At 42.5% G+C, this 61,162-nt stretch overlaps 2 protein-coding genes and 1 pseudogene across 6 annotated transcripts; all 3 read right to left on the bottom strand.

Annotated features, from left to right (window-relative positions):
• Positions 1 to 11,515: 11,515 nt before the first annotated feature.
• Positions 11,516 to 20,285, bottom strand: YPEL3 (yippee like 3). 3 transcript variants are annotated; one of them, XM_087918332.1, is made up of 6 exons: positions 20,070 to 20,254; positions 17,206 to 17,882; positions 15,874 to 16,084; positions 14,453 to 14,496; positions 12,121 to 12,229; positions 11,516 to 12,006 (listed from the first exon to the last, which is right to left on the bottom strand). In XM_087918332.1, exons 3-6 carry the CDS (start codon positions 15,988 to 15,990, stop codon positions 11,917 to 11,919), a joined length of 360 nt encoding a protein of 119 aa, XP_087774458.1. In that variant the 5' UTR covers positions 15,991 to 16,084; positions 17,206 to 17,882; positions 20,070 to 20,254; the 3' UTR covers positions 11,516 to 11,916. The 3 variants fall into 3 exon arrangements, with proteins under 3 accessions (XP_087774458.1, XP_087774457.1, XP_026567579.1); XM_087918331.1 differs by having other exon boundaries at positions 17,206 to 17,273; positions 20,070 to 20,203; XM_026711794.2 differs by lacking the exon at positions 17,206 to 17,882 and having other exon boundaries at positions 20,070 to 20,285.
• Positions 20,286 to 28,773: 8,488 nt separating this feature from the next.
• Positions 28,774 to 41,713, bottom strand: GDPD3 (glycerophosphodiester phosphodiesterase domain containing 3). 3 transcript variants are annotated; one of them, XM_087918333.1, is made up of 11 exons: positions 41,591 to 41,713; positions 40,830 to 41,198; positions 40,471 to 40,513; positions 40,241 to 40,376; positions 39,587 to 39,632; positions 39,346 to 39,464; positions 37,092 to 37,181; positions 35,582 to 35,715; positions 31,085 to 31,144; positions 30,720 to 30,771; positions 28,774 to 29,361 (listed from the first exon to the last, which is right to left on the bottom strand). In XM_087918333.1, exons 2-11 carry the CDS (start codon positions 40,969 to 40,971, stop codon positions 29,221 to 29,223), a joined length of 963 nt encoding a protein of 320 aa, XP_087774459.1. In that variant the 5' UTR covers positions 40,972 to 41,198; positions 41,591 to 41,713; the 3' UTR covers positions 28,774 to 29,220. The 3 variants fall into 3 exon arrangements, with proteins under 3 accessions (XP_087774459.1, XP_026567578.1, XP_087774460.1); XM_026711793.2 differs by lacking the exon at positions 41,591 to 41,713 and having other exon boundaries at positions 40,830 to 41,292; XM_087918334.1 differs by lacking the exon at positions 41,591 to 41,713 and having other exon boundaries at positions 29,225 to 29,361; positions 35,582 to 35,686; positions 40,830 to 41,292.
• Positions 41,714 to 58,295: 16,582 nt separating this feature from the next.
• On the bottom strand, positions 58,296 to 59,749 carry LOC148124406 (uncharacterized; annotated as a pseudogene).
• Positions 59,750 to 61,162: the final 1,413 nt, after the last annotated feature.

Raw genomic sequence — 61,162 nt, forward strand, 5'->3', positions numbered from 1 at the left:
TGTAGTATTTATTTTTTCTCTGTATTTTTCTCTAGCTATTTCTTCAAATATCTTAGGGAAACTGGTATGAAAATTTTCCTGTTTCTTTTCCTCCTCACAAAGTCCCACAGCTTGAAATATAATAACAGGCTTAGGGGCGCATGGTGACTCTCCAATGCTCCTTATAACTTATTGGTGCTTGATCCCATTCCTGATTTCTGGAAGAAGAGTGAAAATTTGTCACACTATAATTTCTAGATTCTCAATGGGGAGGAAAGGTATAAAATTGAAATATTTCCATCAATTGCCCTTTTCTAAAGATTGATCATCCCTTTTGTTCTGTTGCCAACAAAGAGACTTGCAGACCAGAGTTGAATTCAGCTCTTTTAATAATAATCAGTAACTTCAACTGCAATCGAGCCGCGGCAGCCCCTTTTATAGCGGCTGCTCGCGGCTCGCAACCAATGGCATCTATTTAAACTTCCCGCCGCTTTAGGCGGCCAATTAGATGCTCACGTTTATTAACCAATAGATTTTTGTGTTTACTAACCAATAGGAACATCAACTTAGAAGTCTCTATTTGAATACACTACACCCCTCCCCTCTTGGTTCGTTCCAATGTTACATAGTTGCGCAGGTAGGCGGGGCTCTTGTGCGTCCTAGTTGACCTGTGCAGTTCAGTCCCTGTGCTGATCTCCACCGGTTCAGACAGGCCTGCTGTCCATCCCACTCATCTCCCTAGAACATCTTGGAAGGGTTCCTCAGCTGTGCCACTCTCGCCATGCCTTGTTAGGTGGACGGGTGTCTCCTTTCACTCTGGGTTGGTTTGACTGGCGGTGTGGTCTCCTCGCACCTTGTGCGGGCAGGTGGAGTCGGCCTGGCTGCTTCTCTCCTGTGGTTCCTTCAGTTCCTCACTTCTTTTGAAAACTTCTAATTGTAAATGATTCTTATTTCTTTCTGGGATGTCTGTTTCCGGTGGGTGTTTTGTGGCCGGATGATTTTCATTTTCTTTATTTATAACTTGTTCCCCCCCACCTCTGGATTTTTCATAATTGTCTGGAGGTGTTTGGGAAAATGTCTGTTCTGCACTTTGGGGAATGTCAGTGTCTCTTTCAATGTATCATGACCGTAGTTGATCAATGTGTCGTTTCCATTCTCTGCCATCAGCGGTTTTTAGCCGGTAGGAACGAGGGCCAGTGATTTGTATAATTGTTGCTGGTAACCACAATGGTTCTCCGGTGAGATTTTTTGCATAAACGAAGTCACCTGGTAAGAAAGAACAGTACTTACTGGAAGAGTCAGATGGCTTTTCTGGGTTGTAAGTAGGGTGCAGTCTATCCAAATAAGAACGCAACTTTCTCCCCATCAAAAGTTCAGTTGGGCTCTTGTTCATAGCCGTGCATGGTGTTATATGTTGGATGGTGAGCATGGTATTGAGTTTTTCTTGCATGTCATTTCCATCAAGCTTTTCTAATGCTTCTTTTGTAAAACGAACCATGCGTTCCACTCTTCCGTTCGCCGCCGGATAAGCTGGCGCTGTCAAAGGGTGTCATATTCCATGTTCTGCTAGAAATTGTTCAAAAGCCATTGCTGTAAATTGTGGCCCATTGTCCAATATTACTACATCTGGTAGACCGTGGGTGGCGAAAAGTTTTTTAAGTTGTTTGGTGACGGCTTCTGTTGTTGTTGAATTCATGATGATAACTTCCAACCAGTTGGAGTAGGCATCTACGATGATCAGGTAAGTATGACCTTTTGTGGGGCCAGCTAAATCCATATGGATTCTTGACCAAGGGCCTCTGGGTGTCTCCCATTCAAGGAAGGAAGGGGCTGTGGGTCTGGAAGATTGGCATTTATTACATGTTTTAACCCAGGTTTCAATGTCTTTATCTATTCCTGACCACCAGACGTAGCTTCTGGCCAGGGACTTCATCGTTACCATGCCAGGGTGTCCTTCGTATAGCATGTTTAACACATTTTCTTGTAATTTTTGAGGTACAACCACCCGGTCTCCCCACAAAATGCACCCTTTTTCCAGAGATAATTCAGTTTGCCAGTTTTTAAATGGTTTAAAAGTATTGGTTTTTATGTTTTCCAGCCAGCCCTGTCCCACCCAGTTCAATATTCGGCCCATCAGTGCATCTTTAGCCATCTCCCTTGTGATGTCTGATGTGGTGATTGGCCAATTTGAAATCGTTTCAATTTGTAATGTCTCTGTGGTGGGAGCTGGATCGTCATCGTGATCCGATAGTGGTGAGCGTCTTAGACCGTCTGCGTGGGGATATGGCTTTCCCCGGGCGATAAATGAGTTTGTAATTGTAAGCTGCCAGAAATTCTGACCATCTAGTCATTCTTGGGGATAGGATATTGGGGGTTGCCCTGTCTCCAGCTAAGATTCTGTTTCTTCTTTGTGGCCCCATTTCCAGTTGGCTTTTTTGTTGAGGAGTCTATGCAGTGGTTCTGCTACTGTTGCCTTCTGTGGCAGAAAGACATGATAAAAATTAATGAGTCCCAAAAATTCTTGCAAGTCCATTTTGTTTTTGGGTCTGGGAGCTTCCTTTATTGCTCGTATTTTTTTGTGGGGGGGGTGGATTCCTGTTTCATCGATAAAGTATCCCAGGAACTTGACCCGGTTCGTGGCAAGTTGGCATTTTTCTTTTTTGACTTTTAGTCCTGCTTCTCTAAATTTTGTCAGGACTGCTCTTAAACGATCTTTTAGCTGTTTTTGTTTTCAGCAGATATTAGTACATCATCAAAATAGGGCACCACCCCTTTTAGTCCTTGTAAGAGGCGTTCCATTAGGCTCTGAAAAACGCTTACGCTGAATTGTAATCTATTACATTTAAATGCTCCTCTATGCGTTATGATGGTTTGTGCCTCAGCTGTCTCAGCATCAATGGGTAACTGTTGATATACCTGTGCGAGGTCAAGTTTTGCAAAAATTCTTCCTCTTCCCAGTGAATGCAACAGGTGTTGGACTACTGGAACGGGATAAGTGCTCTGTTGCAATGCATGGTTCAGGGTGGCCTTATAGTCACCACAGATGCGCATGGATCCGTCAGGTTTTATGGGGGTCACAATTGGGGTTTCCCATCTGGCATGGTCGGTTGGCTCTAGTACCCCTGAGTGATTAGCTTGTTTAGTTGCTCATCAATTTTTGGTCTTAATGCAAACAGTACCTGTCTGGCTTTAAGCCTAACGGGGGCTACGTTCGGGTTTAAACTAAATGATATAGGGGTCCCACGGTAGTTGCCTAAAGTTCCGTCGAATAGATCATGGAATTCTTCCATCAGGTTTTTTTTCCCAGTCGGTCATGGTAACGTTGTTGATTCCTGTCACTTTGATTCTAAGCGGTTCGAACCATTCCAAACCGAGTCGACTGGGGTGATCTATGTCTACGATGGCTAATGAGAGAACTTTGGTGTGCCTTTTAAAGTTCACTGTGAAATGTCCCAGTCCCACTACTGGTATTTTGTTGCCTTGGTAGTCCTTGATGATCAGGCTTTGCTTTTCAAGTTCTCTTCGTTTAATGTCGGGTATCAAACTTTTTGTTGTGTTCCATGACACCATCGATAAATACGAAGCGGAGTCTACTTTCATTTCGCATGGCTTGCCTTCAATCAGGATGTTGATTCGAACCTTCTTGGTGTTTGTTGTTCTGGCCATCCCAATTGTGATGTTTGGTGTGTTTCTTCCTTTTCATTCAGCTGTTGACTTTTTCCGTCTCGGCTCCAATGTTTTCCGGTTGATCTTTCTGTATTCCTGGGGGGTGTATGTGTGTGTACTGCCTTGTCTTCTTGGATTTTAGCTCTTTTTGTTTCAGCATACCCTTGCAATGTGCCCCCGTTTTTCACAATGCCAGCAGGTGGCACCCAAGAATCTACACTTGGATCTCAGGTGGTTTCCACCGCAACCTGCACACTAGAACTTGGGTTTTCTACTTCGTCTCTCTCTCCGGTTCCTTTCCGAGTAAAGCCTGTTTACTTCCTCCTCTTCATCATCTGAATCTGTGGGTGATTCGATGTCCTCATGGTGAGAGGTCATGGCAGCGTGCTTCTGGGTTCCTTCTGTCTTTTTTTCTTTGTTTGTGCCTGGGCTGCCCGTTGTATTCATCTGCTTCATTTTTTATGCAGATTTCTTTGCCATTTCAGCGGCGGTTGCGTCTGTGATGGCTTCGTTCGCAGTGATGTTGGGTCTGTTTAGCAGTTTGCTCTGTAGGGTTGCATCTCTTAGTCCTAGGACTATGCAATCCCTCATGGCTTCGTCCATGTTGAGGAACTCGCATGCCCCCCCAATGTCTCAACACTGCTACAAAGTCCCCAATGCTCTCGCCTTCTAGTTGGTCATGCTTGTAAAATTTGTGCCTTCTAATGAGGTTGGACATGGCTGGTGCATAGTGATTCCTCAACATCCGATTTAGGTCTGGTCATGCCATCTGTTTAACATCATTTGGTCTTGCTAATGCCTTGGCCATTTTGAAAACAGTTGGACCACAATGCGTTACGAATACGGCTTTCTTCCTCTGGTCAGTGATTCCTTGCAGTTCATTGCTTTCTAAAAACATCAGGAACCTGTCGATGTATGATTCCCAGTCTTCTTCGGCTGGGTTGAATGGTGTGGGTGGTGACTTGTTGCCGGCCATCTTGTGGGTCCTTCAGCTATTGTTGCCACGTGCTTATGGTCTTTGTCTCTTTAATCCCACCCTCGTTGCCAGTGTTCTGTCACCAACAAAGAGACTCGCAGACTGGAGTTGAATTCAGCTCTTTTAATAATAACCAGTAACTTCAACTGCAGTCGAGCCGTGGCAGCCCCTTTTATAGCAGCTGCTCGCGGCTCGCAACCAAAGGCATCTATTTAAACTTCCCGCCTCTTTAGGCAGCCAATTAGATGCTCACATTTATTAACCAATAGATTGTTGCATTTACCAACCAATAGGAACATCGACTTAGAAGTCTCTATTTGAATACACTACACCTTTGTTGAATTTCTACTGCGTAGTTTCCTAGCACACATATTATTTACTCATCTTTCCAAGATCTGTATTTTGAAGAGTCATTCATGAGTCAAGTTGCTATGGAGAAAAACACGCATGATCACCACCCCAACTTACTTTAGCTAGATATAAAAACAAACCCAGTGATTTTATTTGTTTCTCTTAGAAGGAAGTACAGTCTAGATTCTAGAACCATTAACCGGAATTTCTAGATTCTGACGGAGTAGAGATTTAAAATGCTTCTCTGAAATCATTGCTTAATAGGAAGGTATAGGTGATTTATGTGCTAGAAGCAATATTTTAAGAAGAGGTTATTATAGGAATTAAGGGCACATGGCAGACAAAATTAATTTCATCCATTTACTATTTTGTTCCTTTCTCTGATTTTAAGAAGAGTTGGTTGCTATGCAACTGAATGAACATTGCATTTTTATTTTCTCACACACTCTCTCTAAAAAAAAGTGGGTTAAGTAAAAATAGTGTGCCCCACCTCTCCAGCAGATAAAAACAAGGCAATGCAGCACAATAGTAATATCTCCCTAGGCCAGGGTGTCTTGCTGTGGGATTTGAGTGCCCTCATATGGTGCATTAAAGAAGTGCAGGAAATGTGGAATGCAATTTGGAGCAGCTATGTATAACCAATTCTTTCCATAGAACATAAAACATAATATAACAGAGTTGGAAGGGGTTTTGGAAGTCTTCTAGTCCAATTCCCTGCTTGAGCAGAAAACCCTATACCGTTCTGCACAAATGGCTGTTCTCTTTTTTAAAACCTCTAGTGACGGAACACCCACAACTTCTGAAGGCAAGCTGTTCCACTGGTCCTCATTGTTAGGGAGTTTCTCTTTAGTTCTAGGTTGCTTCTCTCCTTGATAAGTTTCCATCCATTGTTTATTGTCTTGCCCTCTGGTGCTTTGAAAAATAAGTTGACCCCTTCTTTTTTGTGGCAACCCCTGAGATATTGGAACACTGCTACTGTGTCTCCCCTAGTCCTTATTTTCAGTGGACTAGACATACACAATTCCTGCAACTGTTCTTCACATGTTTTAGTCTCCAGTCCCCTATGTCTCAGATGTGAAAATAATTTGAGACTAGAAATTAAAGGTGTGCCAGAATAGGATACCGATCTCTTTCACCACTGAACTAAAACTTAGAGGTGTAAGGTGTGGAGGATTTGTATCTGAAGAAATGTCCCTGTTGTCTTTGGGAACTACAACTCACAAATGTCTCACCCAATATGTCCAGCATATTTGGATGAACATGCCTGATTTTACAAAGTATACATATATAGTTGAGGTAGACACAATAGAAGAAAGTTTTAAGGACCTGTCTATGTTCAGTTCTTATAATGGACTTGTCTCCAAGATTCCTTCTTTTGCCTGGAAATCATTTCAGAGATGACCACACAGAAAATACAGTTGTGTCCAGAATTGGCTCTGTAATTTGTTTTAAGTCAGAATTTAACAACTGCTGTTTGGCCAAATATTGAAAAAATAAAACGATAGTCTTTAATGATTGGTGTTGGTGTCTGTGGGTTATTTTGCAAGTTGAAAAATATGATCTTTGGAGGAGTATGAAAAAATCAGGAGGAGACACCAAAGATTTAATATGGTTACACAACACATAATTAAACTTCAATATTTGCTACCCTGAGGTCTGGAGCTGGGAACCAACCTGGCTGGCTTCCAAAAGGGTTAGATCAATTCATAGAAGCCATGGGCACCAACGGCTATTAGCCTTGCCTCTGAAGGCCATCTGCTGGGAGAGAGGTGGACTTCCTTGTGCAGTTAGCCTGCTTCTGCGAGAACAAACTGCTGGAAAAAATGGCACAGCTAGGCACTGCTAATGCTCTTACGAGATGGCCTTGTAGAAGGAATTTTTCAGGTAAACACCAGCTTAGCCCTGAAACGAAGGACGGATTGAGAAAGAAGCTCAAGATTGCTCTGCCTTGATTCTCTTTGGTATACTAGGGGGAAGGCAGCATTTTTGACAGGCTTTCAAATTTCTATTATTATACTCTTAATAGGAAAGGAGAACTCCAGAGATTCATATGGTGTTTGTTTCCTAACCTGGCTTACCTTGAAGAGCTGATACTAACTCATATTATTCAGGTACCACACAGTTAATCTTAAATACCATATTTTAAAAACAAGGTGGCCTGATTTTATTTTCTATATAAATCAAGGCAGTTGCAACAAGTTCCTTGTGATACTGATTTTCAGTATAAGATGGGTTTGTATACAATGTATACAAACATTGTAAATAAGCATTTACACACTTTGTAAAAAGATGAAGGAAATCTTTGAGGGATATTATAGATTATTTCTTTCTTACTGTTTAACAGCAAAGTTAAAGACCTACATAGGGATACTATTTAATGGTTTCTTTACACTCTTGGTGACATTTGTATCTGAATTTAATAGTATAGTTGGTATGTAAAGTGTTTAAAACTTAATTCAAAGGGTTTCTGCTGTCTCTTTAGTGAAAGAAACAGACTTACTTTTGGTAAAAGTAAGTGGTGTCATGTGTGATCATATACAGGCAGTCCTTGACTTATAATCAGACTGGAGCCTGCCCATTACAGTACAGGAAGTCCTCAATTTACAACAGCTCACTTAGTGACCATTCAAAGTTACAGAGGCACTGAAAAAGTGAGTTATGACCATTTTCACACTTATGACCATCGCAGCATCCCCATGGTCATGTGATTTACATTAGGATGCTTGGCAACTGACTCACATTTATGACAGTTGCAGTGTCCTGGGGTCATGTGATCCCCTTCAGGCAAGCAAAGTCAATGAGGAAAACCAGGTTTACTTAGCCACCGTGTTAACAACTGCAGTGATTCAAATGAGGCAAGAAAAGTCGTAAAATGGGGCAAAACTCACTTAACAAATTTCCACTTAGCAACATAAATTTGGGGCTCAGTTATGGTCGGAAGTTGAGAACTACCTTTAGCAAGGCTTGAGAATTGTAAAGCAGGTCACCTATGTGGCTGATCTGATTTTATGACTTTTCCTTGAAGCAAGTGCTAAGTGAATGCCATAGTCATGAAACAAATCCATTGTTTGCTATGGAACATTTTTGCCAAAACCAGAAGTAAATGCCGAGTTTTGGCAAAAATGGCATAAATCAGTCATTGTAGGGACTGTAGGGTGTAACAAATGGCCATAAATGTGTATTGTTGCCATGCAGAAAAATGTGGTTATGTGACCATGGGAAGAGGTGGCTGGCAGAACTTTGAAAATGGTTGTGAACCTTTTGAAGGTTCTGTCCTGGTTTCAAATGGCCACCAACTGACCAGTCGTAAGTCAAGGACTACCTGTGATATGCACGTAACCTCATTTGTGTCAACCTGAGATAGATCAGACTCAATCACCAAAGCCATGGATGTTTTTCACAGGGTTTCAGTAACAGAATCTTGCAATGTGCCTCAATCTTCCCTGCCTCTATCCTAAAGATACTTTTGAGAGGCTCAACTCTGAAATGCTTTCTCAAATTACATTTCTGCTTTGGGCTCGGATTTCTTTTATCTGACCATTGTCATGACCCTTCCTCAGAGCCCACTTTCTCCATCCACTCTCAACAGCCATGTCCTTATGTGCAGGTGAAACAGATGAGAAATGGGCAATGGCCATCAGAATGGTCCTCTTTGAGCGTCCAAGCCCTAAAAACAAGGAATTGATACTCCCTTTCCTCTTTAAGCAATTGCATCTTTCTTAATTCAGAGTTAGCGGAAATCTTATTTAATTGCATCGGATTCAGACAGTCTTGCTTCAAGCCCCTCAAATCCTGGAATACTGCTTTCACGTCATCCTTAGTTCTTCTTTTCTGGCCATACCCCAATTCCTACAACCGTTCTTCATATGTTTTTTGTCTCCAGGCCCTTAATCATCTTAGTTGTTCTTCTTTGCACTTTTTCCAAAGTCTCAACATTTTTCTGGTAATACGACCAAAACTGGATGCAATATTCCAGGTGTGGTCTTACTAAGAATTTATAAAGTGGTACTAATCTTCATGTAATTTTGACTCTATGCCTCGGTTTATACAACCAAGGATTACATTAGCTTTTCCGGCTGCCGTTGCACAATTTTCAAAACAGATAAATTATAAAATTACGCCCATGAAGGGGAGAACGTTGGGCTCTATAAAGTGGTATTTTAATCGTTCTTCGTGTTGTGTAATGTGATGGTGTAATTGTAAGAAGTAGTCCAACAGGATTTACAAATGACAAATGTAGGTTAATCTATAACTAGAGCAAGGTTATTCTTTGACCAGAAGAGGGAGACGTTGAGAAATACGGTTTTGAGGTATAAGAGCTGTAAGTGGCTAAAATAGGTCATCAGGCGTTTATGCAGCTTGTATTGCATGCCTCACAAACAAATCCTTTTGCTGACAATACAAAGTGTAAAAAAAACTACCTACTTATCCCCCCCTCTCAATTTCTCCTCTGTATTCCTCTACCTATATTGCACAGCAGCTTAATCTTCTGGGGTTGAAAACGTTACACCCTAGTTTGAAGGCATGCTGGATTGGGGTTAAAATTGGAATGAACCAATAAAATTCTAGAAAATGCATAGAGAAATCATAGTGAGCACTGAGTTCCAGGTTAATTTGGTAGTGTAGGAAGCCCTTCCACTCCCTCCTCCTGATTAAAATATTCTTTATTCTTAATATTAAAAAAGGCAGAAGAGAATATTTCCCCTAAAGGAGAAATGGAGAAAAATCTTAACAAAGGCGGAAAGGACCCCCAGTCTTCCTGACATAAGAAAACAGCCTCAAGCAGAAGCATGAAGAGGCCAGTCTTCAGGAAATTTTGTATCCATTCAGAAAGACTGGGCAGGGCCAATCTATTAAGCAAAGAAACTCCAAATTAGGAGTCAGCCAAAGGTGACAAGATTAGCTCAGACAAACACCTAGGATTTGCACTTCTTCTTTTGCCTGTAGAGCCAATCATGACCTTTACATGACCCCATAGGAATCTGGCAGCAGCCATTAAAATGTTAAAGATCACATTCTTAGAAAGGAACAGGCATCTCGAACACAAAACTCCAAGGGATGTATAAAAACCCACCTTCTCTCAACCCCATTTTGTCAGCCACCTCAGAAACATGCTGCTGTCACTAGTTCCTGGCTACCAAATAAACAGACTTCCTTTCTTGCAGCCTGCCTCCTTTTTATTTCCAGCATCTTTCTTCCAGCGTCTTGGAACTGGACCAGATTTTTCTTCCAACAGTAGGAATCTGAACTGAAAGCAGCATCCCTTTGGAAGAATTGCTGTCATAAGCCAGGGCAATGAATCTGCTCTCCCTCCAGCTATTTGTGGCCTTGACTTCTGTTATTTCTCACCATTAGCCATGCTATCCAAACAGAAAGGAAAAATGCTCCAACCACAGAGGGATGGTTTTGGAGAACACCCTTTAAAATATGTGAAAGCTTCCCACAGGGCATTCTTATAACTGCACTCAGCAACTATCAGTAAAGAATCAAGAATAAGGCTGATGACTAAATCGATTTAATACAGTTACCAAAGAAGCTCTAAAAACAATTAGTTATTGCAGAATCTAGGAATAAAGCCACATTTGGAACAGAGTTTAAATTATATTCCCTTTTTTCCTGCCCTTAGTTGGTTTCTCACCCCGGGTTATAAAAGGGATGTGTACCGTGTTTTAATAATGGTCCAATCTGGTCTTGGAGTCTTTGCTTTCAGCTGTGCTGGCTTTAGCCTGCTCCAGAGAAAGCCTGGGTAAAGTTAATCCGTAATTTTCTTCCTTTAGCACATTATTTTTAATTTCAGAAAATTACTTCATTTGTGTTTCTGAGCTGTATTAATAATCTCCTTACCCATCTCACAGCTGGGAAATGAAACTTAATAAATATGGAAATTGGTCTTCAAACTAATATTCTGGAGGAAAGGTAGTTAAATGCTAGATGGTGACTTACTTTCTCCCTAGGCTTAGAGGCAATAATTTCCTCTCAATCAGAATTATGGGCATATTGCAAAATAATATATTGCCAATGTGGTCTAGTGGTTAAGGTACTGTCTTAGGAATCAGGAGACCATGAATTCAAGTGCTGCCTTAGGCATGAAAGCCAGCTGGGTGATTTTGGGCCAATCACCAGGAGACCATGAGTCCTAGTTCTGCATTAAGCATGAAAGCTGGCTGAGTGACTTTAGGCCAATCATTCTTTCAAGTCACATCACAGGATTGTTGCTGTGGAGAAAATAGGAGGAAGAAGGAACATAAGGTATGTTTGCTGTCTTATTTATAAAAAATTATAAAAGTTGGATAAAGATCTAATAAATTAGAGGGGAAAAAATCAATGTACGGCTAGTGAAACAGTTTACAAATCCTGGTTTGCTGGTTTTCTGCTCAGAGAGCATATTGAATGTTTCAGAGTAACTGGACAGAAATAAAACATCCAAGCCTTAGCTTTAATTAGCTAAGCTGGGAGCAGCCCAAGGAACTTATATTGTCTCCCTTGCTTTAATCTACCAACTACTCTCCTGTAGAAGGAAGAAAAAAAAACCCCACACCTTCATCACTTCAATACTTTTATTTATATAATACATACACACACACACACAAGTACTGTACACGCCTAACATTTCCCTTCCCCCTCACAGTGTACATTTCCCCTCCGTATTTCTCTTAATACAGACTCTCTGGACAACAGAGCCAGCCGTAGTCCTGCTTGCACACAGTCCCTGACCTAAAGGTGTTCCGGAGCTTCCACCTTTTGCCACAGGAAGTTAACATGTCTGAGCTGTGCGTATGTGTCTCTGGCAGGAGCACCACCTCCTCCTTCACAACTCAGGTGCCCCTGGAGGTGCCTGGGATGGCAATCCAATGGTTGAGAAGGTAGAAGTAGGTTTGGTGGAAATTTGACATTTCTTAGGCTCCACCCCCTACATACAGTTGTCCAAAGATGCTGGTTGTCTTTCAATCCCAGCCATTGTCCTTAATCATGTGGTTCAATTCAATTATGAATTTGCCCTCCTTGTATTTCTGGCTAGTCTCAAAGGCCTGTTCCTGTAGAAGAAGAGGAGAAAGGAATGATATGGGTGGAAGCCAACTATTAAGTGGTGCAATTATTTTTACGGAGGGAGGGAGGGGGGGGAGGAGGGCACAAAGCAGGAGACTCACATATTTCCATCCAAGGGTGGTCTTGCAGTTTTCACAGTATATATCAGCTACAGCATGCAGGCCCGTCAGCAAAACACGTTCCTCTGCTGGGCCACATCCAACATTCACTCTGTACGGAGCCAAAACAAAACACAAGTTTTGTTAGCTTTAACAGGGCCCATCTGTCCTAATCGTTTTCCCAGTATGAGTTCTACTTTGCCTTGAAATCGCTAGCCATGGAAATCAATCAAGGGATGAAATGAAATCAATGGGATTGTTCTTAAGAGCTTGACCTACTGCTGCCAGAACAATGGTTCTATCCCCCTTTGTGGGTGCTTGACAAAGCCCAGGGTTTGGTCTTCAGGTGGGGGTGGGGGGGAAGTGGGATTTGATTTCCCCAGTTCTGTTAGTTTGGTTTGGAAGCACACCAGGATAAGAACAAGCCCAAAACTTTTCCCCAAAAAACTGGATATGAAGATAGATTTGGATTGTGTCCAGCTTCAGAGTCACTCGGTGGCTTCAGAAGCACAACTCACAAGGAGGGAGGTCAGCCCACAACCCCCATGTGGAAAGGAGGGCCAGGGTTTCGGTTTTGGGGTCTGCTAATGTCTTTTGAAATACAGTACCACAGAGACATGCTGGAGCTGGGGAAGAAAGGAAACCAAAAATAGTTTCTAACCTTATGATGAAAGTACAATGCACAGACACAAACAAGAGCCTGTCTATTAGGACAGGGTCTGGTTAATCTCCAAGCTGTGGTTCTGCTATCAAAATAACAAAAGCTTATGAATACCTGGTTCCCGCAATTCACTTGCAGAATTCATTCATTCCTATGCGATCACTCGGAAATAATTTTAAACTTGGTGTGAGTTTCAGTTTGGAATGATGTGCCACAGTCCGGAAGTATTTTCAGTTTACTTTGAAGGCCTTTGAATGTCTTTGAATTTTATCTAAATTAACCCTCCGCACACCAACATTCCCGCTGGGTTGATTGTTTTGGGAGAAGGAGATTAGCCCTATTAGGTTATCTTTTACTGAAACCTACTCCCACCTTCTCTTATTCTGCTATCTTAATAGCTTAATTGCTTCTGTTTTCCTCTGTTTCGGCTAAGACCCATTAAAAAGGAGCGATTGTCTCTTCGGCTGGCCCTTCAAGGTATGGACGCCCCAATGGTGGAGGAAGGATTTTAGCGTGAGATCTTTTTCTTCAGGTGGCTAGATTTCTCTCAGTAGAGGATTATTTGGTTGAATGAAGTCCGCTCTGTTGTAGATACTAGTACTGATTAAATACTACCTCTATCAATCTTTATTACAGTCACGTAATAAAAACATTGAAACAATAGTAGCAAAAAAATAAAAAGACAGACAGAATAATACATTGCAATTGGTAGTGGATTAACAATGGGCACCCAAAGTTTGCCTAATTTTACATACAGCATAGCAGAATTTGGCTGTGTTCAGAAAACTACTTCATACCGTTCTGATAACAGTAGTTGCACATAAAAAAAGACTAGCATTTCTAAGATAGCAAAGGGGTTATGAACTGAGTCTGTGAATCCTTATAGAAGATGTAGTGTAGCAGGACAAGAGGTGTTACCAGCTCAGTAGGCATTCAGACATAGAATTAGGATATAGCAGGGACTTGCTGCTCTTTTGATGGTAAATTAAAACTCCCATCTCATCTGTCCTGGCTGCAGATGATGCCACTTAACACAGAGGTCCCCAACCCCTGGGCCACAGCCTACTACTGGGCCACCGCCTATTCAGAATTGGGCCGCGTGACTGGCTAGCCAGAGTGCGCATGCGCAGCTCAACTTTCGTAAGCGTTTGGCGAATAGGCACTCAAGTTTGTGCCTGCCGTCTGCCACTTGTGCAAAGGCTGAATGCATGCATGTGCCCAGCCTACCACTCATGTGTCCCCTCCAGATGGGCGGCCAAGGTTGGGGGCCACTGACTTAACACAGCTAAAGGTCCCATGACAGTGATGGCGAACCTTTTGGGCACCAAGTGGCCAAAGCGCACATGTGTGCGCGTACCCAAAATGCAAGGTGCACCCAGGTGCATTTGTGTGACCCATGCGCATGCCTCATGCACATGCACGCGCCTCACGCATGCGTAATGCGCATCAGAGACTCAAAGACCGGCTGGCTGGCAGGAGGTGCACACACATGCACAGTGGAGCTGAGCTGGGGTGACGGTGCGTGGGCCCACAGAGCGGGGTCTGCCTGCCACCTGTGGCACGCATGCCATAGGTTCTCCACCAGTGCCCTGAGAGGGAAAACCTGAGTGTAGCATATATATATATATATATATATTTTCCTTCCAAAATATGCTCCTCTCTTGGGATACTTACACAGAGTTGAAGAGGTAGGCCCGTCCTTGGCTTCCTTGAAAAGACTGTAACAAGAGGGAGAACAGGACATAGAGCAAAAACCGAAGGCTTTCCTACCCCTATTTAAACAAATGCCTCCACCTCACCCTGAACACTTCCCACGGTTATTTCTCCTGCTGGTCACTCTGTCTCCCTCCCAACCTTGGGAACCCAAATCTCAGGGGCAGCCTTCAGCCTGTCTCCGTTGCTTATCATCCTCTGTAGACTTTGGTTCTAGACCAGCTGCTTATCTTCCCCTCCCGCTTGGCTGATGGCAAGCGGCCAGAGACTCTCTTCCCCAGTTTCCTTGTTTATGCTCTCAAACCCATGAAATTGAATTTAATGATTAATCAGCTGCAGCTGAGACCTATTGCCCTTGTATTCTTGAGAACTAGGGTGCAGGTAGCGGACAAGCCGAGGCAGAAAGAGCTGATCGCCCTTTGTAAAGCCCACCACCGCCACCACGGGCCCCCTCCCCTGCCCTTCTCCTCACCCCTTTCCTTCTTCTAGTCCCAAATAATGCCCCGTCTTTTACTGCTCAGAAATTCTGTGGCATCAGTAAAAGTGGCTCTGGAAAGAGACGTGATGTTGCAATTGGCAGCAGCTGCTGCTGCTTGGAGTCCCTCTCCTCCTCCCACCTCCACATCTTTTCCTGTTTTTAACTGTATTATTCCCAGAGGAGACGCTTTCGGATTTAAACTGTGGTTTCCTTGGGAGGTGGTGATTTCTCCAATGAACCAAGCCAGCCAGAATTTGTCTTACTTATCTATATTAATTTATAATCCATACTCCCAAACCTCTGCATTTAACTTAGAACATTAATCGTGCTATAGGGTAAAAAAAAAAATATTTAAGACATTATTGACCCTGACCCTGAACTGACTTGCAGCTAGTCTTCGTCTTATGACCACAATTGGGACCAGTGAATCATGTGGCTGTTAAGCTAACCTGGCTTCCTCCAATGACTGCTTGTCAGAAGCCACCTGGGAAAGCTGCAAATGATGATCACCTGACCTGGGACGCGGCAGCCACCGTAAGTACATGCTACTGGTGGTTGTCGAGCATTTCAAGTCGTTTTTTGTGTTTTTTTCCAGTGCTGTTGTAACTTCAAATGCTCACTAAATGAATGATTGTAAGCTGTGGACTGCCTGTACTTGTGACAGATTGACAAATTTCAAAGGAACCCAGAAAATTTACAGTAGTAATCTTACAGTGGGATATAAGATAAGCTGCCCTTTCTTTGTTGCCTTTCTGTATTACATTCTCTTTTGGTAATAAACCGCTTTATACTTTCCTTTTCTTTTTAAAAAACCCCATGAGCTACCCAAGGCACGGCAACCCCTTTTCCTTGGATGTTTCTCTAGAGGAGTGTAGCAAGGGGTATCTCATTCCCTTTTTCGTACCTTGGAGATGAGGTCGTCGTGATTGGCCAGGTGGGCCCGGCAATGCACACAACTGTAGCGACGGTGACAGTTGTCCAGATAGGCCTGAAAAGTTTTGGGTTTGGACAATCTCACCATTGTGGTGGGAGTCACGCCTGGAGAAAAGCTACAGGAGAGTTGTGGAGAACCAAAGAGCTCCTTGAAGGAGATGCTGGGGGGGCAGATGAAAGCCCTAAAAAAAGAGGAAGAGGAGGATCACCAAACCTACAGAGAACCTGTCAAGAAGTGGTAGCTACAGCCCTGGAGTCAGAGTGTCAAGATTTTGTTTCTTAGCTCTGGGAACTGGCCAGGTTCTATGTAACCAGCCTCTAAACAAAAACAAATACCACGTGCTGTGCTCTCCCTCCCTCGGCAGCTTCTTGGAGACTCAGCCTGTAATTAAACCCAGGATGTAGGTCACAGCTGATCACCTGTGATGAAAGAAAACTGCCGTAGAATAACGCTCAAACACCTTAACTTTCCAAGCTGCCCTTCCAATTAATTTCTGGTTAGGTTTTCCTAGCACCACTCCAACCATGAACACCCCTTGCTATAAACTCTAGTCTTTTCTGGTAAAACCAGACATTCAGCTTTCTGTTTTTTTGTTTCCAGACTGTGGACATAAATGTCAAGTATTATAACCACCCACCTACCCCAAACCTATGACCGGTTTTCACTTTTGCAGCATGGGCCCTTGCTCAGAGATACATTTTTTAATCCCACCTTTATTATTTTTATAAATAGCTCAAGACCTCAAGGTATGTCTGGGCTCAGAACATTTTTATTTATTTGCATCCCACCTTTATTATTATTACAAATCACTCAAGGCAGCAAACATACTTTCCTCCTCCTATTCCCCACAACAACCACCCTGTGAGGTGAGTTGGGCTAAGAAACGGAGACTGGCCCAGAGTCCCCAGCTTGTTTTCATACCTAAGGTGGGACTAGAACTCACAGCCTGCTGGTTTCTAGCCTGGTTCCTTTACCACTAGAGCAAACTCACATCTGCTTGGTTGAGATGGAAGGGAAGATCAAGACAGAAAGCAGTGAAGTCTCGAAAGCATACTGGGTAGTGACAGACATCAACAGCTTGTCACAGATTAGCAGGCAGTATTTAGAGTTGTGAAATGACGAAGGGATCTTCACTAAGTCAGGAAGAGGATAGAAGGAATCCAGAAGAATTATGTTACATGATGCCCAGAGATGGGGGAGGAAGGAAGGGCTTTAGAGAAACACAACAAAGAGCTTTAAGAATTGTGTGGCACTAATAGTGACCACTTAAGTGCAGCCAAACCAGAGGCAATAGAGACATACCTGTAGATTAAGGCACAACTTGAGACAGGCAGCTGGCTGCAGAAGAATGGGGCAGACACAAAGCAGCCCTGGGGATGAGAGAAGAGGGAGGAGCAGAGCGAAGGGATTTTTAGAAAATACAGTGGGCTAAACCAATCAGCTGAGGAGAGGTATTTGAGGGGAGGCGGGCAAGAGGAGAATCTCTGCAAGGAAGGATGGAGGTTTGGTTTTCAAAGGGGAGGGTGGAATGGTTGCCTGGAACCTCATGGTGGAGGAGGAGAAAGGGAAGCAAACCAGCTTCCTTGAAAGGGAAGCAAACCAGCAAACCAGTTGGGCAGGCAAAGAAATGCTGATCCAGAAAAAATGTTGGCTGAGACTCCCTACATTTACCCGGAAGCTGGATTTGTGTTTTGGCTTTTTTTTATTTTCTGGAGAAGAAGGTCTTAGCATTAGGGAGAACTTAGAGACTTCTCTCCCTTTATCCTCACTTCCTCCTAAGCAAGCTTTAAAGCAAGCTATGGCTATGATATTTATTATCCACCTTACATCACCATGGCATAGGGACTCTCCCCCCACCATCTTTTTAAATTTCTCCCTAATTTCTCTAAGGATCTAGTGATCACAGAAATTACTGGTAAGATGATGAACAGAGGAATATAAGGAATATAACAAGGGATGTACACGAACACAGGGAGTAGCTAGACAGGAGAAATAAAGGAAGAAGTAAAAGGAAGGAAACAAAGAAGAAAGTTTTTTAAAAATACAGTTCCTTTTTTTAATGTTTATACTCTTGAAAAATATTTTTTTTAAATAACATTGCATTATTCTCTCTCAACCTATTTACCTTATAAAGTTCCCAAAGGAACTATGATAAAAATATTGTTCTTCTTAATAAATGGCATAATATTTATTGGTAGGATAATGACAGAGAAATATAAGAAAGATGAACATGAAAAATAGCTAGACAAGTAAAATAAAGGAAGAAGTAAAAGGAAGAAAACAAAAGTTTTTTTTAAAAAAACACACTTCCCTTTTTAAAATGATTTGTTTATCATTTTGAAAAAGCATATACCTTATTAAAATGCTATCAAAGTTCCCAAGGAACTGTAACAAAAATATTGTTTTTCTTGATAAATGGCATATTTGCCAGTAACAGTTGCAGCTGAGATTATCTTCTAAACAATATCCAAGACAGTCTTAAGAGACAACAGAAACATACTAGCCATAACTAACAGGGAGGCATCTTGTTTACCGGCAATTTATTAATTATTTTTCTACTGGATGTGGACAGGAAATACGTATGTTTTTATCTGAACACCAAATGAAGCGGAGCATATAAAGGTAGCATATACTACCTTTCGCGCATTTATTTCAGAAGACAATAGGGCTTTTCTTTTATTATGATGAAGAAAATATATACCAGATATGAGAAGGGGATTTTTTTTTTTAAGCTGATTTGTTTTATGTGTGAGCCCTATAAATACGTGTTCAGCTTATCTCTTGTTTTGATAATGGAAAAGATTACTATTGCCATGTTACATGGTGCACTAAGAACAACATACTGATTTGTTTATATATAGCAATTTGACTCTGGTATAGCAAGTAAGAAATAAACCTGGGCATATGATATTGATATAAAGAAATATACTGGATCTGATATTATCAATTACAGGGTGTCTATAGAAACACACTCAAAAATAGGGTATTGGGGACCCTTTAATAAGAGAGAAATGGGAATAGAGAAAAAGATGAAAAAAAGCTGAAATATCTTGGTTTCCTTTTATTACAACAAATATTGCGCACTTTATTGTTATAACTATTGAACAGGAAGCTTGAAAATATACATGTAGAAGAAGATGAGGTGGATATAGAGGGTGGAACAGTAGATAGGGCTGGGATGATAGTCATAAACTGAAAATATGTGTTTGTGTTTTCTGTCACAGGTAAATGGCAAGATTTTTATTTCAAGTCCAGAAAGGGACAGCTGTTGAGTAATAGGCCATAATTTCATATTTCCATATAAAATTGTAGGGCCACTCATGCAAACATTTTCCTGCTTGTCTGTTTTTAAACTTCCTAAAATGTGAACTTTAGAAGAATGAAGGATATGGAAAGAAAAGTTGGAAGTCCAAATTCCCCCTCTCTATTAAAACGTTTGAAATAGCAGCATCACAACCTGAAAAAAATTTTTTTTCTTGATTGATGAACAGAGAAAAAAGAGAAATCTACTTGCTCAGTGAGACCAAGCGAGGGTTAAAACCAGCTTTAATAAACAGTGCCGTGGTTATGACTCGTTTGGCTACCTATCCATATTATGCTGGAAACTATCTCCCCTTCCCCCCCCCAGGACAAAACGCAACCCGGGCTGCTCAATACATAAAGGATGCCACCTGATCCCGAATTAGTGACTCTTGAAAACGGGTCCCTCTTTATAGCATTTCCTGTGGGATTAGAGGAGATACGGGCCATCGCGAAGGGAGGAGATAAATCCCCTGCTGAAATAACAAAAGGAACATGAGGTTATCCTAGGAAATGCCCTCTTTGGCGTGGTCAGGAGGGGTACAATAAAGGGAATCCTCTGAAAAAGGATCCACCGGAATCCTTTTCATCCTTCTCCAGCTATTCAGATCCGTTCGCCTTTCGAGGGGTCAGTGGGTCACTCACTGGAAATAGGCGCCCACAAGTATCCACTGCACCACCCTCCATCCACCACCCTCCCTCCATTCTTGCAGGGGGGGGGTATATGATCCACACCCCCGTGCGTGTTTTTATACACAGAGGGACAGGCAGACAGACACGCACCGCCAGCCTGCCGTGGGGGAGACGCGTCCACGGACGCCGCCGTTTCCCTGGAGCCCTTCCCAACCCCCCCAACCCCGTCTCACCTGTCCGAAGAGCAACCTGCGTCGGATGGTGGCTCGGTGCGGCTTTTGGGGAGGGGAGTCGCCCCGCCGACAGACCCGCAGCCCCCCGCGAAGCGCCCCAGCTGGGAGTCTAGACTTCCTCTTGTTTACAAACCCAGGCTATGAAACAAAGGTGTCTCCTCCCCTTTTCTCTCTCTCTCTCTCTCTCTCTCTTCTCCCCTCTCCCTCCTCCTTCCTGCGGGCTTCCCCCTCCGCGCCTTCCTCTTTTCCGCCCAGCCAATCGGGGCGGGCTATGCAAATAAACTGCAGAGCTGATAAAGGGGAGGGGACCTTTGCGCGCGCGGAGGACACGCTCGGTTCGGCACGAAGTGGGGGGCGGGGAGCGCGAGGCGGTCTGGAGAGATGGCGTGGCTGGGCGGCGCGCCGCGCCTGGGCCGGCCCTGAAAACGGCGGGCCTCTGGGCGTGTGCAGAGCGCCTTTGGCTCGTCTCTGGCGGGCTGCGGTGGTGCACCTTTCCCCCTTTGGAAACGGGGTCTAGAAGGGATAGTTGGGGAGGCTTGCCTTTTTGCCACTTGGAGATGGCACTGATAAGCTTTGATCAAAATAGCCTGGATTAAAAGTTTTTATGGTCGAGCAGGATCTCAATCTGCGTGTAGTGAGTTCAGTCCCGGAAATTGCCGGAAAAACCATGTTGCAGTGAAACTAAGTCTGATTAGATGAATATATGCACTTAATATAATAGCCTTCTGTGTTTGGCAAATTTTGAATTGATGAAACACAGGAGCCTACAAACAAGACTATGTCGAAATTGACACTTTGGCTGGTAAATAATGCTTTTAAATAATGCTTTTAAAAATTCCATATATTAAAATGTAAATACTTGTAAACAACATCATCACTATAGTAGCTGTTCTTCCCATAAGACATTTTTATATTATGGAAGTGTCTTATTTGAATTCTGCAATTGCAAATCTACATTCCAGTAACAAAGAGGTTTTGGGGGGTATTGTATATCTTGGGATCTGAACAATTATTCTGTGCTTGGGTAGTTTGGAAAACTACTGCAAGCCAAAGGAGACAATATTTGCCTGGGAGGGGAAGGCGGTCATTGTGCACTTCTCATTGTGAGTCAGGGTTAGATGTCACGAGGAAGGAAATTGTCTGGCATACTGCAACAAAATAGCCTAGATTAAAAGTTTTATGGTTGAGCAGGATCTGAATCTGCACACAATGAGTTCAGTTCCACAAGTTGACTAATGCCAGAAAAATAATCAAGTTGCAGGGAAACCGAGTCCAATGTTATTGATTACATTAATATGTGTCTTTGGGCATCAGTTGTGATAGTCACAAACTGTTTTATCAGCTACATAAAATGACTTTAAAAAGTGGGTAGGCAGTTGATAACCAGAGACAGTTTGGTCTAGTGCAGGGGTCGCCAACCTTTTGGACCTCAGGAACCACCAAACTCATAATTTTAAATCCTGCAGACCAGAGACCCTGAGAAAATCCCCAAAAAGTCTGCAGGAAAATTCCCCACCCTGTTTTCCTACTGATCGATTATTCTTTTGGGTTCACTTGGATACCGTCTCCAGCTCTGTTCTCAGAGAGAGAGAGAGAAACTTTTGGCTTCATGCAAGGAAAGCAGCAGAAGCAGCAGAAGTCTCTCCCCCATACTCCACCAGAAATGAGTCTTTGTGAGACTTGTCACACTGGCGCAGCCTCTTGGAGCAGGATGCCTAGCAGGGTCCTAAAGATTCATCTCTAGTTGAGTTTGGGGGTGAGAAAGAAAGACTTTTGCTGCTTTCCTTGTGTGCAGCCAAAAACAGAAGAAGAAAGAAGTGGAAAAAAGCAGCCTGGTGGCCAGGTGAGGTGCGTGGGGCAAGTTTCCTCCCTCTGCCCTTTCCCCCCTCCCCTCACTGTCTTGTGTTGTTCACAATGCAAGCAATGCAAGCCTTGCGTTCCCACGGGCCATGTGGGCGGCGCAGCCTTGCGTTTCCATGCAGCCTGGATTAATTGCTTTGGGGGGGTGCTTTGGGGTTAACATTTCTCTGCGGAGCACCAACATTTTCTCATGGACCACCAGTGGTCCCTGGCCCACTGGTTGGCGACCACTGATCTAGTGGTTAAGACGCTAGACTAGAAACCAGCAAATCCTCAGGTCTAGTCCCACTTTAGACATAAAAGATCAGTTAGGCCAGTCACTGATCTTAGGCCAGTCACTCTCTCAACTCAGCCCACCCTGCAGGGTTGTTGTGGGGAAAATAGGTAGAGGAAAATGTGTGGAATATATTTGCTGCCTTATTTGTAACATTAATAAAGTTGGGATGCAAATAAACAAAAATGACTCGAGTCCAGACAGAGAAACATGCCTTTTATCGATATCCAGCTTGTAAGAGGTAGAACACAACACATCATAATGCTAAGCGAACATGAATGAATGCCCACTTATCACGAGACAACACAATCGGATCAGTATGGCTGCAATCCTTTTCTAATAAGCAACCACTGGTTCTTGCACAGAGGAGGATCGATATTGTACATTCAGCAATTATTTTGTCCTTGGATTTGATAAGATTGACTTCAGTTAAGGGAACCTAGTAGTTTCACTGCTAATAATTTTTTTTCTTTGTTTCATTTTAATTTGCTTCTACACAAACTTTAAAATCCTGCAGCCTTTTTTTGCTAGAGATTTTAAATATAAGACCCCATTTTGTCAGCTGGATGCTATGGGCTACATTGATACGCTTGGAATGAAACAGAATGAGAGACAAAGGTGAATTTACTTGCTAAGATAGCTGCAGAACTGAAAATATGCAGCTTGTATGATTGTGGGTGTTTTCCAAATGGTTGCCTTTGCCTTTCTTTGTATTGTTTACTTGACTTAACTGCAGCTAGTTCTAGCAAATATTTATTTGAAAGGGAGTGTCCCCTAGTGGTTAGAAGTGGGAAGACCTGGGTACCAATTCCCACTCAGCTATGCAGCTTCTTGAGAAACCTTTGTCTAATTTTTACTTCTCATTGTTAAACACACCCAGAGTGGATTTGTACAGAAGAGATTGAAGAGATTGGACAGCCATCTGTTTGGAATAGGAAAGCATCTAGGTTAGACTAGAAGATATCCAAAATTCCTTCCTTCCAACGTTGTTATCCTGTATTCTGGTTGTGAGAATATATGACAAAGGAAAGAGACCCAACTCATCAAAACTAAGTGGAAAAGGACTTGATAAAACTATTTAAGACTTCCTGAAATAAAACATCTGATTCTACTTATTGTCCAAATTGTACAGTGTCGTCTATTATTCATATCTATGTGATTTCTAAGAGTCACAACTCCAACTTGATAACACAAGATTAAATCTCTGGAGATTCTCAGTCATCCAGGTGACGGTTGTCCCAAAGATGCTTTTTCATGAGGCGAATAGAGTTTCTTTTTCTTTGAAAAAGCATGTTTGGGACATGATGAAATCATAATCAGTCAGGTTGGAAGGGATGATGTACAGCAGAGGTTTTTAATTTTAGCAACTTTTAATTTTATGGATTTCAACATCCAGAATTCCATAGCCAGCCATGGTGGCTGGGGAATTCTGGGAGTTGAAGTTCTTAAGTCTTAAAGTTGCCAAGGTTGGATATCCCTGATGTACAACACTGACTAAACCAAATTGGAGATCAGAATTTAAATGATATTCTCGTGATTTCTCTCCAGGGCCATGAAACTCCCTTCCCTCTAATAGGCAACAATTCTAGGGATATTAAGTTCAATTGTGGTGTCCTTCTGCCAGAATTATATCTATAAATCCCTTCCCTTTTCGGTGGTGACTTAATTTCCTACGATTTTGTACAACAAAATTGTACATTGTAGCTTCTTAGGACAAGCACATTGATCAGAGAAAAGGAAATGAGTATAGACTCAGACTATTGCCACTTAAAGGCTATGTTATATAGTGAAATGAATCATAATTATGGGGACCTTGATTTTTACAATGCAATTAATTTGAATTGGGACTCAGCTGGCAAAACCTGTTTTTCAATGTTAGGGTTCAGCCAAAAAACATGTCATCAAATAATATGGAGGAAGTCTCTGGCCAGGTGTGAACTCTATTACCATTCTGTAATTATGGCTCACCTTTTAAACCCTCAAATTGGGGAATGAGATTTGTAAAGTGTGATAGTGATAGCACTGGTATTTTGAGTGTAAAAGCTACTGTGCGTGGAGGTTAACCTAGTGCCATCTAAACTAGGTGTAAAAAGATTTGCGGCTAGAGCTGCCATTGCTTCTGATTATTGGTCCTGCTGGCTTAGACTGATGGGAATAATGTCCAACAATATCTGATGTCCAACTATATCTGGAGACTCACAGATTCCATATTTGTGCTCTAGAAAATTATGTGGAGAATATTTGACAATAAAAAAAATTACACCATCGTGCTACCTTAATTTTAATAGTTTCAATGTCTTTATAATTATGCTTTTATACTATTGTAAGCTTCAAGAGTCACTTAGGACAGTGAGATAGATGGCATATACAGGTAGTCCTTGACTTACAACCATTTACTAGTGATCATTTGAAGTTACTATGGCATTGAAAAAAGTGACTTATGACAGTTTTCATACTTAATGACTGTTGAAGCATGCCCATGAACAACATTCAGATGCTTGACACAGGTTGCATGTATTCATGACCAGAATTATGTGATCACTTTTTGTGACACTCTTTTTTAAATTATTTTTATTTTATTTTATTTTTACACATCTCTTCACGTGAGCAACATGATTCCGGATTATAACACTTGTACATAGTCATACTTTCATTTCCATTAATCTTATATAATATTATCTCATATCATTATCCATTTCACACATCTTTAAATAAATTTGCATTTCATATTTCAATTCAGTAGTTCAATATCAATATTTCATCCACACATAGGTTTTCAATTCTTTATCCCCTATTATTTCCATTTTCAGCCTACTATCTATTTTATTTTACATTACACATCGTTATTATCCTTAATTTTCTCTAAGCCGATATATAATAAACAATTTTTAAAAAGTAAAAGTAAAATAAAGCCAATGTATTTGGATCCACATGGTGTTTTCCATTCCCATACTTTAATCATAATAAAATATTCTTATTATACACTTCTAATATCCATTAAATAATCAACTGTATATTTTAAAATGTATTCTTGATTGTTTGGCGATGGCTTCCCTGATGATTCTCTTGTTGAAGTGTTCAGTATTGGAGATTTGTTTATGAAATACCATGCAACAATTGCCCAGCCAGATACATTGGACAGACCAAGCGCACACATCGCAGAACACAAGCCACAGATCATGAAATTAATTTTGAGGGAACCAAATTAATCTCCAATACTGAACACTTCAACAAGAGAATAATCAGGGAAGCCATCAAAATAGAGAAACACCCCCGTAACATGAGTAAACAGGATGATATGTCCTGCCTACCAGACATCTGGAAACTAGCCCTTATCAACAAATGAATCCTAGCCACCCATTCCATAGACGAAAGGCAATCACTGTCCAGAAACCAGACCACGGCTGTATCACCAGCTGCCACACACACCCCGACCCCCAAACCAAGCAAACTGACGCCATGAACACATAGCCAGGCCTCAAACTCAGAGCCAAACCAAAATCCGGAAGTCACATCACAGCCATCTGCTCAGGATATCACATCATGAAACTCAGGAGGTTAAACCACAAAACCTCAGGATGTTACAACACAGCCAACGACCCAGGAGATTACAGCACAAGACCCAGGATGTCACAACAATAGAACTCAGAAGGTCATCACAGTCCATTACCCAGGTCGTTACAACACAGGAGGCTGATAAGACACACAGCCAATACCTCAGCCACACATGTTCTTACAAAAAAGCCAACCAATCTGCAAACATCAACTCCATCAACCAATTAAGAAATAACAACACAGCCAACCTCCCCACCAGTATTTATAGAGAGACAGCAGCTCCAATCACGCTTTGCTCGCACAAGCACAAAGCCAAAAGCACCAGCCTGAAGATGGCGAGTGGGACCTCGTCGAAACGTCGCCAAGATACTCTCAATCTTACATGGGAAAAAGTTTTAAACTAAGTACCAATATACATTCCCATGTGGTATCCCCCTTATAAAATCCCTAACCCTAATCTCTAAATTTCTCGTCTTTATTATTTCTTTTAATTTTAGCCAACTTTCCCTTTTCTAAGTTTCCCTGGTCTTTCTTTTTTCCTTCTAGTATTGCCTGTCAGCCATGTTTTCCCCCACCCTTTTCAGTTCTCTTTTTTTTGGGTTTCTTCTTATATAATTCCTTCTTCTTCTTAGTCTTGGGAGCCTTATCTCTTTTATTTGTTGACTCTGTTGTCAGTGTCTCTATTTTAAATCTTTTTATATCCTTTGGCAATGGTCCTTGTTCTCCATAGTCTTCTAGGCTGTTGTTTTCCTTTTCCAACTCGTCATCTCTGGGCTTTCCTTGTTCTTCTGCAAGCTGCAACACCATTACTTTATTAATCATTGTATCCAGCAATTTCATTCTTTCTTTTAACATACCTCTCACAGTTTGCAGCTCCAACTTAAATTCTTTGCTTATTTCTTCCATTTCTTTATTAAAGATCAAATTTTTCTATTATAGTCCTTGCCAAAAGTCTCTGTTTCTCTCGATTTCTCTTTCTTCTGTTTTTTTTTTTTGTCACAGTCAACCTCCAGCAGTCTCAAAATATTGTATTCCTTTATATTTTACTGTAGTCCCCATTTTTTTAAAAGCTTCTGGGGTTCTTGTTGTATTAATAATCTTTTATTCCATTTCTTCTTTCTTTAAAATATTTATACAACCAGTAATTTCCCGTAAAAGCATAAAAGAGGAAAATCTTTAACCATTAGGTAGTGCTCTATATCACTTTTTTTTCAAAGTTTTTTTAAATTTTTAATTCTCTTTTCCGGAGTATTAACATTAAACTTTACCCATTCCAAATAAATACAGCATTTTATCCAATGCCTAATTAATGTCCAATTCTGTATATTAGTCCAAATTTAATCTCTGTTTTCATATAATTCTTTTATTTCTGGTTTTCTTTTTACCTTATATTTTCCTCTTATTCCCCGCTACCATTCTTCCAAACGAAGACTCTTTCTTTCCGCTTTTCGGGGTTATCAAGAAAAAAAAATTCAAAGTATTTTATCTAGTTATATGCTGCTCACCACTTCCACTCTCCATCACAAACTTAAGTCCCAACAGCTTCCTAGCTTCAGGGCAGCCATTAAACTGCCACTTCTCCCTGTCTTCTAGGGGAGTAGATACCAAGCCAGGGAGGGGAGATGTGGCTCCTCTCAACCCAGCTTGTGGTCTCCCCCTCTTCCCCCCACCCCTACAAGGTGGGCAGATGGTTTGGTCCCTTAGGGACCCCTCCAACAGGGCAAGCACGGATCAAAGCCGCACACGATCACGGTCTCTGATCCGTCTTCGACAGAAACATCACCGGAAGTCCACCTTTTGTGCCTTTCTGACAAGCAAACCCAGTGGGGAAGCCAGATTCACTTAACAACCATGTTACTAACTGAACAACTATGTAATTAATTTAATAATTGTGGCAAGAAAGGTTGTAAAATGGGGTAAAATTCACTTAACAATTGTCTTGCTTAGCAATGGAAATTTTGGGCTCAATTGCGGATGTAAGTCGAGTGAGTCAGTTGCCAAATGTCTGAACTTCGATCATGCAACGGTTGTCAGGGTGAAAAATGGTCATGTTGCTTTTTTTCAGGGCTGTTATAACTTCAAGTGGTCACTAAATGAACTGTTGTAAAGTGAGGACTACATGCAGTGGGAGCAAATGTTCATGAATGGGGATTGTCCAAAATGTGGCAGAGATCATGTGGGTTTCCATTGGTCTTTAAAAACGTTTCAGAATCATTCCTACATTTCACAGCAAGACTTTGGCCTTAAGAGGCGGATTCAAAGGTGGTAACCCAAGCAGAAACCACATCAGGAATAGCTTTGAGTACCAGGAATGTGCCCAGGAAGGGTGGGGATTGAATGCAAATTAATCATCTAGAAGAACTTGTTGGCCTTTCTTTTTTTTTTTTTTTTTTGCATTCTCTGTGGATGCCAACAATCAGAGAAGGAAAATGAAAATGGATCTAAAAGGCCACAGATCAAATCCCACCAACGATTCACTCAATTTTAGAACACTCCCCCTCCTTTATCTTGTACAGTACAGCATGAAAATTAGTCCATCTCTCACTTCCTTCTCCAGCCTCGATTAAAATATTTGACTAGAACAGTAGAACAACCCCACGTTGGGCCAATGACTTAAAGCTGGCATTTCTTGCCAAACCCTTAACAGTTGATCCTTCTTTGGTGGGACTTGTTTGTTTGCAACCTTGCTGTTGAAACAGGTGTCACCCTGCTCTGGGAGAGTAAAAGTTTGCCTTGATAACTGTTGCATGCCTCAAAGAATTTAATGCTGAATTAAATGGTTATTCTCCACTGACAACTAAAGCACCTTGTACAGTACAGAGATGGGTAGCTTGTGATTTTAGAGCATGGTTTCCCAAACATGGGTGGAATTCAAGTCCCAGAATTCCCTAGCCAGATCTTCAGCTGATTTCAAGAGCCTTTCTTAAGCAAATTTAAGTGTAGGTTTTTACATTCTTCTCCTGCAGGAGAGGATTTTAAAAGAAAAAAGTCAAGAAAATAGCTGTGACTGCATGATCAAACCCCACTGCTTTTTAATGTGTATTATGCACATAGTAAAAAGTGTGGGGCTACAATTGTGTAGGTGTGGCCACCATGTTGATTCTCTCTCCATTTAGAACATTCCCAAGAGTTGTATAATAATAACTGGCCTCACGAGAGATAAAAAGGTGAAAAACATACAAAAGAAAAAAGAAATGAGGTGGTGATCATGATGGTTTCAATAAAGGAGAATATTTATAGCTCAGAGTTGAAATGTAAGGTCCTTGGTGCTTTCTGAGTTGGCTTGTTTTCTTCCTTGTTTTCATTACTTTAAGGTAACATCATCAGTACTAGTGTGCGAATGATGGTTTCACACACTTTTGATGTGAAATGGTTTCACACATTTTTTGTCCTGAAATCATCCATTTCTCTCTCCATTCCCCATCAGAAATGTCAGCGGCAATTCTAAAATAATATTACAATTTATGCATTGGAGGGTAGTGGTGGTGGATGGGCATTCAGGTACTGTCGAAGAAGAGTTGGATAGTCAGACATTACTCCGGAGACCCCATAGCTAAAGGCTTCTTCAAAATCTTTGTCTTCATTCAAAACCCAAAGAAGAGTCTAGAGAGAAAGTGGAAGAGGGAAAAACAGAATCACAAAATGCAAACACCAGAAATAAAAGGACTGTGGCCCTCCAAAAAGAAAAGAGTGTACCAAGAATAAGAGCCGCCTTTGCTGCAATCCCAAAATTTCTGGAGCACCACTTCATCACTACCGTTAGTAGCCAGGTCAATAGCAATATTTTTTTTACAATAGTTTGAACTCGGGTTTTAATTCAGGCTCAGCCACTCTTGCCCTGGTCATTTCACACTCGGACTACTGCAATCCACTCTACATGGAGCTACCCTTGAAGAGTGTTTGGGAGTTACAGCTGAGACAACATGCAGCAGAGCAAACAGTTTTAGGGGTCCCTAGAGTGGCCCATGTGACCCCACTGTTACATGAACTGCATTGCTTACCAATTTGTTTCGGGTGTAGTTGGCCATTAGTTTTAAAGCCCTGTAGGGCATCATCCAGGCTATCTGAGGAACAGTCTCGCCCTGATAGGATTGGCACTCCATACTTACTCTGGCAGGAGGGACATGCTGTGGATCCTGTTGGCCTGGGAATTGCACCTGGTGAGATCCAGCAGAAAAGCCTTCTCTGCTGTGGCACATCCTGCCCCTTGAGATGAGATCTGCCTTCACCCTCTTGGCCTTCCGAAGGAACCTGAAGACCTGCCTCTGTCAACTGTCCTGGGACCCCAATGGGAGGTGGTCTCATTTCCGAGGTGGCTAGTAGATTATTAGAGGATCCCACCTCCACCCTCTGTGCGCATGTTATTTTATTTGCTTTGTTGTTTAACTTAGTATGTTAAATTTGGTGATCAATGTATTGCTCTCTTGATGTTTTAGCTCTATATAATGTTTATACCATTGTAAGCCCCTAGAGTTGCTTAGTAGTAAGATGAGCGGCATATAAACTTAATAATAAATAAATAATTCTGACCGTTCCCAGGAATATCAGAATCAGAATAGAGTTGGAAGGGGCCTTGGTGGTCTTCTAGTCCAGCCCATTGCTCAGGCAGGAAATCCTGTACTTTTTCAGACAAGTGATGATGGTTCAGTCCTTTCTTAAAAACCTCCAGGGATGAAGCACCCACAATGTCTGAAGGCGAGAGCTGTTCCACTGGTTGATCATCCTCACTGTGAGGAAGTTTCTCCTTAATTCCAGGTTGCTTCTCTCCTCGATTATTTTCCATCTGTTGTTTCTTGTCTGGCCTTCTGGGGCTTTGGAAAATAAATTAACCCCCTCTTCTCTATGGCAGCCCCTCAAATACTGGAATACTGGTGTCATGTCCCCCCTCCCAGTCCTTCTTTTTTCTAGTAGAGGCTAGCATGCCACCCACAATTCTGATTTGTTAGCTTTCCCCAACATACTTGTATTCCTCTGTCTTCCAGATGTTTGAACAGCTTTTTACGCATTGTCAGCCTGGTGGGAAAGGAAAGAAATAGGAATACAAAAGGTTTAGGTATATTCACTCTGCTTTATGTATTATAGAGTCCAGCAGAAAAAAAAAGGCGGGGGAATAGATATGAGAAAAAACAAGATATTTCACATAGTGTCACTTGGGGAGAGAGGGGTCATTTTTCTGATATTTATTGTCTCTAGCAGGGAAACAGCTGGCTTGGGTTATATGTTTCATTAAGAGCCCTCCTGCTGGGAAAGGAGAGGAGAAGGTGATGAAGGGAAGGAATACTTAGTAAGAACGAAACAATTAAAACCATGGTTCTATGTCACTCACTTGGTGGCAAATATTGCCAGGAGTGATCCAAGTCTGCCCTTTTTCACTGGAAAAAACGTCCTAGGATTAAACAAAACAGAAAGGTGGCAAAATTAACAAGCTCCTGAGAACTGCTGGTTTCCTGCTATTCCTCCTTTAAAATATTGGATCCCACACTTTTTCCAAAGAAGTAATTCCATGAATTACAAAACATACTACAAATATATCTTGTCTTTGACAGGCAAAACCCTTAGAATAATTTTACACACCAGCATTGTTTTTCTCCACAACTAAGCTTCTACAGAACATGAAAGAGAATATATGAGGAAGGTCAGCTTAACTTTATCCTGTCCAATTAACTTAGGCGTTATTCACATTATAGGGGAAAACCCCCAAACTGTGAGGTTTGAATGTCTTGTGTCAGAGGTTCTTTGTTGAACTGCTTCCAATTAGCTTGTTCCCATCTGAAGGAGACACAGAAGCACTGGATTCTGGACAGGTAGTTTTCTTATGTCTCCCTATAAGAGTGGGGAAGATGTTTTATTTGATAAAAACAAAGTGATACACGAGTACTTCCTATATTCTATTCTATTATCATCTCTGCACCATTCCTATGATAATGACTATTGCAATGTACTAACAATCTTCAATTGCTGTTACTATGGCAGTGTTTATACTAGTATTATCCTAAGAAAACCAGTTTAGCATAGTGGTTAAGGCATTAGGCTCAAAACCAGGGGACTGGGATTCCTAGTCCAGTTGGGTGACTTTGGGCCAGTCACTTTCTCTCAGCCCTAGGAAGAAGTCTGTGGCAAACTACTTTTGAAAAACCTTGCCAAGAAAACCGCGTGGACTTATCCAGGCAAATCTCTGAGAATGGCAGGGGGGAACATTGTTTTGTTACAATTTCCTATACAGGTTGCCTTTCCTTGATGTGATGGAATGTTTACCTGCAGGCACAAACAGAGAAACTTTTATCTTTCTTAGAAAGATGCTCAGGTTAAGAGAGTACACCATATTTTCTTTCTGTGCTTTCAAAAGTCTCTTCCCAGTGCTCCTCCAGGTACACATTCCATCACACTAATGTCCATTCATTTAGTGACTGTTCAAAGTTACAACTGGGCTGAAAAAAAGGTGACTTAGGGCTGGTTCTTGCGCTTATGACTGCTTTATCATCCTGACAATCTCACGAGGGCGATTTGGATGCCTGGCAATCATATGACAACCATTTGTGATGTTCTATCCAGATTCCAAGATGCAGTCAATGAGGAAGCTGGCAGGGAAGGTCACAAGTTGCAGTCATGTGATGCTTTGTTTAAAAACCACGGAGATTCATTTAACAACCATGGCAAAGAAGGCAAAATACCTCACTTAATTACTGTACCACTCAGTGATGAACTTTCTGGTCCCTGTTGTGGTCATAAATTGAGGACTACCTGTATGCCAAGAGTTTGCAACCTTGGCAACTTTAAGACGTGTGGAGTTCAATTCCCAGAATTCCCCATCCATCCCCATGCTGGGGAATTCTGGGAGTTGAAGTCCATGCATCTTGCTCACCCCTTTTGTATATTATGCTTGATATTATTACTACTATATAACAATATTTCTTTCTTAAGTCTGCTCTGAAGTTGCCTCTGAAATTTCATCTCCCCCCCTCCCTATAAATGGCTGCATATAGAGCTCTTGCAGTTTTTTTATATTGTGCTCTATGTTGCTGCATTGCTATACTTTCCCCCCCCCCTTTTGCACTCTCCACTCCTGAAGGAAAACATCTTTTGTTTGGCTGCTGTACTGTTTGCTGGTGGTTGCAGGGCCACAAACAAGCATCTTCTTCATTCTCCGCCCAACCTATGTGAAGCTTGCAGCTTCATTGGCAATTCTGTTGATGCTGGATAGAAGGCTCCGATGGGGAGGAGGAGGAGGAGGAGGAGGAGAGACAGCAGGCACCTGTGGTTTTGCTAAGCAGCTTCTCTTCCACACCTGCCTCTATTGTTTTTCTTCGGGATTCCTTTTAGATATTGGAACATCAGAGAGACTCAAATAATTCCACTCAAAGCTCTCTTTTTTTGCTTTTATGGTTTGTTTTTCATGTTTTATTACTTCCTGCTTGTCAAAGAGTCAACATTATGCCTCCTAAAAAAAGAAGAAGAAAAAAACAGATTCAAGTCCTTTCTTGCTATGCTTCACAGCAACGGCTTCTGGAATGAAAGAGTCCATTTAGCTGACGTTCTTCTGTTGACATTCTGTAAAATGTTTACTGGTTCTAGGAGTGGCAAGAGGAAATGTTGTTGAGAAGTGGGGGGCGGGGGAAGAGTACTGTGTTCATATTTCAATCATTCAAAGTAGAGTTTGAAGGTACTTTGGAGGTCTTCTAGTCCAACCCCCTGCTCAAACGAGATCCTATACCATTTCAGACAGGTGGCTGTCCAGTCTCTTTAACACTTCCAGGGATAAAGCACCCACAACTTCTGAAGGCAATTTGTTCCACTGGTTAATTGTTCTCACTGTTAGGAGTTCCTCCTTAATTTCAGGTTGCTTCTCTCCTTGATTAGTTTCCATCCATTGTTTCTTGTCCTACCTTCGTGTGCTTTGGAAAATAAGTTGACAGCCACCCACCACTTCTTCTCTGTGGCAGCCCCTCAAATACTGGAATACTGCTATCATGTCACCCCTGGTCTTTCTTTTCTCACACCTGGTTTAGCGAAGGGGGAAAAAAGTTGTGATACATAACATGACGACACTGTGACAATGCAAGTTTGACACTCCTGCTCCAGACAAGTTGTTTCGTTTATTTTTTCCCCATCTTTATTATTATTTTATAAATAACTCAAGATTGGGAACACACCAATTACTCTTTTCTCTTCCTAATTTTCCCCACAAAAAGAATCCTGCAAGGAGAGTTGGATTGAGAGAGAGTGACTTCCCCAAAGTCACCCAATTGGCTTTCATTCCTAAGGCAGGACTAGAACTCACGGTTTCCTGACAGTTAGTCCAAAGTCTCCTGACTGGCTTCCATGCCTCGTGCCTTAACTGCTAGACCATTAATGGCTCATTAATATATGCTCCATGGTCACCGATTAACATCTAGCTCAGGGTAGCAGATAAAATGGAATGTGACAAACGGCAATGGGCAAAAGAATAAAATACAAACAAATAGAGGCAGCTTGCAGACAGAAATGATTGATCTAGAAGGACTCCCCAAATCTCTTGACCAAATGCCGGTCTTCATTGCCTTTCAGAAGACAGACGGGCCATTTGGATCTTGGAAAAACTGTTGTCCAATAGGAGAGACACAGCAATAGAAAAGGCCCGTGGCTTGGGTCCCATCAGATGACACTGATTAATGGATAGGACCCAAACAGTGGTGGTATTCTACCGGTTTGGTCCGGTTCTACCGAGCCGGTAGCGGCGATGAGCAGTAGAGACTGAACCAGTCCTCTCTGATGTTGGACCCACCCCACACACCCACTCAGGCACCCATACCTTTTGTTCTGCTTTTGAAGTGCAGCTGCTTTGTGTAGCACAGCAACTGCCGCCCAGCAGCTGCTGAAGCGTCAGGGAGTGTGCGGGATTGCCAGAGATGACTCAAAATGCCTGCACAAAGTGCTCGTTTGACGTACGCGCAAAACGCACCCACCAAGCCACGCTCACCGAACTGGTGGTAAAAAATTTTTTGAAACAGATCACTGGACCCGACACACGTCAACCCCATCAGATTGTAAAGGTAGTCCTTGATTTACAACCACAATTGGGCCCAAAATTTCTGTTGCTAAGTGAGTTTTGCCCCATTTTGTGACCTTTCTTGCCACAGTTGTCAAGTGGTTCACTGCAGTTGGTAAATGAGTAACCCAGTTGTTAAGTCAATCAAGCTTTCGCATTGACTTGGCTTCTTGGAAGGTCTCAAAAAGGGACTACATGACCTTAGGACACAGCAACGGTCATAAACAAGAACCACTTACCAAGAGTCTGAATTTTGATCACATGATCCTGGGGATGCTGGAGAGGTTGTAACTGAAAAACAGTTGCAAGTCCTGTTTTTCAGTGCCGTTGTAACTTTGAACAGTCACTAAATGAATTGTTGTAAGTTGAGAACTACCTGTATTGGAGGAGCAGAAGTCTCTGGAGATGGGTTGTCTCATAAATAACCCTGCCCTGTATCATGAGCAAAGCCAGAGCAAAGGGTTTAAGAGAGCAGCATTGGCCGTGTCTCATTGGGACTGATAGACCAATCGTTCTCACTTCTCTGCTCTCCTCAGTTGAGAATTCCTGGATGCTGGTTAGCTGCTGGTCCTGTGGAAAGGCCACTGTGTGATATGGATGCAAAGGTTGCCCAGACACCCTCCCTTTCCTCAAATCAGCATGCCAGGAAAGTGTCTCTCCAAAGCTGGCACACAACTCTATTTAAAGGGGAGAGCAAATGTGCCACATGACTTCCAAAGGCTAATCATTAGATAGATGATCGTATTTCTAAGTCTGTATGTTTTTCTGCCTAAATCCCACCCTTGTAATAACTGTTACCTGTTTATGATCGAGGGCAGCACGAATTCGAGGAACGATTCCTTCAGAGGGAAGAAGGGCAGGAGTCCAACGTACCAGAGACCAAGCATTAAGAGGGCCCTGCTCCTGGAGAAGACGTAGGGCATATCTTTATTCTGGGGGGGATAAATAACATTTATTTTTTTTACTTTAGGCAGTCGATTTGTCCAGGGGTGGGATTCTATCGGTTCGGACCAGTTGTATAGAACTGGTTGTTACAATTCTGTGCAATTTGGAGAACTGGCAAATCAGGCCCCCCGGCTGGCTCCACCCTCTCCGTTCTCCCCTCCCCACCCAGCCAGCCCTTGTCGCTCATGCACAACATTGCTGACTGCAGTCTCCCCTGCCCAGTCACTCCTTAAGGTATTTCTTTCCTCCCCCTCCCAACTATCACCCGTTCCAATGATCAGTTGTGCTGGGATCTCCCTTGCTGTCTTACTGCTTTGCCCAGGAGGCTTCCCTGAGGCCCAGGGGGACCTTCCATGCTCCGTTTTTTGCTTTCCTGGGCCTCAGATAAACTTCCTGGGAGCAAAAATGCCTCTCCAGGAGGCTTCCCTGAGGCCCAGGAGGCAAAAAAAAAAATGGAGCGGGATGGGGTGCAAAAAACAAGACAAAGCCACGCCCACTCAGTCACATGGCTATGCCCGCCTAGCCACGCCCACCTAGCCACGCCCATGGAACCAGTTGTTTAAAAAATTGAATCCCACCCCTGGATTTGTCATTCCTAGACTTCATTGCTGGGAAGGTTGTTGCACTTCATCCCACAGCTTTGTTTTCCCACTTGCTAAGCATCCAAATACCCCAAATAGACGGGAAGGTTCAGGGAAAATACAATTCTTGCCCTGGCTTGACAAAACTCAACTGCTTAACAGTCTTTCAATCTAGCTTAGTAAATTTAGGGAGGCTGTTGTCTAATGCTTATGGACAATTGGAAAAAGCAGGTGTAACAAGTTGGTCTACAAAGAAAGCTTAAGAAGAATAAGGAAGAACAGGGTGGACTTTTTAAGCATGCTTTAATATGTTACAGGCAATCCTTGACTTATGAACACAAATGGGACAGGAATTTCCATTGCAATGCAAGGTGGCATTACATGAGTCATGTCTAATTTTATGACTTTTTTTGCTGTGGTTGTTAAGTGAATCACACACTTGTTAAGGGAATCAGGCTTCGCCCATTGGCTTTGCTGTCAGAAGTTGTATATGGTGATTTCAGGACTCCGGGACACTGCAATGGTCATAAATACAGGCCAGTTGCCAAACGTCCAAATTTGTGACCATGGGGATGCTGCAACGGTTGTAAGTGTGAGGACCAGTCACTAAATGAATGTTTGTAAGTCAAGGATTACCTGCATGAAGGGGTACTTTATTTATTGCTATCTGAAGAGTCTAAAAAACCCTTTCCATATATATTTATACAGTCTGAAGCTTTAAGCAAAAAAAGGATTTGTAAATATAAAAAGTGAAAGTGGGGAAAAGGACATTTGATACGTACAGCTTTCCGGCATTTTTTCAGTATTTGATTATCAAAGGAGGCCCAAATGGTGATGTAGGAACGATTGTATTTCTGGACAAGATGTGCTACCTGGAAGAAGGGAAAACAACATAACCTCAGGTAACACCTTCCTAGAAGGAACATCGGTTTTTAGTGGCGCAATTGCCTCTTGTGGAAACTGAGTAAGAAGAACCAATCAGATCAGAGGGAGCGGAGTCCGAAGCACCAATCAGGTGGCTTTTCTGTGGGGTACGGATTTGGATAATCTTATGCACTTATTCTCTTTACACCCTACACTGTGGAGGTCAACTTCTTCTAACACCTTGATGTAAACAGTGATATGAATAAGTGATGAGATGTAGGGTCCACCAGCCAGAACTGTGGCTACTTGTACTCTCAGTTCAAGGATGAGCAACTTGATAACCTTAAGATAATTATAACTCTCTTTCTTCTTTTACTGTCTATGAAGCTTCCAAGTTCATACTACCAAAAAGAACAGGTACTCCAACTTACAACCACAATGGGGACCCAAATTCCCATCGATAAGCAAGGTGGATGTTCATGCCCAATTTTACAAACTTTTTTTTGCCATGATTAAATGAATCATTGCCGTTGTTAAGTGAATATATGGTCATTAATCACATCTGGCTTTCCCCATTGATGATGCTTGCTGGAAGCCAACTGGGAAGGTCGCAAATGGGATGATGTGACCTGGGATGCTGCAATCCTCAGAAGAAACATATGCCGATTGCCAAGTGTCCAGTACAAGGACCGGTCATAAATAACATTTTTTTCAGTGCCATCACAATTTAGAACAAATGGTTTTTCAATGTCTTCTTAGAAACTTCCAGTATTGGAGCATTCACAACTTCCTGATCCTTGCAAATTGAAAACCTTATACAATAATACTGATCTCTCCTTCTCCAGAAAAAGACTGAGAGTTCCTACTCTCAATTATGATTACATAATTCAATATTGTTTGAGACAAAATCTCAATATTTCTTGAAACTATGTATGCCTTTGAGTATTTATTTCCTTTCCTCTATGCCTGCTATTTTTATCTAAAATCCCAGATATGGTTTAAAATTCATTGAAAGTTCACTCTTGTAGCAAACTTTTTTTCAAAATAATGGATTCAATTTTCTCAATGGATTTGAGCAGCCTCAAATGAGAATTAACTGCAGAAGTGGAATGAGATTTGGAAGGTCAACATCTTCCTAGACATCTTCTATAGTCTTAGGAATGTAACCAAATTATAGGAATGAAAGGATAGAGTGGAGTGGAGTGGAGTGGAGTGGAGTGGAGTGGAGTGGAGTGGAATGGAATGGAATAGAGTAGAGTAGAGTAGAGTAGAGTAGAGTAGAGTAGAGTAGAGTAGAATAGAATAGAATAGAATAGAATAGAATAGAATAGAATAGAATAGAATAGAATAGAATAGAATAGAATAGAATAATCTTTATTGGGCAAGTGTAATTGGACACTCAAGGAATAACTCTACTATTACTTTATTCTTGTTTACTACAAATAAACAAAGTGTCTTTGTATCTTAATTGAAGGATTTTCAAGTTGAATATGTCCTTATATGCGAGAGAAACTTTTGGTGAATGTAGCTTCATGTTGACCAGTAAAAAAGTGAACATAGATCTGCAAGAGAGATCTAGAGACAGGAAGGTTGGACACTGGCCAAGATCTGTGCTTTATGCAAAATGTGTTGGATGGTAAAGAAATTTGAAAAACTGAGTTGGGTTTCAGATGAATGATTGTCCAATGTCTTCTTAAAAACTTCTAGTGTTGGAGCATTTACAACTTCTAGAGGCAAGCTGTTCTACTGATTAATTGTTCTAACTGTCAGGAAATTTCTCCTGAGTTCTAGGTTGCTTCTCTCCTTGATTAATTTCCACCCGTTGCTTCTTGTCCTGCCTTCAGGTGCTTTGGAGAATGGTTTGGCCTCCTCTTCTTGCTGGCAACCCCTGAGATATTGGAACACTGTTATCATGTCATCCGTAGTCCTTCTTTTCATTAGACTAGACAGACCCAGTTCCTGCAAATGTTCTTCATATGTTTTAGTCTCCAGTCCCCTAATCATCATTATGTTTGCTCTTCTCTGAACTCTTTCTAGAGTCTCAACATCTTTTTAACATTGTGGTGACCAAAACTGGACATAGTATTCCAAGTGTGGCCTTACCAAGGCATTATAAAGTGGTAGTAACACTTCATATGATCTTGATTCTATCTTACCTTATTGATTTCTTACCTTATTGATGAGAACATCATTATCCTCTTTAATTTCAATATTAATAGGGACTTCAGGGAATTGCTCAAAAACCTCTTCCAAACGAGGAATCTGGTGATCAGTACCATGGGAGACTCTTCCTGTTAGGAAGGGTAGGTTGAGTGTAGAACTGAGCATTTTTCTCAGAGATGAAGAGAACAAATGGTTTGCTTTGCTTTCTACCACAGCACATTTCCCCCAAAGTCCATAGTCCTATACTCACCTGGAGAAAATGTCACTTCCAAAGAAGACAGATAGTGTGGCAAATCCTAGGGGATACAACCAGTGATAATAAGAAGTAAGAGTGGTTTTAACAGAGATTTTCGCCATGTGGGTTGAAGGGAGGGAATGAAAAGCAAGTCTCCCCAAAGAGCTAGAATCATTGTTCCAAGGGAGTAATAAGGAAGTTACCTTGTTCCTGGTAACTTAGATCCATTTGCAGGATCAACACTTTCATCCAAATGACAAAAGCAGCCTTAATTCTGTTGTGACCCTCTTTTGTTATGTGCTTGTAATATCAAGTTGCACTCTCAATAGCGGTGAAGCTTGCATTGTTGATGGCACAATGGTGGTTTCATCATTTCATCATCACAACAGAGGCCTGACTCAAACACACACTCTCCACCCAACCTACAGTAGTTAGATGGGATGTTTTTTTAAGTGTTAACAATGGAGGGTGTTATTTATTCCACCTTGCATTTCTGGAGGAAAGGCAGGACTTATGAGACTTATGAGACTTCATAATGAGAAACAACCTGGGAGCATCATTTACATTGCCTTAAAATCTGTCACCGAAAAATACCCCAAAGGCAGGGCAGGTGGATAATAATACCCAAAAGGCAGGGCAGGTGGATGCTAAAGACCTACCGATGCTCACCTTATAGTATGTGAGGCTGATATCAATGTCGTGCCCCGTCTGGCGTTTCAGATTTTCATCATGGGACACAACCACAATCCCATCTTTGGTTATGTGGCAATCAAGTTCAAGCAGGTTTGTCCCCTGGCTCAGTGCACTGGGAAGATGCAAAGATTGGCAAGAGAAGTTGAAGGGCAGGATTAGTGCACAAGAAGGGCAAGTTGAGGTAGAGTGGCAATTGCATTACTCACTTTTTAAAGGCACCCAAAGTGTTCTCAATCTGCTCTCCAGCACCTGAAGAGGAAATCAGATTCCAAGACATTTTATCTTAGGCACTCTGTCTCCAAAGAAATATCAAATTGTTCTGCTTTGGGGTTTAGGAATGCGGCTTTACAAGTCTTGGGACTATCATGGAGCAGAAAAATGCAAATATCACTTCTCAAGAGGAAAAGCAGAGGCAGGAATCTTAATATTAATATTTCCTTTCCTCTCTGATTCCCTTATTCACCCCTGATTTGTATCTGCAGTACACATGCTGACCTCTCCACCCTCCCTCTTGGTGCCCCCAAAGCCCCTCCACCAAATAATCAATTTACATCGCAGAACTTACCACCCCTGTGGGAGACATGTAAGCATCGAATGGGAAACCTGCGTGGTTTGTGAAGGAGATGTGGCTTCTTCCGAAGACAGTGAGATACCAGCGCATAAATTCCCAAGGCAGGTAGCCCATAGAGGAGCAAGTGGCAGCTCATTGTGGTACGTGGGGACAAGGAAGCAGATGGTTAGTATTTCTGAGCTTGGTAAATTAAAGCAAGGAGCAGCAACCAGGACATTCAGGTCCTCTGGAACGAAAAGTGCTCCTGGTTTTCTCAGCAAGAAATGTAGGGATTAGGTCATCTGCATAGAGCCTGGCCAAACTCGGTGGGCGAAATCAGATGGATTGGAATTCCTGTTTTCCTGGGTCGATGAATCTTGAATGCTGTAGGTAAGCAAGTCAGTGAAATTTCTGAAGGACGGGAGTAGGAAGAGAAGGGTGTGTAAAGGGCAGAAACCTAACCCTCCCCTTTGCTACCTGGACCTTCCCATCATTAATTTTTTTCCTGTTGGTTCACCTTATACACACACACACACACACACACACACACACATACACCCCACATGGTCATAAAAGGACACACATAACTGCATGGTTCAGCCCCTCCCAGTCTTCAGGCCAACCTGTGTATGCTATCAGTTTTGCCACTCCCGTGAAGGAAAAAAAGCCATTTTCATGGCAGAAAAATTATGACAGGAGTGGGCCTACCTGCTTTGTCCTCAAGAATTAGACTCGGCTTTCAGATCTGGACACCTGTCTCCTAACCCTGTACATACCTGGAGACCTCTGGAAGCCACGCTTCCTATCAAGCCAGCAGATCCCATCTCCGTAGTTACATAAACAAAGGAGGATTGATTTGTGGCCCATAGAAGTTTCCAATGGCGATACTTGCTTCAGAAAAGGGATCGGTTTGTTCCTCAGGACAGCTGTAGGGAAAGGAAGCACAGTATGTCCACCCCACCTTACGGACACCTTTGTGGTTAGCTGACGGGATTTGTGTGTTTAAAAACCCTCCGTGTAAGTACAGTTTTCAATTTTTCCCAAGTCAAAGAATCTGGATCCCATCGTTTGTAGAAATAAAACACTCACTATCCCCTAAAGCAGGGGTCTCCAACCTTGGCAACTTTAAGACTTCTGGACTTCAATTCCCAGAATTCCAGCTTTGCTGGCTGAGGAATTCTGGGAATTGAAGTCCACAAGTCTTAAAGTTGCCAAGGGTGGAAACCCCTGCCTTAAAGGACATTCATAGTCCTTGACTTACAATAGTTCACTTAGTGGCTGTTCAAAGTTACAATGGTACTGAAAAAAAGGTGATTTATGACTATTTTTCATACGTACAACCATTGCAGAATCCCCATGGTCATCTGATCAAAATTTGGATGCTTTGCAACTGACTCCTATTTATGATGGTTGCAGTGCCTCCCCCCACACCAGGGGGGGGTAGAGTGATCCTCTTTTGCGACCTTCTGAGAAGCAGATCTGGGAAGCCAGATTCACTTAACAGCCGTGTTACAAACTAAACAACTGCAGTGCTTCACCTTAACAACTGTGGCCAGAAAGGTCGTAAAACACAGCAACACTCAGTTAACAAATGCCTCACTTAACAACACAAAAATTAAATTTTCATAGACATACCTGGTGCCCTGCTTAGATTGCTAGTGAAAGTCTTTTTAACATGTATCTCATTTGACCTGGCAACCTTGTATTTTTTTCCCTGAGGTACCTTCCGGATGCTCTCTTTGGTCTCTTTCCTATGCCAGAGGCAGCCTTAATATATCTGTAGCAATTGGGGCATTGAATTGTCATTGCCCCTCTTCCACCTTTTGCTATAGATATTGTTCTGTCACCAGTAAAGAGACTCGCAGACCGGAGTTGAATTCAGCTCTTTAATAATAACAGTAACTTCAACTGCAGTCGAACCGCAGCAGCCCTTTTTATAGCGGCTGCTCCATGGCTCACAACCAATGACATTTAGTTAAACTTCCTGCCGCTATTGGCGGCCAATCAGGTACTAACGTTACTAACCAATCGTATCGTTGCTTCTGTTAACCAATAAATAGAAGTCTCTATTTAAATACACTACACCCCCTCCCCTCTTGGTTCGTTCCAATGTAACATAGTTGCGCAGGTAGGTGGGACTCTTGTGAGTCCTTGTTGACCTGCACAGTTCAGTCCCTGTGTTGGTCTCCACCGGTTTGGACAGGCCAGCTGTCTGTTCCTCTCTTCCCTCTGGAATCTCCTGGAAGGGTGCCTCGACCGTGCCGCTTCAGTCGTGTCTTGGGTTTGTTGGTCTTACTCTGCGGTCTGGGCTTGCTGGATGGGCAGCGTGGTCTCCTCGCTGTGTGTGTGGGCAGGTCGAGTCAGTCTGGCTGCTTCTCCCCTGAGGCTCCTTCAACTCCTCTTGTTTCTCGAAGTCTTCTAAAGGTAAGTGATTTTTATTTTCTTTATTAATTTGTCCCTCCCCCCCTGGATTTTTCATTATTGTCTGGGGGTGTTTGGAAAAATGTTCTGCATTTCTGGGAACGTCGGTATCTTGGGACCGTAGCTGGTCGATGTGTCATTTCCACGATCTGCCATCGGTGGTTTCTAAATGGTAGGAACGAGGGCCAGTGATTTGAGTAATCGTTGCCAGTAACCACAATGGTTCTCCAGTAAGATTTTTTGCATAGACTAAATCACCTGGTAAGAAAGAGCGGTACTTACTGGACGAGTCTGGTGGCTTTTCTGGGTTGTAGGTAGGGTGCAGTCTATCCAAGTAAGATCACAATTTTCTTCCCATCAAAAGTTCAGCTGGGCTCTTGTTCGTAGTTGTGCATGGTGTTATATGTTGGATGGTGAGCATGGTGTTGAGTTTTTCTTGCATATCACTTCCATCAAGCCTTTCCGGTGCTTCTTTAGTAAAATGAACCATGCGTTCCACTCTACCGTTCGCCGCTGGATGAGCTGGCACTGTCAAAGCATGTCATATTCCATGTTCCGCAAGAAACTGTTCAAAAGCCAAGGCTGTGGCCCATTGTCTGATACTACTACATCTGGTAGACCGTGGGTGGTGAAAAGTTTTTTTAGTTGTTTGGTGACGGCTTCTGTGGTTGTTGAACTCATGATGATGACTTGCAACCAGTTTGAATAGGCATCCACGATGATTAGCTAAGTATAACCTTTTGTGGGGCTGGCGAAATCCATATGGATTCTTGACCAGGGGCCTTGGGGTGTCTCCCATTCGAGGACTGGTGCTGAGGGGGGGGGGTCTAGAAGATTGGCATTTGTTACATGTTCTAACCCAGGCTTCAATGTCTTTATCTATTCCTGGCCACCAAACGTAGCTTCTGGCCAGGGACTTCATTTTTACTATGCCGGGGTGTCCTTCGTGTAGCATGGTTAGCACCTTTTCTTGTAACTTTTTTGGAACCACCACCCTATCTCCCCACAAAATGCACCCTTTTTCCAGTGATAATTCAGTTTGCCAGTTTTTAAATGGTTTAAAAGTCTCAGTTTTCATGTTTTCCGGCCAACCCCATCCCACCCAGTTCAATATCCGGCTCATCAGTGCATCTTTAGCCATTTCCCTGGCGATGTCTGATGCGGTGATTGGCCAATTTGGCATCGTTTCAATTTGTAGTGTCTGTGTGGTGGGAGCTGGATCATCATTGTGCCCTGGTAGTGGTGCGCGGCTTAAGGCATCTGTGTGGGGTATGGCTTTCCCTGGGTGGTAAATGAGTTTGTAACTGTAAGCTGCTAGAAATTCTGACCATCTAGTCATTCTTGGGGACAGGATATTGGGGGTTGCCCTGTCTCTGGCTAGGATTCCCAATAATGGTTTGTGGTCAGTAATCAAAGAAAATGTCCTACCGTATAAGTATTCGTGGAAACGTTTCACTCCCGAGATGGCTGACAAAGCTTCCCTGTCTAGTTGGCTGTAGTTTCTTTCGGTTTTGGATAACGTCTTGGAATAAAAGACAATTGGTGCTTCTCTGCTGTCTGGTAGTGTGTGGCTGAGAATTGCGCCTATTCCGAAAGGCGAAGCGTCGCAGGTGACAATTAGAGGTAGCGTGTTGCTGTATTGAATCAATACTGATTTCGATGTGATTAGATCCTTAATTTTTTTGAATGCTGTTTCTTCTTGGGGCCCCATTTCCAGTTGGCTTTTTTATCGAGAAGTCTATGCAGTGGTTCTGCTACTGTTGCCTTCCGTGGCAGAAAGACATGATAAAAATTAATGAGACCCCAAAAAGCCTGTAAATCCATTTTGTTTTGGGGTCTGGGGGGTTTCCTTAATCGCTTGTATTTTTTGTGTGTGGAGTGGATTCCTGCTTCATCAATAAGGTATCCCAGGAACTCGACCTGGTTTGTGGCAACTTGACATTTTTCTTTTTTGACCTTGAGTCCTGCTTCTCTAAATTTTGTCAGAACTGCCCTTAAACTGTTTTTAGTTGTTTTTTGTTTTCAGCAGATATTAATACATCATCGAAATAGGGCACCACCCCTTTTAGACCTTGTAGAAGGTGTTCCATTAGGCTCTGGAAAATGCCAGGGGCTACGCTTACGCCGAATTGTAATCTATTGCATTTAAATGCTCCTCTGTGTGAATGATGGTTTGTGCCTCGGCTGTTTCAGGATCAATAGGTAATTGTTGATATGCCTGCGCGAGGTCGAGTTTTGCAAAAATTCTGCCTCTTCCCAATGAATGCAACAGGTATTGGACTACTGGAACGGGGTATGCGCTCTGTTGCAATGCATGGTTCAGGGTGGCCTTATAGTCACCACAGATGCACACAGACCTGTCAGGTTTTATACGGGTCACAATTGGGGTCTCCCATCTGGCATGGTCAGTTGGCTCTAGAACCCCCTGAGTGATTAGTTTGTTTAGTTGTGCGTCAGTTTTAGATCTTAGTGCAAATGATACCCATCTGGCTTTGAGTCTAACTGGAGCTACATTCGGGTTTAAGTTAAACGATATAGGCGTCCCACGGTACTTGCCTAAGGTCCCATCAAACATGTTATGGAATTCTTCCATCAGGTCTTTTTCCCAGTCAGTCATGGTGTTGTTGTTTATTCCTGTCACCTCGATCCCGAGCGGTTCGAACCATTCTAAACTGAGCAGGCTGGGCCGATCTCTGTCAATGATGGTTAATGGCAGGATCTTGCTGTGTCTTTTAAAACTTACTTTGAATTGTCCTAGCCCTACTACCGGTATTTTGTTACCCTGGTAGTCCTTTATGATTAAGCTTTGCTTCTCAAGTTCTCTGCGTTTTATATCAGGAATTAAGCTTTTTATTGTGTTCCATGACAACATTGATAAATACGAACTGGAGTCTACTTCCATCTCGCACGGCTCGCCTTCAATCAGGACGTTGATTCTAACCTTCTTAGTGTTTGTTGTTCTGGCGGTCCCAATTGTGATAGTTTGGTGTATTTCTTCCTTTTCATCTTTCCGTTGACTTTTTCCATCACAGTTCCAACGGCTTCCGGTTGTCCTTTCTTTGTTTCTGGGGGGAGGGTACTGCCCTGTCCCCTTGAATTATAGCTCTTTTTGTTACAGCATACCCTTGCGATGTGTCCCCATTTCTCACAATTCTGGCAGAAAGCATCCAGGAATCAACATTCAGATCTCGGGTGGTTTCCGCCACAACCCGCACACTGGAACTCGGATCTTCTGCTTCGTCTCTCTCTCTGGTTCCTTTCTGAGTAGAGTCTGTTCACTTCCTCATCTTCGTCATCTGAATTGGTTGATGATTTGATGTCCCCATAGTGAGAGGATGTGGCAGCATGCTTTTGGGTTCCCTCTGTCTTCTTGTCTTTGTTCATGCTCGGGCTGCCCGCCATATTCATCTGCTTCATTTTTGCTGCAGATTTCTTTGCGGCTTCAGCGACAGTTGCTTCAGCAATGGCTTCGTTGACGGTGATGTTTGGTCGGTTTAGTAGTTTGCTCTGTAAAGTTGCGTCTCTTAGTCCAAGGACTATGCGATCCCTCATGGCTTCATCTATGTTGACGAATTCGCATGCCCCCCCCAATGTCTCTTAATGCTGCTACAAAGTCTCCAATGCTCTCGCCTTCTAGTTGGTCACGCTTGTGAAACTCATGTCTTCTAATTAGGTTGGATACGGCCGGTGCGTAATGGTTCCTCAACATCCAATTCAGGTCTGGCCATGCCATCTGTTTAACATCATTTGGCCTTGCTAACGCTTTGGCCATTTTTAAAACAGTCGGACCGCAATGCGTTAGGAATACAGCTCTCTTCCTTTGGTCGGTGATTCCTTGAAGCTCATTGCTTTCTAAAACCATCAGGAATCTGTCAATGTACGACTCCCAGTCTTCTTCGGCTGGGTTGAACGGTGCGGGTGGTGAATTGTTGCTGGCCATCTCGTTGGTCCTTCGGCTGTTGTTGCCACGTGCTTACGGTCTTTGTCTCTTTAATCCCACCTTCGTCGCCAGTGTTCTGTCGCCAGTAAAGAGACTCGAGAAGACTGGAGTTGAATTCAGCTCTTTAATAATAACAGTAACTTCAATTGTAGTCGAACCGCAGCAGCCCTTTCTATAGCGGCTGCTCCATGGCTTGCAACCAATGAAATTTAGTTAAACTTCCCGCCACTATCGGTGGCCAATCAGGTACTAACGTTACTAACCAATCGTATCGTTGCTTCTGTTAACCAATAGGAACATCACCCTAGAAGTCTCTATTTAAATACACTACAGATATAGCCTGACATGCTTCACAGTATTGTATGATCAGTAAATCGTTAGAGCAATATTTTTCAATCTTGGCAACTGTGGCAGCGAGGGAATTCTGGGAGTTGAAGTCCACACATCTCAAAGTTGCCAGAATTGTGAATCTCTCCCTTAGAGGATGTAACAGACCTCCGCTCCCCTATTAAGTACTGGAGTGGGCATGCCCCTTCTCTTCTGATTCCTTGTTTGGCTTGAACAGAGGGTCACAATGTAATCTTGGTTTTGACACAGGGAATTTTTTTTAAATTTTATTTTATTTTATTTATTTGATTTGATTTGTCAATCACTTACAAGATAATGGGTATAAGTATGAACATGAGTAAGAATACAGGAAATAGGTACGAATAAATGGGGACAACAGGACAGGGACGGGAGGCACAATGGTGCACTTATGTACTCCCCTTACAGACCTCTTAGGAATGGGTGAGGTCAATAGTGGATAGTTTGAGGTTGAAGGAGTGGGGGGTTAGAGGATGTAGCTACAGAGTCAGGTAGGGGATTCCAGGCATTGACCACTCTGCGGCTGAAGTCGTACTTTCTGCAATCAAGTTTGGAGCAGTTAACATTGAGTTTGTATCTGTTGTGTGCTCTTGTATTGTTACGGTTGAAGATGAAGTAATCACTGATCGGTAGGACATTGTAGCAGATAATTTTTTTTTTAACAAATTTTATTAATTTTTTAAAAAACAATACACAAACAAACAAAACATAAGATGTAGTAACATAAAATATCTTTTCTAAAAAACATATAAAACATCTTATTTAAAAACAAGATAATTCCAAATTATCACATTTCTATACAAACACAATTTAATGTGTATATTTATCTTATCTGTTCAACTTCATATCTTTTCCCAACTTCTCTTTACTGCTCCAGAGAGGGAAGACTAAGAGAGTGAAATTTGAGAGATGGGGGGGTCAAAAAGCTAGAATTGATAAGAAAGGAAGGGGAAAAGGAAAGAGAAGTCATACAGGTTTTAAACAAGATGTTAAAAAACAGGTTTTTTTCAGAGATAAGGGGTAAGATATAATTTTATAAAAATGATTCTGCAAAAGTACATAAGATTGTATTGTAGACATTAGTATTTGAAACTGAGTTAGAAAATTAAAATATTACATGAGTTAACAATGCATTAAAGGGAAGCACCAATGCACCAAGGGTCCTTGACATAGTGAGGATCATCAATGAGGTCATATCTGCCTAATTTGAATTTGGTGTACTGATATTTTTTACCAATGTGTAGGACAGAACATTTGTTGGTCGGGATTTGGAGTTGCCAATTGTTTGACCTTTCAGACACATAATCAAGGTCGCTTTGAAGGACAGTAGCATTGTCAATGGTGTTGAATAGTTTTACGACTTACAGCAGTTCACTTAGTGTCCATTTGAAGTTACAACAGCAGGAAAAAAGGTATTTATGACTGTTTTTCACAATTACTGTACAACAATTGCAATTTCCCCATGGTCATGTGATCAACTTTCATGTGATCAACTGTTGTCAGCTTGACAACTGGCATGTATTTACGATGGTCGCAGTGTTCAGGGGTTCATATGATCCCCTTTTGGCATGTATTTATGACGTGTATTTATTTGGCATGTATTTGGCAAATGTTTATGGCATGTATGTATTTGTATTTATTATATATACATATAAAATTAAGAAAACAAAATATATATATATATATATATATATATATATATATATATATATATATATATATAATATATATATATATAATTATATATATATAATTAATTATATATATATATATAAAACATTAATTATATTATATATATTCTTAAGTATATATATTCTTAAGTATATATATTCTTGGGGCTGTAGCTGTTTTGCTAAGTGTTTAGCTAGGTTTTGTAGTGGTGCTCCTCTGGAGTTGACTATGGTGTTCCTCTGGAGCTGACTACCACCCAAAAGCAACTTGAAGAAAGAAGAAATTAAAGCGCTACAAACCCTGAAAAGAGATAGCAGCATAATCATACTCCCAACAGACAAAGGGAATGCCACAGTAGTCATGGACAGAAAAGACTATGAAACAAAATTGACAGACCTACTCCAAGACTCCACATACAAACTCATAAACACAGACTCAACCACATATCTGGAAAAATTAACCCAGAAGAAAATTATAACCAGCCATATAAGCAAGGAGATCCAACAGATGATCATACCAAGAGAAAAATCTTCCAGATGCCCCAAACTATACGGCCTCCCAAAAATACACAAAGAAGGCATACCTCTCAGACCCATAGTCAGCTCCAGAGGAGCACCACTACAAAACCTAGCTAAACACTTAGCAAAACACCTATAGCCCCATGCTGAAACAGCAGCTTCACATGTACAAAACTCATACCACTTCTTGGAAATGATCAAAGATCTACACGTGGAGCAAGATCTGCTTGTAAGTTTTGACGTGGTTTCACTATTCACTCAAGTCCCGATAAAAGAGACCCTTGAAATCATCAAAAATAAATACCAACCAGCTAAACACCTCATGGAACTAACAGAACACTGCTTAACCAACACATATTTCATATACAAAGGACAAAGATACAAACAAATTGAAGGAGCCCCTATGGGATCACCACTGTCACCCGTCATTGCAAACCTGTTCATGGAAGAATTCAAATTCAGAGCCCTGGCCAATGCCATCCTCAAACCCAAACTATGGTTAAGATACATCGATGACACATTCGTGATTTGGCCCCATGGAAAAGAAAACCTAAACAATTTCCTAACACACCTAAACAGCACACACCCCAAAATCAAGTTCACCATGGAAACGGAAACAAACAAACAACTACCATTCCTAGATGTACTAATCTACAAAAAAACAGATGGCCCACTAGGACACACCGTATACCAGAAGAAAACACACATCAATCGCTACCTCATTGCCCAATCCCACCACCACCCAGCACAGATAAACTCTGTGGCTAAAACACTAATTGCTAGAACCAAACACCTGGCAGACAAGACACACATAAAGACTGAACTATGCACCCTGACTAAAGTACTGACAGCCAACGGCTTCCACAAAAGCAAAATCACCGGCTTGATCCACAAAAACACTCTGAGACATAATGGAGACCCAGAAGATGAATAGACCTATGGAACAGCTGTCCTGCCCTACATAAGAGACAAAATCAGTAAGATACTACACAGACATCACATCAAGACTGCCTTCAAAACAGACAGAAAAATAGCAGCCATCCTTAGAAACCCCAAAGATAAAATTGACCAGGAAAACCAAGGCATATATGAAGTCCCCTGTGCATCATGCCCGGCCACATACATTGGACAGAGCAATAGAAGAATAAGTACCTGCCTGGATGAACACAAAAATGCAGTAAAAAAGTTGGAACACACTTCCTCACTAGTCCAACACATGGAAGCCACAGGTCATAGCATCAACTTCAATGGCACCAAAACCCTAGCCACTATAGAAAACCCCAGCCACAGAATCATCAGAGAAGCCATGGAGATTGAAAAAAGACCTGAAAGCATGAATAGAAGAGATGATTCCACCAGACTGTCAATCATTTGGAAGCCTGCACTCACAAACAAAAAAATATCCACACCACTAGCCAGGGAAACACCTGGGCACAGACAGATCCCCCCTGATACCTCCAGCTCAAACACACCCCAACCGGGCACCCAGATGAAACCTAGCTTCCTAACAATGATAGCCGTCCATTTACCCGGAGCCAAGATGCACTAAAGGCCTCCAATACAGGAACACCATGTTGCCAGCCAATCAAGACACACAAAAAAGCCACAAAACAAACAGAAGATATTAGAAACACCAATCAAACAGAACACAGCAAACTCCAAGACCAATAAACACAGACCAAGACTCCCAACCAATCAGGGTGAAGAAAAAAACATTCTGTAGGTTAGCCCCAAATTTACATCTGAAACCACTATAAAAGTCTGACTCACAGACGAACAGAATACAGAAGCCTGATGATGGCAGATGAGATTCTGCCGAAACATTGCTATAACTTTAAAAGCACAACTACAATGACGTGGGAAAATACCCGAACAAAGCTGAATGCCATACATGTAAGTACCCACGAAAACTTAAGAAAACACACACGCACACACACACACACACACATATATAATTTATGTATTTATTATTTATTGTATTTATGTACTTATTGTATTTATTTTATTTATGGCATGTATTTATGACGGTTGCAGAGTCCCAGGGTCGTGTGATCCTCTTTTGCGACCTTCTGAGAAGCAAAGTAAGTGGGGAAACCAGGTTCACTTAGCAACCGAGTCACTAACTTATCAACTGCAGTGATTCATTTAACAACTGTGGGAAGAAAATTTGTAAAGTGGGGCAAAATTCACTTAACAAATGTCTCACTTAGCAACATACATTTTGGGCCTAACTTTGGTCATAAGTCGAGGACTACTGTTTCGTATCTCACCACTTTTCATAAAACCTTCCCAGCCCTGAGAAAAAATAAGCCATCCTTCATCAAGCAACTTTTGGAAGAATAAGATGCTACAGTGACCTTTGGCTGGACATTTCAAGTATTTTTTTGAAGTTGATTATTTTGTCCAGTCCAGCCTGCTCCTATACTACATTAGCTTGTGTGCTGATACGATGTTAGTTGCCCTTGTTTCTGTTTATATTCTATTTGCTTAAGGGAGTAGGTAGGCAAGACATAAATGACAAAGCTAAATAAATGGAAAATAGGTATAAATAAGTGGAAAACAGTAAAGATCATATTTAAAAAGCACCAGTCCAGTTAAAAAACAATGAACCACAATAATTAAGGACTACTAAAACATTAACAATCTGATGGAGCCCAAAGGGCTTTGGGACTCCAGAACACATTATTATTAGTAAAGAATATTTAAAGAAATATTACAGAATAACAGAGTTGGAAGGGACTTTGGAGGTCTTCTAGTCCAACCCTAGGCAGGACACCCTAGACGATTTCAAACAAATGTTGTCCAACCTTTTAAAAAAAAAAAAAACTTACAATGTTGAAACATTCACATAATACTACTCCTTTGAATTGTCATTACTGGGTTATTATTTGTTGGGTTCTCTGGATGAAGAAAGTCCCCCCACAGAGCACAAGCACTGAAAAAGGAACCTTGCATGCCATGGTTCCTCTAACCCAGTGTTCATCAACCTTGGCGGCTTTAAAATGGGTGGCCTTCAACTTCCAGGCTGGCGAATTCTGAGAATTGCCAAGGTTGAAAAACACGCTAATATGAAACCCTTCGGGCAGGCTGACATATAACCTTCATTGCCGCCAGACGGTTCTCGTGTATTGCCTGTTGAAATTGCTGCCTTTTCAGTAATTAGTTACATTTTTCTGAATTATCTCTCCGGAGTAGGCTTGATTCTTAATCTCCTTAGGCCTGAAGGTTCTCAAGGACGGCAATTTTATTATCTACCTGAAACGCTTGGATGAGATCATTTAGGAGTGATAATCTGTGGGTGTAAAAAAATATGTAGATGATATCGACACCTCTCTTGAAAAGTGTCAGTGTTCCTGCTGCTTTTCCCTATTCCATTTTCCCCTCCCACTTGATGGCAAGAACATCTGCCATCAATTCCTCTCCTGAACTTGTAGCAGGATGGAGTTGGTGATTCAACGCTGCATTAATATTATTTCTTTGAATTGTCAGTCATCCCAAAGATTAATAATTCTGTAAAAAACTTCCGTGGATGACTCCACCTAGATGTCATCAAATTGCAGCAGGTTGGAATCAAAACAAAATTCCAACTTGCAATAATTCAGACACTTTCAACTTAGTAGTATCTATGAAATATTTCACCACAGTACAGGTAGTCCTTAACTTATGACTACAACCGAGCCCAAAGTTTCTGTTGCTAAGTGAGCCAGTTGTTAAGTGAAATTTGCCCCATTTTACGATATTTCTTGCCACAGTTGTTAAATGAATCACCGCAATTCTTAAGTTAGCAAGTTAGTAATATGGTTGTTAAGTGAATCTGGCTTCCGATTGACTTTGCTTGTCAGAAGGTCACAAAAGGTGATCATATGATTGACACTGTAACCGCCATAAATATGAATCAGTTGCCAAGCATCCAAATTTGATCATGCGATCATGGGGCTGCTGCAACGTTTGGGTGAAAAATGTTTTAAATGGAAAAAAAAATCATTTTTTCAGTGCATTGTAACTTCAAATGATGGTTGTAAATTGAGAACTACCTGTTCTGATCTGATGTTAGGGGAAAATGTGTTATACCTATGTAAGATGTAAGATCTGGAGACATTATTTGAATTCCTGATTTATTTATTTTTGACCAATGGGAACACTGACCTTTAAGCCCATGTCTGGTCATCCATGAGATATCGCAATGCCCAGCTCTTCCCCAAAAGAAGTAGGTTGTGCAAGTGAGATGTTCTGTCTCTCTTGTAACCAAAACCAGATATTCAAGGAGGCTCAATAGCCAGTGACTGGACCGAGCGATCCCTTAGTCCAGGGGTCGCCAACCTTTTGGACCTTTTGGATTATCAAACTCATAATTTTAAATCCCAGGGACCACTAATTGGTTCTGAGGTGTGGCCTAATTTGTGGGTGTGGCTTGGTGGTCATGTGACTGGCTGGGCATGGCTTGTATATAAATATTATAAATATTTAGATAATTTTTTTATTTAAAAAAGAGCAACTTTTACCCAAAATCAGGCAAAGCAGGCAGGCAGATTGAGTTGCTCACAGAATCACAGATTCACTTAGAGATCTGTGTTTCTGCCATCGGCTAGCTCAGACTGCACTGCTTTAGTCCTAACAAAGATTCGGCTCATCTAAAGATTATCTAGAAAGCAAGAAATCCAATGATTTCCTGCGTTCTAGCTAATCTAAATCTCCCAGCACAGCAGAACAGCTGATGGTCAGAAAAAGGAAAAATAGCAATTTAGGAGGCAAGTTTGCCAGGTAAGGAGTAGGTGGGCGGGGAGGGTTCCAGGTGGGCAGCGCAGCCTTGTGGGCCATGTGGGCAGCGCAGTCTTGTGTTCCTGCACAGCCTGGATTAATTGCTTTTGGTGGGGTGCTCTGGGGGTGACATTTCTCTGCGGCCCACCAAATTTTTCTCGCGGGCTACCAGCCACGGCCCATCGGTTGGCAATCGCTGCCATAGCAGACTTGATGTACAATTGGAACCAAGCAAATTGCTGATCTTGACTGCATCGTGCCAAGGCTTCTCCCTCGTCATGCCACCTAAATGGTCCATTGGGGATGTTTTCTGCTAGGATGAAAGGGAAAACACTACTTTCATATTAGAAGACTTTAAACTGACTTCAGGTTACCTCAGAGATGAAGAAACACTGTTTGGACATGTCCTCTGCAAACAACGAGGAATATTTATGGCATGGCAAAAAAAGACACCTGGATGAACCTTAAAGATTTGTCTATGGAGATTCTCAGTCATCCAGGCCATGGTTGTCCCAAATGTGCATTATCAAAAGGCAACTGGATTTCCTTTGTTTTTTTTTCCTTGAAAACATTTTGCTTCTCATCCAAGAAGCTCAGAACTGAAGAAGCTTCTTGGATGAAAAGCGAAACATCTTCAAGGAAAAACAAAGGAAATCCAGTTGGCTTTTGAAAATGAATCTTTGGGACAGCCTTAAAGATTGTTCTCCTTCTCTGATAAACAGCTCTGAACAGATGCTTATTGTCATCTTTTCTGCTGCTACTGTTGATCTGTATATCTACAGCCTTCTTCCTTTCCCAAGAGGCATCACTACACTTCTTCTAAGCATTTCCTATTTTGACACCTGCACATCTGTCCCCTTCCATCTGCACTAATTTTCCTCCACCCCTTTTCTGATTCTCATCTCCCCTTGCTGTTGTCCCTGTTTGATGATGCTTCTTGCTTGGATTAGTAAACCTGGGAGGTGGAGCGGGGAAGGGATGATAAGAAAGTTTTGGATGCACAAATGCAGTTGCCTAGCAACTTTGGGGCCTATGATTACCCTTAATTCACTGTCTTAGAATAACCATAATGTATTCCCTTGGAAATTGTGAAAAATTAAATGAAACTTAAGATTGCTAGAAACATAACATGGGGATATCTTTTTTTCTTACTTTAAATTAATTTAAACCTCCAAGATTAGATGAGGATCCTAGTTCTGAAAAAATTAACAGATAGCCTGACCAAGCTCTTATGTATTATGATCACATAATACCTTTTAATCAAGGTGAACTCAACCTCAAGTTTAAAGAAGAGCTGAAAGCAGAAAGCTGTGTTTGTCAGTGGCTTATATACTTACAATGAAGGAAAGATTTAATTTAGGTTTAAAAAGTTACAGGTTAAACTAGTAAAAAATTAATTTGAGATTGTACTGTGCCCCTGTGATGAACATGTGTTTATAAAATACTAACATTTAATTTGGAAAATGAATATGTGAAACAGTATGATTCGATGATCAAGGAGTAATGGGAAAACATGTGGATAAAAGATTTAAAATTTATACTGAATTATAATTTAAAAAACTGGAAGCTTATTAATATATATGCTGGCTGCAGTGAGAATTCTTTATGTTCAAAAATGAAAAGATACAACAACCCACAATGGATGAAGAGATGGAAAAACTGGTGGACTTAGTAGAAATGGCCAGATTAACTGCTTTAATTAAAGAAAAGCTATGATGGCTGGGAAATTCTGGGAATTGAAGTCCATTCAATCTTCAAGTTGCCAAGGTTGAGAAATACTGCTCTAACTTTCTTCAGACATGTTGATGTACAACCTTTATTCCAGTTGTGGCATTTGATGCTAAAATCACACACACACACACACACACACACACACACACACACATATATATATTCTTAAGTTTTTGGTATTATGTATGGCATTCAGCTTTGTTCGCGTATTTTCCCACGTCATTGCCAGTTGTGCTTTTAAAGTTGTAGCAACATTTTGGCAGAATCTCATCTGCCATCATCAGGCTTCATACAGAAGCCTGATGATGGCAGATGAGATTCTGCCCAAACGTTGCTACAACTTTAAAAGCACAAGTACAATGACGTGGGAAAATACCCAACAAAGCTGAATGCCATACATATATATACATACATAAATACATACATACATATATGTTCTTTCTCACCTTTCTTCTTTCCCAAAAGATGAAAGAGTACAAACTCACACAAACACAGGCAGGCAGGCTGGCACGGAGTTCATAGAGTTAATTCTTTGGAACTGATAATGTCCTTGGTATTCCAACACGCTCTGCCTGCCAAATCCGAACTGGTAACAAGTAAAAAGCTACTTACAGAAAATTACAAGGCAGACCACAAAAATCATTCACAAAGAAAACTTGAAGTAAGATCGAACTTTGTCCTGTACAAAGTTCCAGCTGACAACACACCCACTTTTATCCCCTGTGGGGTGTGGCTCAATGACTCAGCTCGCTCTCTGACCCTCCCACGCCTCCTACGTTGCTGCTCATGTTTCTCCCTACGACGCTGCCTAGGATCAAGCCAACATTCTTCCTCTTGACTCCCTGTCAGGGGCTGCTCCGATATGCCTTCCTCCTGATTAATCTCAGGCTGTTCCTCTCGGTTATCTGATGAAACCTGAGGCATTATCAGGGAGGAAGGCATTGCCAGAGAGGAAGGTCCTGGGGAGGAAGACATTCCCAGTTCCTCCTCCTCATTTTCCAAGTCCTCTTCCTCTAACAGCACAGGCTCGGGAATCGGAGCCACAACACTATCCCTCACTGCAGGGCCCTTCCCCCAAGTCTGACAGTCAGGATGTGGTCTCAAGCGAAAATGGTCATGGAACATCCGTATAAGGTCCGGAGCGTGGATCGTGGAAGCATCCACCCAGGAAAGGGCCTCTTGCCCATCCCACTGCCTCTCGATCAAATACTGGTACCACCCTTTCAGCCAGCGGGAATCCCTAATGCTGGCCATGTTGCTGTCTACTGCATCATCTTCACCGGGCACAAGTGGTGGATCATCAGCTGCGGGATGTTGGAGATCACACGAAGGGGCGTCAGGGACCAAAAGGGAATGGTGGAAGACTGGATGAATTCACATGGAGTGTGGTAGAGTCAGTCGATAGGCTATGGGGTTGATTACTGCCTCAATGGGAAATGGGCCGATGAACCAATGGTGCAGCTTCTTTATCGGGCGGTTGACCTGAAGAAGTTTTGTGGACAACCACACATGGTCTCCTACAGTCAGTGGAGGCATTGCCCGTCGAGAGCGATCTTCGCTTGTAATCTTCCTTGGCCCATATCAGTTGCTGCCGAACTAACTGCTGAACTGAGTGTAGTTCTGAAAGGAATTCCTGAGTCTCGGTAACAGGGGAATCTAAGAATGTCAATGGAAAGAACCGCGGATGGTACCCCACATTAGCACAAAATGGTGTCATTTGGGTGGAGGTGTGCTGGGAGTTGTTGAATGCAAACTCCGCCAGAGGGAGATAATCAACCCAGCTGTTCTGCCGTTGGTTTACAAAACAACGCAAATATTGCTCAAGAATGCCAATGACCTTCTCCGTCCCACCATCAGTTTCTGGATGGTGTGCCAATGACAAGCACACCTGCACCTGTAACACGGTCATCAGGCTTTTCCAAAATTGGGCTCTAAATGGTACACGTGGTCAGAAACTACCCTGTCTGGCAGACCATGGAGACGAAAAACATGCTGCAAGAACAAATGGGCAGCTGTACGGGCCGATGGCAATTTATGACATGGAATGAAGTGGGCCATTTTTGTCAACATGTCGACCACCACAAGCACAGTCGTAAATCCCGAGGATGACGGTAAATGAGTCAAGAAGTCCATGGAAATCGCTCTCCATGGTCTTTCTGGAGTTGGCAGAGGTTGGAGGAGACCAGGAGGCACACCCATCGCGGCTTTTGCTTGCCTGCATAGTATACAGGCCGTGACATAGGTGTGGACATCATGCCATACTCGAGGCCACCAAAAAGTCCGCGTTACAAGATGGAGGGTCTTAAAAAACCCAAAATGGCCTGCTGCAGGGTTGTCGTGACACTGAGTCATAATAAGGGCTCGAAGTGGCCCTGTGGGTACGTACAACTGGCCCCGATGCTTGAGTAAGCCCTCCTCCAAAGTCCATGGGGATTCAGATCCAATCTCCCCCATCCTCTCCTGCAACCAAGCATCTAGGTACTGCGCCTTTTGCACCTGAGTCCACAAGTCCACCAGTTCCTGAACTGCGGCCAAGGATTCTGCTGGCAGCACCGTCTGTGGAGGAAGGGGGTCCTTGGGGCAAAGGTACTCAGGTTTGTGGGACAGGGCATCCACCCACCAATTGTGACCACTGGGGATATAAGTCACAGAAAAATTGAACCGGGCAAAAAACAACGACTACTGGATCTGTCGCTGGTTCAACTTTCTCGCTGTTGACAAATGTTCTAAATTCTGATGGTCCGTCCGGACCTCCACCTTGTGTCGGGCCCCCTCGAGATGATGTCACCAAGCCTCAAATGCAGCCTTGATAGCCAACAACTCTTTTTCCCAGATGGTGTAATTGCGTTTGGAAGGAGTGAGTTTCTGGGAATAATAAGCATGGGGAAAAAGAGTGATGCTATCCACCAGGGCTTGCAACAGCACTGCCCCAATAGCCACGTTGGATGCATCTGTCTCCACCACAAAAGGACGATGCGGATCAGGGTGCCTCAGGACGGGTTCTGCGATGAAGGCATTCTTGAGGGCCTCAAAAGCCTGTTGCTGTGGGGGGCCCCACTGGAATGGGACCTTCTTTCAAAGGAGCTGGGTTATTGGACCCATCAGCTTGGCAAAACTCGGGATGAAGGTCCGGTAATAGTTAGCGAACCCCAATAGGCATTGAACGTCCTTCACGCCACGAGGGGGTTCCCAACTTCATAAGGCCTCCACCTTACGTGGGTCCATGGCTATACCTTTGGGAGAGATGATGTGCCCAAGGAACTCAATGAAAGTCTGGAAGAAGAAACATTTCTCCAGCTTCGCATAAAGTTGGTGCTCCCAAAGGCATTGCAAGACCAGACGAACGTGTTGAAGGTGGCAGTCCCTGGACCCGGAATAGATCAGAATATCATTCAGGTACACCACCATGAACTGATCTAACATAACCCCAAACACATCATTCATCAGGTGCTGGAAGACTGTGGGGGCGTTGGTCAACCCAAACAGCATCACAGTGTACTCAAAATGGCTATATTGGTGCCAAGTGCCGTCTTCCATTAGTACCCCTCTCGCATCTGCACCAGGTTGTAGGCCCCTCAAAGATTGAGCTTGGTGAAGATAGTGGCCTCCTTCAACCTCTCCAACAACTCTGGAATGAGCGGCAAGGGGTAGCTATTCCGCACCTTGATGGCATTTAGCCTGCAGTAATCACATAAGTCTCATAAGTCTCTCATCTTCTTCTTGACAAAGAGGACTGGGGCTGAGAGAGGGGACGACGCAGGCCGGATGAACCCTCGAGCCAAGTTTTTGTCCAAAAAGTCCCGTAGTGTGGCCAGCTCGGGCTCGGACATGAAGTACAAATGTCCCTTGGGCAGTGGTGCATAGGGCAGAAGGTCCACTGGGCAATCATAGGGCCGATGCGAGGGTAACCGGTCCACCTCCTTCTCATTGAACACATCTATGAAGTCCATTAGTTCAGGAGGCATGGAGATGGCAGAGGTGGTGATGTCCTGGCCAGGACAGGTGTGGTGGAAGTGGTCCATGCACTGCAGACTCGGAAAAGAAATAGCGTTCCGCGACCATGTCACCTGAGGATCATGAATCCTAAGCCAAGCCATGCCAAGGACTAATGGGAAATGGAGGCCCACGGTGACATAAAAGCGGATTGCCTCCTCATGTTTTCCAATGACTAGGCGCAAAGGCTGGGTGGCGAATTTAATGGGTCCTGCAATAAGTTCCAGCCCATCGATAGTCTCGACCCACATCGGAGGTTCTACCGGAACCAAGGGGACAACAAAATGGGCCGCCAAGGCCTGGTCCATAAAGTTACTCATGGCCCATGAGTCCACCAGTGCATTCGCTGGAATCCCTTCTGACTGGTTAGCCAAGAAAACCCGAGTGTCCAAAAATCAGATGACGAGGGGGCCCAGAGTCAACCTCCGCTAATTCAGGCGGGTGTTTGATATGTGCCCAGCCTAGGGTTTCCCCCAGGTCGGGCCTGCCCTGTTTCCCGACTGATCATGCCGAGATTCAGGCACAGGCTTGACCGACCCACCTCGCTTTCAAGGACAAGAAATAGCGAAATGTCCTGCCCCCCACAATACAAGCACAAACCCCTTGGCATCTTTGCGTTCACTCCTGGGCTGTCAGGCGAGGTCTAACCGCTCCTAACTCAATTGGTTCTTCGTCCATTGCCACATTGGGTGACCCGGAGCGCTGTTAGCACAGGGCGCTGCAGTACAGATGCAGATGGCTGCTCCTGGATGGTATGACGGTTCTTTCACCATTGGAGACGTGTGTCGATGCGTAAGCATTGCACCACCAGAGCGTTGAGGGTCGGGGCCGGTTCCACTTGACTAACTCGTCCTGCAGCTCATCTGACAGGCCATCCTGGATGGCGTCCATTAACGCTGCATCATTCCAGTTGGAGTCCAGGCATAAAAGCCGAAATTCAGAAATAAATT

Source organism: Pseudonaja textilis, chromosome Z (assembly GCF_049901715.1).
Source record: "Pseudonaja textilis isolate UNSWEBS1 chromosome Z, rPseTex1.2, whole genome shotgun sequence".
NCBI lineage: Eukaryota > Metazoa > Chordata > Lepidosauria > Squamata > Elapidae > Pseudonaja > Pseudonaja textilis.

What these genes read in the sequence shown, in the direction of transcription:
- YPEL3 (XM_026711794.2), bottom strand. Translation starts at nt 15,990, where the DNA reads ATGGTGAGATTGTCCAAACCCAAAACTTTTCAGGCCTATCTGGACAAC. An exon ending in GCCTACCTCTTCAACTCTGT is followed by an intron (nt 12,230 to 14,452) that starts GTAAGTATCCCA and finishes GGCTCCGTACAG; the next exon opens with AGTGAATGTTGGATGTGGCC. An exon ending in CCACCCTTGGATGGAAATAT is followed by an intron (nt 12,007 to 12,120) that starts GTGAGTCTCCTG and finishes CTTCTTCTACAG; the next exon opens with GAACAGGCCTTTGAGACTAG.
- GDPD3 (XM_087918333.1), bottom strand. Translation starts at nt 40,971, where the DNA reads ATGAGCTGCCACTTGCTCCTCTATGGGCTACCTGCCTTGGGAATTTAT. An exon ending in ATGATGTTCTCATCAATAAG is followed by an intron (nt 37,182 to 39,345) that starts GTAAGAAATCAA and finishes CCCTTCTTCCAG; the next exon opens with GTAGCACATCTTGTCCAGAA. An exon ending in TGAAAAAATGCCGGAAAGCT is followed by an intron (nt 35,716 to 37,091) that starts GTACGTATCAAA and finishes TATCCCCCCCAG; the next exon opens with AATAAAGATATGCCCTACGT.